This window comes from Triturus cristatus, chromosome 6 (genome assembly GCF_964204655.1).
Source record: "Triturus cristatus chromosome 6, aTriCri1.1, whole genome shotgun sequence".
In the NCBI taxonomy this organism is placed as follows: domain Eukaryota; kingdom Metazoa; phylum Chordata; class Amphibia; order Caudata; family Salamandridae; genus Triturus; species Triturus cristatus.
In genome coordinates, this window is record NC_140589.1 from 1,883,343,518 (window position 1) to 1,883,415,606 (window position 72,089).

Sequence of the window (72,089 nt, forward strand, 5' to 3'; positions counted from 1 at the left end):
ACTTCCCCAACTCAATCCAATGCCATCCATGCCCTAAATGATGTCTAAATTCAACAGATCACACAGAAAACACTTGATTAATAAAGCTGTGGCTACCTGCTCTGATCCTAGTGGATGAAAAAGCAGGCCTGTTGGCAGACAAGGCCAGGCAAGCTTGCAGGCCTAGGCTTCAACATGGCGACCAGCCACATGGCCAGGCCCAACAACATCACAAAGGCCACCCCAAAAAACACACTTCCCCAACTCAATACAATGCCATCCATGCCCTAAATGATGTCTAAAATCAACAGATCACACAGAAAACACTTGATTAATAAAGCTGTGGCTACCTGCTCTGATCCTAGTGGATGAAAAAGCAGGCCTGTTGGCAGACAAGGCCAGGCAAGCTTGCAGGCCCTAGGCTTCAAAATGGCCACCAGCCACATGGCCAGGCCCAACAACATCACAAAGGCCACCCCCAAAAACACACTTCCCCAACTCAATCCAATGCCATCCATGCCCTAAATGATGTCTAAATTCAACAGACCACACAGAAAACACTTGATTAATAAAGCTGTGGCTACCTGCTCTGATCCTAGTGGATGAAAAAGCAGGCCTGTTGGCAGACAAGGCCAGGCAAGCTTGCAGGCCTAGGCTTCAAAATGGCCACCAGCCACATGGCCAGGCCCAACAACATCACAAAGGCCACCCCAAAAAACACACTTCCCCAACTCAATCCAATGCCATCCATGCCCTAAATGATGTCTAAATTCAACAGACCACACAGAAAACACTTGATTAATAAAGCTGTGGCTACCTGCTCTGATCCTAGTGGATGAAAAAGCAGGCCTGTTGGCAGACAAGGCCAGGCAAGCTTGCAGGCCTAGGCTTCAAAATGGCCACCAGCCACATGGCCAGGCCCAACAACATCACAAAGGCCACCCCCAAAAAGCACACTTCCCCAACTCAATCCAATGCCATCCATTCCCTAAATGTGCTTGAAAATGAAATACATTCAAAAAACAACAAAAGGAACAGTTGCTTCATCATGCACACACACACCCTTGAGGCCATGCCCATGGCTAGCTCGGGCCTACTACTACTACTACCCACAAAATAAAAAAATAAAAAAAGGAATGATGATAATTAATTATCAAAAATAAATTGTAGTTACAACAACTGCAATGCCCACAATCAAACAAACACAACAACCACTTACTTGTAAAATATCCTATTCCAAAAATCCTCAAATCCAATTGCAATGATGCAGCAGACAAAAAGAGTGGTCTTTCCAGCTCCAAATCCAAAGGCAGAATGAGCAGGAGATGGACAAAGCACTGGGAGGAGCCTGCTGGACAGGAACAGGTAGTTGGAGATTCTGTGTCACTTCCTCCCTCTCTCCACCTTTTAAAAAAGTGACTCCTTGCACAAAAAAAGAAAGCCAAATGTCAATGTAAGGAGTTGTTTTCATCCAACATCAGCATTTGCAGAAGGTTTCATGCTGCTAGAGCTGATATTCCTCTCCAAATTGAAAATTTTACGTTGTTGAGTTCTCGAGCTTCACATTACTTCCGCCGGCGTGTCGAAAACAACATGATCGCGTTCTCTTCTTTGTCCATGTCGCGTTGGATATGACGTGTTCGGGGTCTCTTTCTCCTGTTCGCGTTCGATTAGACGTGCCCGCGTCCTCATCCTCTGGCTCGCGATGTAGAATGACGTGTTCGAGATCTCAATCTTCTCATACTCGCGCGGTGCATGATCGCAAGAAGAAAGTCGTGATCGCGCGACAAATGACGTGATCACGCGACAAATGACGTTAATGCGGCCGCGAACTGTCGCGAGACAGCGCAAAATGGCTACCAACAATCCAACATCTCGTGGAGAACGCGACCGGGTCGGGAAAACTTGTCGGCGAACGCAGAGATTCAGGTAAGGCGATCGCGCGAACGCGAGAATGTATTTTTTTACAGCACGAGCAAGAAACAAATTATCGCTAAGCTGCGGAATGCGGAAATTTGACATTTTAGCGCTTTCCGCGGAACGCGAAAATGCCAAAATATCGCAATTTCCGCGAACGGAACGGAATTTTGGCCCAGGCCTAGTATACATACAATTTTCACAATGGTGTTCCCATTTGTAACAAAGGCTAAAAATACGTTCTATTTCTACACCTTCATTTTCAAAAATGGTAAGCATATACATTAAAAATTCCTGAGCATCTTGTTGGATATTTTGCGTAAACTGTGTAGAACCAGAACATACATCCAAAAGATTACGAACATCTGAAACAGTTTGTATTTTACTTGTATCTGTTCTCAATTTTTCATAAACCGAATGCAACAAGGAACAAAATCTCTTTTCCCGATTCTGCATAATTTATTGTTGCAAACCTTCAAGATAAAAAACAACATTGACCACTACATTAGCATAGCAGTTGACACCTGAACTATTTTCAAATTGATAACCAACAATCTCTTCAATAGTGTTCTTTTTCTTTTTACTTGCAATCACAACATCATCTTGTTCTTTTCCCTTCTTTACACCTTCAGTAAAGATATTCTCATACCTTCTTTTTTGATCAACCACACGCTTTTCAAATACAGCATATTGACCTAAATTCGGAGCATACGCCCTTCTTAACCTATTATACTCTTTTACACAGTTTGCATCTGCAGTAACCGTTGTGTCATCAAAATCATTCAAAAACAAACCAGAAAATGTTCTTACTCGCGACAAAGCAACATATGCCATACCCTCTTTAAACACGGTAGATCCAATGTCCACCAATGCACTGTCTACACTTAATCCTTGAGATTTATGAATAGTCACTGCGCATGCCAGAGAAAATGGAAATTGTTTCCTACGGACATATAAATCTTTAACAAGCAAACAACTAACTGAACAACGACCAATTTCTTTAACTTCATCAATCTGATCAAATTTAATTTTTAAAAATTCAATTCCATCTTTTTTCTGATAACTAACAAAATCCACCACTTTACCCATTGCTCCATTAACTCAACCTTTTTCTACATTCAAATTACGCCTTAAAACTACCCGACAGTTGATACATGCATATATAGTCTTTTCTAAACCAGCCGTTTAAGATATCTTTGTTTCTAAAGAATCCAGTTTTGTTTTCAATTTTCCTGTCAATTTAATAGTGATTCCTTCATGCTCTATTTTATTGATGACTTCCATTTTTATAATTTCTTCATTTTCCAGTATCAATAGTTCTTCGTTGAATATTGAACACTCGGGCAGTGTTGGCATTAAGCAGAGCACTGATTTATTTTCTCCATTTTCATGTATACTTTCTCAGGAACTACATTTACATTTGGAAACAAATTGGAAAGTAATCGACTCTGCAAAGATTGCTTGCCATGTTCTGTCAGAAGTCAAATTCTTATATCTTGAAGAATACTTCCATATTCAGCATCATTTGCCTGTCGCATATTTTTCGTCAGTTCTTTGTATTCAAAATATGTCCAAATGTTCATGTTTCCAACACTACCCAGAGACTTTCTGATATCTTCATGCGCAAGTGTTTTAAATACTGGTTGTCCTTTTACAGGAGTCAGTTGTAGTAGGCCTCCAAAAACTATGACGTGTTTTCCTCCAAATAACACATCATACTCTGTTTTAAAAATTTGCTGCATTCTTAAATGCACAAAGGCAAGCATCAAGTTTGAGACCATGCTTACCTCATCAATAATGAGAAGTTTCATTTTCTTCAGGACTCTTGAAACTTCACAACAAGCTTCTCCAGATAGCTTGTGGTATTCCAATTTGTTCTCATGCTCTACTGGTAGCATTAGTAAACGATGTAAAGTAATTCCTTTAATGTTATGTGCTGCCAACCCAGTTGTAGCAGTGATAACACAAGACAAATGCGACTCAGTTGTTTTCTGCAGATAACTTGTAATTACTTTAATTAAGAAACTTTTTCCTGTTCCAGCTTGACCACTCACATACATTCGGATAGGTTGAAATAATGTACATGAGCACTCTTTCTTTTCATGAAGTAATCCTTCGCCGACGACACCCAGCTGATCCTCTCCCTCACCAGAGACCCCGACACCCCCAAAACCAGCCTACATGAAGGGATGAAAGACGTCGCCGAGTGGATGAAGAACAGTCGCCTGAAACTGAACTCAGACAAGACGGAAGTCCTCATCCTGGGACCATCACCCTCCGCCTGGAACGACTCCTGGTGGCCCCCAGCCCTGGGCACCGCCCCCAAGCCAACAGACCACGCACGCAACCTGGGCTTCATCCTGGACTCCTCCCTCTTGATGACCAGACAAGTCAACGCCATATCCTCATCATGCTTTCACACCCTCCGCATGCTTCGCAAGATCTTCCGATGGATCCCGACCGAAACCAGGAAGACGGTCACCCAGGCCCTCGTCACCAGCCGACTGGACTACGGAAACACCCTCTACGCTGGAACCACAGCCAAGCTACAGAAAAGACTCCAACGCATCCAGAACGCCTCCGCCCGACTCATTCTGGACATCCCCCGACGCAGCCACATCTCCGGCCACCTGAGGGACCTGCACTGGCTCCCCGTCGACAAAAGGATCACGTTCAGGCTCCTCACCCACGCACACAAATCTCTCCACGACCTGGGCCCCAAGTGCCTCAACGACCGCCTGACCTTCTACACACCCACCCGCCAGCTTCGGTCTACCAGCCTCGCCCTCGCAACCGTACCACGCATCCGAAGAGCCACCGCCGGAGGCAGATCCTTCTCCTACCTGGCGGCCAAGAAATGGAACTCCCTCCCCATCCACCTCCGACTGACCCAGGACCACCTCGCCTTCAGGAGACAACCCAAGACCTGGCTGTTCAAGCAGTAGCGGACCCCTTCCCCCGAGCGCCTTGAGACCCTTCCAGGTGAGTAGCGCGCTATACAAATGCCGTGATTGATTGATTGATTGGTCAATCTGGTCTTTCACTTGCTGATATTTTTGTTTCTGTTCAACATTTAGTTGTTCTTCCAAGTTTCCTAACTGCATTTCATCTTCTTGAGCTTGATGCATTGCTGTTTCCACCTCATTCATGGCAATTTCTGCTTCATTTTCAACAATTGGTTGTCCTAGTGGATCTTGACTCAGTGCAGCAGAACTTTGACTGTCTTGAGAACTGTCTCTAGCAATCTCAGCTGCAATTGTAGCTTCTTGATCAATTTCATCATTCAACATTTTCACATAATATGCAAAAGCACTACATTGCATGCTATCTTTACAAGCATTAAATGAATTTTCATAGCTCTGAAAATCTCCAAGTAATTCCAGTTCTGAATGCCACGGTTTGAACATTTGCAAAAGGGCTAAATAGTAAAATTCCCTTTCATCAGCAGTGTTGCAACTCAGTTTCCTGTGATTAATTAAATTTCCTTTCCTTTGTTTCACCAAACATTCTTCGGAACCAATCACTGCATATTTTCCATCACTGATGTTCTCTGTAGTATTCCGTTTATGGTTTAAATCTGTTTATTGGTTGCAGACAAACATTGAAAACAACACCCTCCACTCCAGAGGCACAATACCAATGAGGCAACCAGGTTGCCTGGCTTGCCGTTACTTAAGGGCAATAAACATGGAGCGAGCGTAGGTAATTAAAGGAAAGGCAAAATACATAACGAAATGATACAAACCCCAACAGTACCTCCCCCCTCCCTTTCCCTCGTCCACTTCAACCGGCTGGGGAGGACAGTGTCTAAGGGTCAATGCCACCGCTTGCGGTGATTCTGGGGAGTAGTATTTGGGATCTGTGTGTCTGCCAAACGCAGCAGCCGAAGGTAGCGGGGGCAGGTTAACTCACGAAATTCAGACACCAATAGAGTGAGAAAGGGCCGCCATAACTCTGGGAACTCGGACCCTCTACCAGCTAAAGTAAGAGTAAGTTTCTCCATGCCTAACACCATCCATAGTCTCTGGAGCCATCCAGAGTGTGTAGGGAGCTGGGCTGAGCGCCAGTGTATCAGTATGTTTTGTGTCGCTGCGCCTAAGGCAATGGCAATCAGCCTGCCCCTCCGGGATTTGAGTGGGTATGTCAGAGGGTTGGGCAAGCCCAGAAGAATATACGTGGGGAATCGCGGAAGCTGTGTCTCAAAGTGTAAGTCAATTTCGTCCAGAACTTGGGACCAATAGGGCTATATACAGGTACAACTCCAGAGAACATGTTGCAGGGTGCCCACCCCTCCGCACCCCCTCTAACACAGCGCACTCCGGCGAGAGTCAAAGCGATGCAAGCGCTCTGGCGTATAATACCAGTAAGTGGCAATTTTGGTCAGAGTCTCTGTGAGCCCCATGTGGTATGCAGAGTGCCGTGCTCTATGATAGATGCCTTCCCACTCCTTATGGCTTAGGGATCTGCCCAGGTCCTTTTCCCAACGAGCCCGACCTGCGTTGTATGTGTACGTGGCAGTATCCAGGAGCATTTTGTAGAGGTCAGAGATTATTTTCTTATCAGACGTGCGCGTTACCAGCCATTTTTCATAAGGGGTCAGGAGACGCTGCGCCTGGGGTCTGACATGCGGGTGGAGTGCCCAGTGTCTGACCTGCAGATAAGGCAAGCGCTCTGATTCCGGAAGGCCATAGTGTTCCTTGAGCTGCGGAAATGTAATTATGCCGTCGAAGTCAAAAAGATGACCCAGGGATCTGCAAGAGGAGGAGCGCCAGGCACGAAAGGCCTGGGCATCTGCGCCCGGATGAAACTCTGGATTATCAAATATGGGGGTAAGAGGTGACGGGAAGGAAGTCAGTTGGTGGGCAATGTTAGTGAGATCCCAGGACTCCAGTATTGTGCTTGTGATATAGGAAGCATAAAGATTGGGAGGTCTATGCTGTTTACGAAGGAAGGGAATGCCTTGCAGCGGCCTGGCTGCCACCGCTTGGTCCTGGAACAGCCAGTGCTTCTCCGATTCCAGTTGGTGCCATTCCACTAAGTACCTAAGCTGTGCAGCATGGAAATAAAGGTGAAGGTCGGGCACCCCTACCCCACCCTTCTCCAGTGGGAGCGCCGCTACCGCATGTCGGAAACGGGGTTTGCGGCCGTGCCAGATAAAGCGCGCTAGGTCCGCCTGAGTCTGTTGGATCCAACCTGGCGGAGGTCAAAGGGGAAGGGTCTGAAAGAGGTATAAGATCTGCGGAAGGACCGTCATCTTGATGGCCGCGATTCTGCCCAGCCAGGAGATCGTATAAGTTTTCCAGCTGTTCAATTCTTTACGTATGTGGGAGCGGAGATTAGAATAATTAATGTCCGCAGTGGCTTGAAGGGTTGGGGCTAGGTGGTTTCCTAGATAGGGGACCGAGGTAGATGCCCAACTCAGAGTGTGCTCTTCCTGGATGTGGGCCAGAGTGTGCGGGGAGAGTGATATGTTAAGCGCAACGGATTTTTCTAGATTGATTTTGAACCCTGACCCCTGCGCAAAGCCATACAGCTCGATAAAGAGGGCGCGCAGAGCCGGTATGGGATCGGATAGGGAGAGCAGGATATCATCTGCGTAGAGACTAATGGTGTGAATGTCTCCTCCAAATTTAATCCCTGTGATGAGGGCATGCCGCCGGACCCGAAGAGCTAAAGGTTCCATATAGAGTGCGAATAGATGGGGCGATAGGGGGCACCCCTGCCTAGTGCCCCTCCCTATAGGGAATCGGGAGGAGGTATAGCCATTATCTCGAACTGTCGCCATGGGAGAGCGATAGCAGTTTAAGATCCTAGTACGTAGTTTCTCCCCAAACCCAGCGCTTACCAGTACCATCTCTAGATACGGCCAGTGCACTCTGTCGAAGGCCTTCTCCGCATCAATGGCCAGGAGCATATATTCCCCTTGTGTACGGGATGCCTTCTCAATCAGATGTAAAATGCGCTTAATATTATCACTTGTTTGCCTCTGTGGAATAAAGCCCGCCTGGTCAGGTGCCACCACGTAGGCCATATGTGTCGCTAATCGAGCCGCTATGATGCTAGTGTATAATTTAATGTCTATGTTCAACAAAGAAAGGGGCCTATACGCACTGCAAGCTGTCCTATCTTTCCCTGGCTTTGGTATAACCACTATCGCGGCCTCTAGCATTTCTCCCGGGATAGCTCCAACTTGGTCAAGGGTGTTGAACAAACTCATCAGAACTAGGGCCACTTGGCTGCAAACTGTCTTATAAAAAGCAGCAGTGTAGCCGTCTGGGCCCGGCGATTTAACCGGCTTGAGTCGGGAGATGGCCAAGATAACTTCCTCTGTCTGAATAGCCCTATCCAAGTGATCCGCTTGCATAGGGGTTAAAGAGGGCATATGGGCCGCAGCTATGTACTCAGCGCTGACCTGGGTGTACCAGGGGGTCCCCGGTATAGAGGTCGGCATAGAAGTCTCGGAATGCCTCCGCTATAGCTACGTCGTCAGTTATAGACCCCCCCCAGCGGTCTGGAGCGTGCGTACCCCCCGTTTCTGCCTGGTCTCCCGCAGTTTGTTTGCGAGAAGGCGGCCGCACCTATCTCCTCCCGTGTAGTATGCGTGTCAGAGCCTGATGGCCGCAAACTCGGTCCTATCCTGGTCCAAGGCTGTAAGCTGCTTTCGTTCTATGCAGAGCTGTCGCCAGGCCCGGGAGGCGCCAGTTCTCTGATGCATCTGTTCAAGCTCCGCGGCGCGCTGGGAGAGTTTCGCCCGCTTACGGCTTCGCTCATGATTGTGGGCAGAGGAAATAGCTATAAATTCCCCCGCAGAACTGCTTTCAACGCCAACCACTGCGTCGCTAGTGTCGTGTCTATATTAGCATTGAGGGTGAGGAAGTTCGGAGGGCTTTCTGGAGCTGTTCGATGACAGAGGGTTGATGTATTAGTGTATCGCGCAGGCGCCAGTGCCGAAGGGGCTGCAAGGTAGGTGGGAGCTGGAAGGTGGCCAGAACCGGGGAGTGGTCTGAGAAGGAGGCCGTTAAGATATCGGTGCTCAATGCGTGGGCTTGAAGTGATGGGGAGCTGAGGAAATAATCTAAGCATGCTTATGATTTGTGCGCCCCCGAATAAAAAGTGTAACCGCGACTGGTCGGGTGAAAGTGGCGCCACAGGTCCGACAACCCCAGGTCCTGAAGGCAGGCCCGCCCGACAGCCGTAAGAACCCCCGCCTGACTGGTTCTCTGCCAGGAACGATCCAGCGTGTTGTCGAAGACAATTATGAGATCGTCGCCCAGCAGTAACCGGCGGTCCGAGGCTGCAGCGGCCTCGTGAAGAGCATTGAGGAGGAAAGCTATCTGCCCTTCATTGGGCGCGTAAATGGAACCAACACTAAAGGTCACCCCTCCCAGTAGAAACTGATGAGTGAGTAGTCTACCCTTGATCTCAGCTCCTTTGTTTAAGACCCTACCGGTGAAGGATCGGGAGACCAGTATGGCCACTCCGGCCGTCTTGGATTTGGCAGAAGAAAACATCTGTGTAGGGAAGGCCCGGGATCGCAATCTGTGTTGATCCTTGGCCAAGAGATGGGTCTCCTGTAGGAGGCATATGTCTGCTTTCGAGCTTTCCAGGTAGCTAAGGACTGTTCTTCGTTTGATGGGATTATTCAGCCCCCGCACATTTAACGTAAGGACTTTAAGGGAGGTGCGTGTCATCTATAGTCTGGGAATAAAAGGGAGTGCGCTGTACGCTGGTGGTTATATGGAGCAAATGTGAGCGGTGACCCGGGCGATCAGAGCCAGTGTGCGGCGGCTGTCTAGGTGCAACAGGGAAGGGTGGACGAGGGAACCCAGACCCCCCCCCCAAAAAAAACCACTGAAAAACAAATGTTCCAGTGAAAAAGACACTGACAAAAACCAACAAAAAAGTCAAGATCTGGAAAAATTGTTCGTCTCCTCGGCAACACCGGGGGAACGTCGAGGTGGGGGCCATAGTGTGACCAAAGAAAGGGGGGTTCCGGTTCCCCCCGCCGTCCCCCGGGTACTCTTGGACTAGTCGTGCTAGGCCACAGGCACCTGCCGCTCACTCGGCGCCGGGGGTCGCCCCGGCAAGTGTGTCCTCCTTGCTATGTCTGTTTTGTTGGGCCTCCAGACCCGCCTGCACCCTCCCCACCACTGCCAACCTGATGTGGAGGGCTCGGGTCCCGAGCCCGCACTCTGACAGTCCTCCTCCCCACTTGGCAATGACAAGTCCAGCAATCTGCAGGATTCGAAGAGGGAGTGTAAATGGTGGACCTTGCCATTGAGTCGAAAGATGAGGCGAAATGGGTGACCCCACGAATATGGAATGCCCTGCTGCCATAGATGTTCAGTCACAGGGCGGAATTGTCGACGGCGTTGCAGGGTGATCAGGGCCAAGTCTTGGTAAAGCACCGGAGAGTGTCCCTGGTAAGAGACAGGGTGTAGGGCCCTTGCCTTTGTGAGGATCGCTTCTTTAGTTTTAAAGTCCTGAACACATACAAGTATGTCTGCTGGAGGGCCGCCCGGGGCTCGGGGTGGGCCGACCCTGTGCGCCCTATCCAAGACGATCTCAGCGCCCTCCGGGGCCGCCAAGATATGGCGAAATAGGCCATTGGTGAATGCAAAGAGATCTTTGGTGTCTTCCGACGCCTTCACTCCTCGTATCCGGATGTTATGCCTGCGAGACCTATTTTCCAAGTCCTCCAGGTGGGTCTGGATATCCAGGTGCTGGTCCCGCAAGCGGAGAACCTCCTGCTGGAGCGTATGCATGTCGGACACTATAGCGTCACTCTTTTCTTCCAACGCCGCTACTCGTTCCCCCACTTCCTCAGCGTCCCTGCAGATCTCTTTTATCTCGGCGGTGAGATCTGCCTTTACCGTCTGCAGGTCAGCTCTTAGAGTGTGGAAGAGGGATTCCATAAATGCCTTGGTGACCGGTTCATCCCCGTCACTGGGAGATTTCTGCGGGGCCGCCATCCCGGGGGTCGCGCCAGTAATGCTGGGGACGGAGTGAGCGCGCCCAAATATGTCCTTCAGTTTTTGTTTCCTCGACCTGGGCAAGGGCATAGTCGCACAGTCTCCCCTAAATGACCGGAGCCGACGGGCGCGTCAAGATCACCACCAGTCACCGGGGAGCGCCAGAACGGGAACCCCAACAAAAACGAGGCAAGCGCTGGAGCAGTTTGCGGTCGGCCCCCCGCTGCAGCTAAGCAGGGCTAATAGTGCTGCCTCGTGGGGGTGTCAGTTTATCAATCGCGATTCCCAATTGGAATTATAGGGAGAGGGGGTCCGTGTGCTCCCAGGGGCCGATGTCCGGGTGCGACATACCTTCTGTCCCGTCTGCACGTCCTCCGGGTCACCTCTCCGCCTCCGTCATCTGCTCTAGGCGGGTGACGGTTCGATCACTGCTCAGGCTGGCTCCTCTCTACCATGCGGGGCCCGGGTAGGTTCGCCGGGGAACAGAGGGTAGGGCCTCTCACTAAGCCCACTATCTCCGTGACTCTCTCCCTCTCTGGGGTGCCGCAGTCCTGCCACCTTCAGGGCCACCACCCCACCGTCCATCCGGGACCACTCCCTCAGAAGGCGGACGCGTGGTTAGGCCTCAGTGCGCTTGTGGTGCAACGTCACGCCTCCCCTCGCCGCCGATGTCCAGGAAGGGGATGGGGGCCCCGCCGGTCCTGCCGCTGAGCCCCGGGCCATCCCGGTAACAGGAGGGATATAACTCGCGGGGCCCAGGTGCAGGGGCAAATCACCGGGCCCGGGCTCTTACGGCGACGCGCTCCAGCAGCCACCGTCAAGCAGCTCCACTCAGGCCGATTCCAGGAGGCTCCGTCGCGGCACCCCCGGGGGCAGGAGCAGCCCCCAGCGCCGATCCAGGCATCGTCCACGCAGGAGAGCAGGAGGTCTTACTCCGGCTCCATCAAGGCCCGAGGCGCAGAACGTCCCGGGGCATCCGGCAAGTCCGGAGTTCACGCAGCCAGCAAGTCCACCCCTCCTCCTCCGATCAGGCCTCCGCAACCTCCAGGACCCAACGAGGGCCACCCGCCTACGGGGCGGCAGGCCGCGGGGCAGAGGCCGGTATTGCAGGTGCTGGCCTCGGCGATCCTCTTTCAGGGCCGCCGCGTTGGTGAAGCCTCAGCCAGGCGCCACCCGCCGCAGACCGGGCCGCCTCCTGTCTTCGCCGTCGGGCCGCTCAAAGCAACGGACAGTCGCCGCTCCTCTCGACAGCTGGAGCCAGAGGGACACCCGGGCAGCCCCCCACCAGCGCCGACAGCCGTCCACGGGTCCAGTAGATGCTGTTAGAAGCTATTTTCGGTGGACGGCTGGCAGGAGCTCCAGTAAGCGCGTCCTACCTCGCCGCCATCTTGGCCTAGTATTCCGTTTAAAAGTGTAGTTTTGCAGCACTTCATAGAGACACATGTTCTCAAGATGATGACTTCTGTTTGGGTAATATGTGTCCAACATATTTGTTTTCAAAATATCTGCACTTTCTGGTTCTTTTTCTGCTAAATATTCAATTTCTTGAACAGATTTCAGTACCCGATTTCGCATTGCTGCAAGACCTAGACTCACCCAAATAATACTTCTACTTTTAGAGTATAGACTTGCAGATGATAACCGATATGAGCATTCATATGCTCCAATTTCACGATGCGATAACATCTTCAATCTGAAATTACATAATTTCTTACTTAGAGTCTTCTCATGAGAAATCTCTTCCCACATTTCTTTCATTCCGTCTTTTCTGATTTAGTAATGTAGGACGTTACATATCGAGCAACAGCAATGGAATTGTCCGCAACATACTGAATATCCATGTTAGTGTTCCACATGGATAAAATAACTGGATTGTAGTCATTTAGGTATTTTGACTCTTCGCTTCTTCTTATGTTGTAGGTATTTTTCGGAGACTTTCTTGTGATGGTATGTCGCATAGCTGACATAAAACTGTTCACTCTTCCTTTGGGTAATACAGGACGTGGAAATCCAAAACGACATTTGGTATAGAACGTATCCTTAGACTTGTACTTTTGTCGACAGTATTTTCCACATCTATGGCTTTGGAATCGTAAATCTTGTTGTTCTAAGTTTTTATTTTCTCTGCTATTGGGTACAGCACATGTGGCATAATCGTCAATGAAAGACAAAACAGTATCATCTGAATCTGTTCCGAATTTGGGGGCGTCCTTGATCCATAACAACATATGTATATGAGGAGCACCTCTTGCTTGATACTCCTTTCTCAAAGAGGAGGATTCTTTTTATTGCAGATGAGAGACATCATAGCTTCAAATCTATGATTGAAATTTCTGCATACATTAACAGGATCCAAAGAACACAATTCTCCAGGTGTCTTGTATTCAATATTTTTTATATTGGAATTTGCCTCTCGAAGAAATTCAAGTAAATCATCCCAAGCATACTCAGCACAGCTTAGTGTAACGAACCATGTAGGAGTTCCTAAGTTCCGTAGCATACATTTCAGTTCTCCATGACGACGGTACCAATATTCATTAGTCCCACGCTGACATGCCATCAAATTAATCAACTGAGATTCTAAATGATCATCTCTTTGATGCACTTTATCCATAAAACCCTTTGCAGTTACATTTTGCAGATGCATTCCAGTTTTTAAAATGTGATTTACTGCATAGGAAAGTTCAGACAAGTCACTTTCAAACAGAAGATGAAACATATAAGAGATACATTGTCGAAATCTTGGATCTTCTGCATATAATCTTGTCGTCCGATATTCAGATGCTGGAATCTGCACAGGACATTCATCATGTCATCCACCTTTTCCTGTTGGAAACAACTGCGGGAAACAACAAGCTTCCAAGCTCTCTTCCCATACACTCATGGGACTTCCTCTTGCTTTTTTCGTTTGGAACAACTCAATCGTATTCCCCATCACTTCTTTGGAATGAAGTGGATGTACATTGTAATGTTCATAGATTTCTTCACATTTGGACATGTCCACTTTTCCAATTTGTCCACTTGATGTTTCAGTATCTTCTGCTAAATCTATTTCTTCTTCTCCTACAAACACATTTCTATAGTACTCATTATTTTTTATAACATACAATGTTGCCTTTTGCACTTTTCTAACATCCACTAACTCTTGGCAGATTTTCTTATTCTTAGTAGGAACACCATTAACTAGAAAAACTAGTGGCTCATTTTCTACAAGGTCTACATCAATAGTTTCAATGTTTTTCTCTAAATCTAACGGTATATACACAACTCTTCCTTTCAATCTTCTTTGTAAGTCTGATGGAGGCAATTTACCTGTTTTAGGCTCCATACGAACAATAGCCTGAAACGGGTAAACACATTGAATGAGAATAGACTCATAGGTATTTAAATCTACCAGCTCTAGAGAAATAGCAACCAACTCTAGATGATTATGAACAGCTCTAGCAGGCATTTTATTCTCATCTAATTTGTTATAACAATATTTGCAAATATGCTGGTCAGAACCCACTTCAAAACAATCCTCTACCAACAAATAAGTTGCAAATTCCTTCCAGTTATCATTATTTTCTGTTTTACTTTTTAAATACAGATTGACACTCTAGTCTGATTTTTATAGTCAGTTCGCCGACAACAAATACCAGAAACATTTGGTCTTTCATCTGAAATCACCTTAAACTTTGTGATTTGATCTTCAAATTTTTTGTAATCATGGGTTCTACATTGTCTTCAACATTTTGTTCTATTAATGTGTTAGTTTCTGCATTCTCTTGCTGAGGACCAAAGTAACAAAACTCAATATCATCACAAACCTTCTTCACATCTGAAACTGACCCACGCAAAAGAACACTGTTCAACTCATTTAACTTTAGTGCTGGACTTTTTGTATAATGCAATCTTCTCACTAACTTCCGCATTTGAGTATGATGTACTGCCAACATCCTGAAATGGTGAAAAACACTTTCACAAACTTTCCTAGAAAGACAAGCCAGAGAATGACCTTGCAAACCAGTATTTTTTCTCACTCTGCAAGCGTCTAGTCCTTGCAACACCTTAATCTTTTGTTTAACACTTTTTTTTACTATATGCTCGTAAGCAACTGCATAATCTATCAATAGATTCTTGTCGTACACTACAAATTCTACTGCAATCCCAAGTGTACACAGGGTCTTTAGGATGTCTCCCTAGAACTTCATCAGCTATCACTTCTTCTGCATTTCTTTCAACCATTTTCTCTTCGTCAATTGGACAACCATTTCTAACCTCATAACCTCGACCACTGGTGTCAACTGCATGCAATAAATGATTGCTCTGTAAATAACTCTCTTCATTAAAGAAAGGCTCTAAACTTGAACTGTGTTTCCATTCACCCAAAAAAAATCACAAAAATGTGCTCTATTAATTACTCTTTTCCTCCTATTTTTGGCCTTCATTAAAAGGATTGGTGTATCTAGTGATCGAATTCTGTTTAATACTAAAATGCATAGTTTCCTTTTTACTTCAAAAGCCTTTTCAACAATGGATTCAATATGCTTCTTCTTTTTATAAAATAGAGCTCTCTTTTTATATTTCTTCTCATCTTTCAGCAAATTATGTACTACTCTCTTGTAAAATATTGTAAAATATTTTTTTGCGTATTTCTTTATACTGATTTTGCCTTCTTTTACCATACATCGTCTCCTTTGACTGTCCATTTGCTTTTTTTCTTTTCCTATTATTTTGAATATTTTTTCTAGTTGAAGCATTCTCAGAGGTTTCAGCATTCTGTACATTCTGGTGCCGATTACGATCCGGTAAGAAAAAAGCCTGTACGACTCGTATCCGGTCTTTTTACCGTACGAATCGTACAAGTGCCGTACAAACTGCCAATTACGATTCGCATGGCAAAAAGTCCATACGAATCGCATTGGGAAGTATTCCCCACACATCCTCGGGTCGGAAAAAGTGTCTGACACGTCCACGGACGATTTACCGTACAAATGTGAAATGTGAAGTCGGACCGCGGAATCACGATCCATCCCGTGCGTCCGATGTTACAACCGCATGGAAAAAACACCGTCCGCACCGAACTCCCATAGCAACCATGGAGACATGTGCCCGCATACATGCCCAACACCCCCCCCAGCCCCCGTACGTTCGAGACGTACCCCCATGTATGTACACCCCCCATGTATGTACACCCCCCCTGTATGTACACCCCTGTACGTGTCGCACCCCCGTGTATGTACACCCGTGTATGTGTCGTACCCCCGTGTATGTACACCCGTGTACGTGTCATACCCCCCGTGTATGTACACCCGTGTACGTGTCGTACCCCCCCTGTATGAACACCCGTGTACGTGTCGTACCCCCCGTGTATGTACACCCATGTACGTGTCATACCCCCGTGTATGTACACCCGTGTACGTGTCATGCCCCCCGTGTATGTACACCCCTGTACGTGTCGTACCCACTGTGTATGTACACCCGTGTATGTGTAGTACCCCCGTGTATGTACACCCGTGTACGTGTCGTACCCCCGTGTATGTACACCCGTGTACGTGTCGTACCCCCCGTGTATGTACACCCCTGTACGTGTCGTACCCCCCGTGTATTTACACCCGTGTACGTGTAGTACCCCTGTGTATGTACAACCGTGTACGTGTCGTACCCCCCCTGTATGTACACCCGTGTACGTGTCGTACCCCCCGTGTATGTACACCCGTGTACATGTCGTACCCTCCCCTGTATGTACACCCGTGTACGTGTCGTACCCCCCCCTGTATGTACACCCGTGTACGTGTCGTACCCCCGTGTATGTACACCCGTGTACGTGTCATACCCCCCGTGTATGTACACCCGTGTACGTGTCGTACCCCCGTGTATGTACACCCGTGTACGTGTCATACCCCCGTGTATGTACACCCGTGTACGTGTCGTACCCCCCGTGTATGTACACCCGTGTACGTGTCGTACCCCCCATGCATGTACACCCGTGTACCTGTTGTACCCCCGTGTATGTACACCCCTGTACGTGTCGTACCCCCATGTATGTACACCCCTGTACGTGTCATACCCCCCCTGTATGTACAGCCGTGTACGTGTCCTACCCCCCGTGTATGTACACCCGTGTACGTGTCGTAACCCCCGTGTATGTACACCCGTGTACGTGTCGTACCCCCCGTGTATGTACGCCCGTGTACGTGTCGTACCCCCGTGTATGTACACCCGTGTACGTGTCGTAGCCCCCGTGTATGTACACCCGTTTACGTGTCGTACCCCCCCTGTATGTACACCCGTGTACGTGTCGTACCCCCCGTGTATGTACACCCGTGTACGTGTCGTACCCCCCTTGTATGTACACCCGTGTACATGTCGTACCCCCCCTGTATGTACACCCGTGTACGTGTCATACCCCCCTGTGTATGTACACCCGTGTATGTGTCGTACCCCGTGTATGTACACCCGTGTACGTGTCATACCCCCCGTGTATGTACACCCGTGTACATGTCGTACCCCCGTGCATGTACACCTGTGTACGTGTCGTACCCCCCGTGTATGTACACCCCTGTACGTGTCGTACCCCCCCTGTATGTACACCCCTGTACGTGTCGTACCCTCCGTGTATGTACACCCGTGTACGTGTCGTACCCCCGTGTATGTACACCAGTGTACGTGTCCTACCCCCCCTCTACGTTCGTGTCGTACCCCCGTATATCTACACCCGTGTACGTTAGAGTCGTACCCCCACCCGCGTATGCATGGAGCGTACCCCCACCACAACATTCTAAGTACGGAGCGCACCCCAGGCCCCAACATCACAACCGCATGTACGAGTCGTACCAAGCCACACACAAGGACAGCACTGTACAACAAAATGGCCCATGTACACACCGTACACACGCTAAAAACGCACGTACACAACCAGGACAAACCAAAACGACACAAGAATACACCATTCGAATGGCACAAAGCCACAAAACATGTCCAACAACCACTAAGACAACACATTCACTGACCTGCAACTGCCAAAAACAAACAGACGCCCAAAACACCACCAATCCTTATAACACACCCACCCAAAGTTCAAACACAGCCACACCCACCAATGGACCAATAAAAAGGGCCCACACACACAAACCATGAGCCTTTGCAACAGACTCACTGCTGTCAGACCCCACAGACAACCTACAGCACCATACTAGAAGCTTTAGCACACCTTACACTTGCACACCTTCACACACACACCTTCACAAACACCCCCTCATCACATTCACACACACACCTGCACAACCACACCCACACACCCACAACCATCCACACACACCGCCCCACCATCCACACCCCTCACCATGCCCACTAACAAGAATCCAAAGTTCACTAGCCGAGAGTTGGAGGTCCTTGTTGATGAAATCCTCAGAGTCGAGCCACACCTCTTTGGAACATTGGTCAGACAGACCAGCATTTCAGCAAAAACAGCCATGTGGCAGACCATCGTCGATGCTGTGAATGCTGTTGCAGACACCAGAAGGAACAAGCAGGAATGCCAAGCCAGGTGGTACGATCTGCGGAGGAGGGTCCGAGCCAAGATGACGGATGAACACCACCAGGCCAACGTCACTGGAGGAGGGCCGTCCCGCAGACCCGTACACTACCATCCCTGGGAGGAGAGGGTGATGGCCATACTGCCGGTGGAGGCAGTCGAAGGATTAGGAGGACTCCGAGACCCGGGTGAGTACACAAACAACGCACCTCACATGGGGGGAACGTAATCCACAACCAAACTCACAAACAGGCACGCAACCACCCCAAGCTATCGCATGACTCAACCACACTCCATGAACACGCACATGCCACTGGCGCCACCATGCCCCATGCACCCAGCTGGACAATGTCAAGTCACAGGCCACAGAAGACACCAACACATGACACGGTAACCCGGATGGCGGGAGGATGGGCCCCAAAAATCACATAGTGCAACTCAGAAGCAGACAACAATGCCCTCTGCCCATATGGCCTAGGTCACAGCCAGAAAAACAGTGTGTCCCCACACAGGAAAGACTTGCCAGCAAATGGCAGACGCCTTGCATTAACACATGGGGGTGAAGGCACTGTTTTGCACATGACAGCAGCTAATGAACAGCCAACACTGTGAAAGAGCGGCAGCACACACTACCACAGCAGCAGCGCAGACACACACACTACACCCAATGAGTGCCTGGAGATCAGAAACAAACTCACAGCAACAATCCAAGGGCCATTCAAAGAACTGCTAACAGTGTGTGCCCAGGAAGCTGGGCTGAGGTGACAGAGGGTGACACACAGAGGGAGGGAGAGGGGGACAGAGAGGGAGGGAGACACAGGGAGATGGACAGAGGGAGGAGGCCGACACACAGAGGGAGGGAGAGGGGGACTGAGAGGGAGGGAGACACAGGGAGACGGACAGAGGGAGGAGGCCGACACACAGAGGGAGGGAGAGGGGGACAGAGAGGGAGGGAGACACAGGGAGACGGACAGAGGGAGGAGGCCGACACACAGAGGGAGGGAGAGGGGGACAGAGAGGGAGGGAGACACAGGGAGACAGACAGAGGGAGGAGGCCGACACACAGAGGGAGGGAGAGGGGGACAGAGAGGGAGGGAGACACAGGGAGACGGACAGAGGGAGGAGGCTGACACACAGAGGGAGGGAGAGGGGGACAGAGAGGGAGGGAGACACAGGGAGAGCAAATCAGCCTTGTGGTGTGTGGGAATGTCTGCTCGTCAGCAGGTGGACTGCGTTCATATAGACCAGGGTGGCCAGTGCCAGCACCCCCCCTCTCCTCAATGGCAAAACACAGGGCCATGTCACAACCTGTGCACGAGCACAACGGCAGCTACATGCATCATATAAGTGTGTGGAACAACTTCATGTGCCCACGTACAGTGCTACACGGAAGGCGCCAATGCACGGCTCACCACACCTGCCCACTCCACTGCTGACTGCAGTCACACTTGACGCAGCAAGGAAGACTGTGCCACACATAGGTAAAGCCGCCAAAGCTGTGCCCAAGGGACATACCCATGCACAAGTGCACTGTGAGTGGAATGCAAGACAGATCCAAATTCCCAGAGGAAATGTTCCAACTTTGAAACTAATGAAACATGGATGTTGTATGGAACAAAATTAACATTGTCTCTCCCACACACAGGTCAACATCGTGGTTCACCCCCCAACACTGGGGGGCAAGACTCACAGGACCCGGCTCTGCGGGAGGCCGATCCCACCGGCAGCGACGACTCTCACCACTCTGTGGACGACCACGACCAACCTGGCCCCTCTGGTGTCCAACGACCTGCAGCACCTGCATCAGGTACAACGGGGCCAACCACCACCCCCACTCCTGCCACATCCCAGGAGACACCCAGGATCCCTGCCCCACCACCACAAAGCAGCCAGTCTGTCTAGGAGGGACAAGGTACTCCGGGCACCCAGGAGGAGGCAGGCGACACCGCAAATGCCATCCCTCAGGGGTCCCGGAGACCCGATGTGCCCACAACGGCAGGCCAGGCGCAAGTGAGCAGGGGTGGTGGGAGTGGAGGACGGAGGAGGCGCCAGCCTGACCAGTTGGCTGGGGAACCGGTATATTCCCATGTCCGAAACATCCTGGACACATACCGGCAGGACACCACGGGCATGGCCCAGGTTGTGATCACCCTCAACGATATGAAGGGGACCCTCGATGAGATCAAGACCCAGCAGGCCCAGCAACATGCGGAGCAACATGCCTGTCTACTGCAACACCAACGGAGGATGGAGGACAGACAGGCTGAGCTTGTGACGGTGTTCACGGGAATTCACAGTACACTCCGTCGGATAACCGACAACATGGGCAACCCTCCCTGTGCCAGAAGGCGTAGAACATCACCACCCACAGGGAGGGATCAGGAGGAGGAGGAGGAAACATCCGATGGAGCATCCCAAACATCGTCACGGCCTGTTCTGAGGGTCCCCGCAGGAGGGCGGGTCGTCCACGGAAAAGACCGTGAGGGTCGGCGCTACAGCACCATCTCCCAGGACACCTGGCCTGGCACCTGGCCCACTGGAGCAACAGCAGCACAGCATCAAAAGACATTCTCTGCCACATGGCCTTGCTGGTCACTGTCTGACCAATGTTGACAAAGACTGTGGCATGGACTCTGAGGATTTCTAATGGCAAGGACACCAACTCCCCTAGTGAACTTTGGATTCCACACACCCGGAAAGCCCCTCATGTCAAACCCCCCCCCCCACTAAAATAAAAAGTCACACCATGAAGAGAAGATGCCTGCTTTTTGCATTATTACCTTACATGTGTCTTGTAAAGTCTAAACATGCCTGAGTTCTCTTTTGACTTCAACCATCCACACCCTGGGGCCTGAGTCTGGCACAGGACACACGGGTCACAGTGTATTAGGCAAGACAGACATGGAGCACCATACACACCCGTGATGGGCCCAACCAGCTGAGGGGGTGGCTGCACAACCGTGCCGACAGACATATTGAGTACAGCAACAGTCATTCGCAGAGGTCAGGGATCATGTCGAGTGTCCTGGGGGGCACCCAGTTATGTGTAGACAGGTGGCAGAACCATGTCCTGCAAGCTTGAGTCAGCTGGATGCAGAGAATGGTGGCCTGGCCAACGTTGGATGCATGGGGATGGCACATGTCACAATACCCACACAGTCATGGACATCATGCACAATACACAGTCTAATCCCACACAAACAGCTTGCATCTTGCTACTCTACACATAGACACATAGCCACTATCACGGAAAACCATGCCAGACATGCCGGATGCACCGTGGCAACACACCAGCATTGACTGAGAAGAGGCACCTTGGAGGCATAGGGACACCTTTATTAGTCATGTATTCGGGATTGCAGAGGCAACTCGAAGTACACATGAACAGTTCATGTGGAGTAACATGTGGGTCCAACACTGGCACCCCCCTTCTGCAGCACAAATGCGTGATAGCCATGGAACTGGCACACAAGTGTCGGCTAACAGCTAAACACCCCCAGCTGCTCACGGAGAGCCTGCCATACACCATTGATCCGCTGATGTGGAAGTCCCACATCATGTCAAGCCAATGCAAACCGTATGTGTCCGAGGGCAGTGTTACACACATTGATGCCATCATCACATTCCACAATCCCATCACTGATGACTGTCAACAAGTCTGACCATCTATTCAGGTGTACCCAGCTGCATGTAATGTGTACCATGGTGATGCAACATGTCTGCAGAGGAACCAAACATCGACAGGGGCAGTGTGCATACATTGTGAACAACTGCCACACCCAATACACCCCTGATGCATCCCTTACCCTAAGGAGACTTCCAAACGTGTCCATGCCTGTAACGCTGAGTCAGCACACGATGACGTGTCCATGAGGAATAGCAGTGCCACAACAATGCAACCAGCAGACGGCATGCGCAAGTACTTGGGGAAGAGAGACACACAAGAAGTCAGCCACAAAAAGCACAGCCACTTGCATGTGCATGTACTCGACACATGTATGGATGACAACATGCTAGGTCACAATTATGACTGGGGAAATACAACCATCACTGGCACCATCACTCCAGTGACACACCCACACACACCTCTGACTCACGTGCCATACATGCAGGTGGAGACACACATCGCAACACATGCCACACAGGGACCAATGCGTGCACACTCAGACACTGGTACTCACCACTAAGCAAAGAAGTCGTGTATGAGCCGAGTCCGGATGTCCTCTTGCGGCTCCACATCCTCCACATCACTAGCCCCATTGCCAAGCCCTTCGTCCTCCACGGGTGGATGGTCCTGGTCATCTTGATCCAGGATGAGTGGCACAGCTTTCTCAACTGCCATGTTGTGCAGCATGCAGCAGACCATGAAGATTTTGCAGACCTTCGCCGGGGCATATGGGAGGGCGCCGCCGGTCTTGTGGAGGCATCTGAATCGGCTCTTCAGGAGGCCAAACGTCCTCTCTATCACTCGCCTTGTCCGGCCATGTGCGGTGTTGTAGCGGAGCTGGGCCGGCGTGATGGGGTTGCGGAGAGGTGTGATCAGCCATGGCATGTTGGGATAGCCAGCGTCCCCTACATGGAAAGCACATGGACATAAGCAGGACAGGAGACGCGGTCGTGCTGGAAGTCTACGCAAAATACAGGACAGACAGACTGTACCCACCAACAACACATGCTCGTTCGTTGCGCAGCTGCGTCATCATTTCAGGCACCCTGCTACGCCTCATGATGTAGGCATTGTGTGCTGATTCTGGAAAACGAGCACAGACATGTGAAATCACCATGTTGGACAGACACACCACAAGGGCATTAATGGAGTGGTAGTGCTTGCGATTCCGGTACGCTACCTCCTGTGCCTGTGGTGGTACCAAAGCCACATGTGTCCCATCTATGGACCCAATGACATGGGGCATCCCTCCCAGGGCATAGAATCCACGCTTGACCCCAGTCAACATTTCAGGGGTAGGAAAATGGATGAAGTCATCCAGGTGAATCAACATGGCCTCCAAGAAATCATGCAGCACATGGCAGAACATGCTCTGGGACATGCCACCAACATGAGCTATGGTATTTTGAAAGGTACCCGTGGCTAGAAAATGTAGGGCTGCCATTACCTTCAGCTTGGGTGTCAGTGCCGTGGGATACCTGTGCAGCGGTTGCAGGTGTGGTGCCAGTCTCGCCGTCAACTCCAGAATCAACCGTTGGGGGAAGCGGTAGCACCGGATACAGTCATTCTCCCGCATGGCAGCCAAGTCCGGAATTGGTCGGGGAAGAGGCGGCGCTCTGCAGTAATTTGGAAGTGACAAGGAAGAGTGAGTGCACCACAACAACAATTTATTTGTACTGAGCACATGTTAATCTGTCTATACACATATGCTACATACGGAGTCAGGTATGTGTCACATGCCCTGGACATGTATGGCTGCCAGGTGACACTCCTACCAAGACCCAGCTACACACGGAGATTGTGAACCTCCACATGCCATGGCATGGGATTAGCTGTGTCCCAGTGCAAGTGAACAGCCAGACGCAAGACAGGAGTGACATACATCCACACATCAGCAGAAGTAGGATGTCGATTTCAGAGACTGGTAGCGGAACACTAGAGCCACAGGTCACATGACATTACACTAGGACAGCCCACACACCTTGCCATGAAGGTGTACATGTGATGACTCACCACACATTCATAGAGAGGATGCAGACATGTCCTTGTTACGCTACTCCGTGTCCCATGCATACATACGCACCTCACATCCGATACCACATGTGGCATGGTGTGCGGAACAGTGTGCAATGTCAATCTACACACAGACACATGTTGGTTGCTGCAACAGCTGCAGCTTTTGAGGGAGCTCCAACATCAACCTAATGGGAACCCCCACACATACATGACATAGTCACATCGTGCACCATGGGTAGTGACATGTCAGGTGTGGTAACCCCTGTACCGGGCCTCAGGGGACACTTCCGTGTGTTGGTGTCCGTGCCATGCCAGTGATGCTCATCACAATTGTGCAGTACGACATGCACACATGTCAAAGGAGTCAAGGGCATGCCTGGCACACATTGCACCGTCACACATTACATGTGTACACATCTCATCATACATCTGGTGCCTTCTCGACTCAGGAGTAATGTGCCACATCACAGCCTTTCACACCTGTGCCCCACACATGTTGTACTGCCCAGACAATGCCTTGATGTCCATCCATGGACAAGTATGTCAGCCCTATTCCTTCCTGTGTGCTGCCTGTCACCACTGTGATGTGTGAAAACCACCGTACTGCTGCTAAGAGGGCCTGTGTAAGTTCCCATATCACTATGGGAGTGCTGCCGTATGTGTACCCATAGTGATGGTGAGCGTACAGGCATGTGTACGGTCAGTAAGTACGAATACGCAAGAACACCCATAGTGGTACGGCCCGTAGACGCGTGCGTACGTTCACTATCACTATGGGTGACCTTGCGTATGCGTACTCGCAGTGGTACGGCCCGTACACACGCCTGTATGTTCACTATCACCATGGGTGTCGTCGCGTATGCGTACTCGTAGTGGTACGGCCCGTACACACGCCTGTACGTTCACTATCACCATGGGTGTCCTCGCGTATGCGTACTCGTAGTGATAGTGAGCGTACAGGCGTGTGTACGGGCCGTACCACTACGAGTACGCATACGCGAGGACACCCATGGTGATAGTGAACGTACAGGCGTGTGTACGGTCTGTCTCACTATGGGTGTTCTCGCGTATGCGTACTCATAGTGATAGTGAGCGTACAGGCGTGTGTACGGGCCGTACCACTACGAGTACGCATATGCGAGGACACCCATGGTGATAGTGAGCGTACAGGCGTGTGTACGGTCCGTCTCACTATGGGTGTTCTCGCGTATGCGTACTCATAGTGATAGTGAGCATACAGGCGTGTGTACGGGCCGTACCACTACGAGTACGCATACGCGAGGACACCCATAGTGATAGTGAACGTACAGGCGTGTGTACGGTCCGTCTCACTATGGTGTTCTCGCGTATGCGTACTCGTAGTGATAGTGAGCGTACAGGCGTGTGTACGGGCCGTACCACTACGAGTACGCATACGCGAGGACACCCATGGTGATAGTGAACGTACAGGCGTGTGTACGGTCTGTCTCACTATGGGTGTTCTCGCGTATGCGTACTCATAGTGATAGTGAGCGTACAGGCATGTGTACGGGCCGTACCACTACGAATACGCATATGCGAGGACACCCATGGTGATAGTGAGCGTACAGGGGTGTGTACGGTCCGTCTCACTATGGGTGTTCTCGCGTATGCGTACTCATAGTGATAGTGAGCGTACAGGCGTGTGTACGGGCCGTACCACTACGAGTACGCATACGCGAGGACACCCATAGTGATAGTGAACGTACAGGCGTGTGTACGGTCCGTCTCACTATGGTGTTCTCGCGTATGCGTACTCATAGTGATAGTGAGCGTACAGGCGTGTGTACGGGCCGTACCACTACAATTACGCATACGCGTGGACACCCATGGTGATAGTGAGCGTACAGGCGTGTGTACGGTCCATACCACTATGGGTGTTCTTGCGTATGCCTACTCCTAGTGGTACGGCCCGTACACACGCCTGAACGCTCACTATCACTACGAGTACGCATACGCGAGAACACCCATAGTGATAGTGAGCGTACAGGCGTGTGTACGGTCCATACCACTATGGGTGTTCTTGCGTATGCCTACTCCTAGTGGTACGGCCCGTACACACGCCTGTACGCTCACTATCACTACGAGTACGCATACGCGAGAACACCCATAGTGATAGTGAGCGTACAGGCATGTGTACGGGCCGTACCACTACGAGTACGCATACGCGAGAACAACCATAGTGATAGTGAACGTACGCACGCGTGTACGGTCCGTACCACTATGGGTGTTCTTGCGTATGCCTACTCCTAGTGGTACGGCCCGTACACACGCCTGTACGCTCACTATCACTACGAGTACGCATACGCGAGAACACCCATAGTGATAGTGAGCGTACAGGCGTGTGTACAGGCCGTACCACTACGAGTACGCATACGCGAGAACAACCATAGTGATAGTGAACGTACGCACGCGTGTACGGTCCGTACCACTATGGGTGTTCTTGCGTATGCGTACTCATAGTGGTACGGCCCGTACACACGCCTGTACGGGCCGTTGCTATGCATTTGGGGTGCCCTAGGGCCCCGGAACGCACCGTACCTGTGTGTGAAGCTCAAAATTACATAGGGGACACATGAGGGACAAGTATTAAGGCCTACAGGCATGCTGGTTGTCATGGAGACCAAGTTTAAAGTTTGAATTTGTTCTGGAAGGTGCACAGCAGAAGTCAGTTGGAATGAATCTACTTTGTTGCAATGTGTTTGTGGGGTTGACATCATGCTGAGGAAAAAAACACAATAAGAACCCACTGACTGTGCTAGGTTTGAAGGGATTGGAGGAAACATAGGATGCAAATGTGAGTGACCAATCACTCTGTACTCCTGTGCATGAAACAGGCCAGCAAGGCAGATATAAGGCAGCCGGGTCCCATGAGGGAGCACTTGCCTGCAAATCTCTGTATTCCACGACCCAGCTGCTGCTACTGATTCTCTGGAACCATGTCAAGGTCTGTGGAGAGGTCACAGCCCTTCACCCTGGAGGAGAACATGGCTCTGCTGGATGTGATCCTCCCACAGTACCCGATGCTGTATGGGCGTTCAGGGTATCAGGTGAGTGCAGAGTCCACTGGCACAGACTGTGTCCCTTTTTTGCGCTATGTACTGTAGGGTGGGGTCCCAGGGGGGGGAATGCCTGATGTCTCCCAGCCAGAGCATGCAGTGGTGCATGTCTGCCATCCTCACTTGCATCGTGTTTACTGTGACAATACCTGCATGGTGCATGCCACATTCTGCCTGTCTTATCCTCCTGGGAATGTTGCCTCTACAGTCCTCATGTGATTATGTCGTCAGCCCAGTGTGACAGGTGACTGTACCCACAGATGTGTGTTAGTTCTGTGTACCTGTGCTGAGAGTGTCCACATGATGTGTTCGTACCCTGGACATGGGTGTGTGTGTGTAAGTCCCCTGTCATGTGGGTGGGTGCATATGTGGAGTGTAGCAGCCCAGCTGCATGAGGGATGTATATACCCTGGCCATGTGATGTGAGCAGGGAGCAGTGCTGTGTGTCTGATGTGCAGAGCCAGCCCCACACCTGTGAGCCCCCCCCAGTCTAGTGGCACATGTGCAGAGTGAGGTGTGTCGCTGCATTTGGCAATGGCAGGTGAATGTCCTGTGCCTGTGTGTGTCTGTGTACTCTGCTGTGGTAGCGTCAGTCGCCTTTGGCATCTGACTGCTTAGAGGTGCTGCACATTATCCTGGTGTAGCTTGTGATGCACAGTGTCAGCCTGGATCATTGATTGTGTAGTTGCCCTCATTCGACCTGTGTCCTTTCAATGGCACGTACTGCTTTCGCCCTTCCCCAGAGGATCATGTCCCTATGACAAAGGTGCAATGCGTTGGATGCATACTATGCCTTGTTGTAAACAGCAAATGTGTTCTAATATGTGTCTCTGTGACATGTGCCAGGTGTATTGATGTAGTGTCACTTGTTTATCCTCACAGGTAGGCGCCTCTGCCAAGGAGCAGATATGGCTGACCACCGTCAGCGCCGTGAGGAGTGCGGATGGTCAGAAGCGGCGCCTGTCCCAGGTGAGGAAACTCTGGCAGGATATCCGGTGCTGGACACGGAGGATCGCACGGGTCCTGCTGGGGGACTCACCTGAGAGCCATAAGAACCGCGGGCGCCGCCGACTGAGCCACATCCACAAGCGTGTGCTGCCGGTGGTCTTTCCAGACTTGGAGAGGCGCTTACAGGAGATGCAGCAGCAGGAAGGGGGTAGGTACATGTGTGCTTGTTGTGTTTCACCAGCATTTGTAAGTGCACAGTTGCATGGATACACTGCCAGGGTTTAAAGGTGCTGTGCAGATCCAGTTACCCACTGTATAGCTGTGCTCTCCTGCCTCCCTTCCCCTCCTTGCAATGTGTTCCCTGGTCTGTGTGTAGTCACTCCTTCACAAGGATATCTAGGCTGGCACTTTCTCCACGTGAACTGTGCCTGTAGCATCATGTGTGGGGGTGGTGTGCAACCGGTTTTGGGACCTTGCCTGTGCCCTGTCCAGTTCAGTACATGTGGGTTCCATGTCAGTTGGCACCGATGCTGAGTCCAGACATGGGAGTTAGTCTCACAAGTGTCATGCCTTACAGTGCGCATGTCCTATGTTGTGGCCTGTGACATGATGTGCATGAGTGTGCGATACGCATAGTGCAGGGATGGTGGCGTGTGTTGCAGTCATTCCCATTCAGGACCATGGAGTTGTGTTGCCACTACTGTCCCCTGGGGCATATTTTCCGAGGTGTCATGTGTGTCATCACAAAATGTGGACACTCTCAGTGTCTACAGCATAGGTTGTGCTCTGTGCCATTGTCCCCTGGCACCATGTATATTGACGTGAAATGTAGTAGAAGTGTCCACTGTACAGCCTGACCTGATTTTCCTTGTTTATAGTCACAGTGGCCAGTGCCTGTGTGTCTTGTTACAATCATCTGATGCTGGCCATTTCTATATGATTATTTGGACAGGCGCTCCTCGGGTATTTGGCGTCCAATCTTGCATTTATGCATCCCCTGTGTATTTCACCCAGACTAAGAGGTGTACGTGCCACCTGTGTCTCAACAGATTGTCTCATGTAGGGGGTGGTTGGTGCGGGGCAAGCCTACATGTCAAAACCTGAAATCTCCTTGCTAGTTCTGGCGGCCAGTGTGTGATGTTTGGCTGGACATACACTCAAGGTGCAGTGAGCCAGTCATGTTGGGCATGTTTTCAGTATTACCTATGCAGCATGTGCCTCAAGCTCATGGATTTGGTCCCTCCTCATCCCTCTTGTCGGCAACGCTGTGTGGTGCAGATGCAGTGCTGGATTGTCCCCAGGGCCTGGCTCCTCTGTCAAACTCCATTTCATGTCATTTGCTATTGTGTCATGCTCTCCATGGATTTTCATTGGCATGGTGGGTCAACCAACTGTGTGTTGCATGCCCTACATCTGTACCTTGTTTTGTAGATGTTACTGATCTTACTTTTCAGGCTATGCACTGTAACCTACGTAGATTGGACTCATGTGACATATGTATACAGGTGTGTGATTAATTGCTGTCTCTTCACCTTGCCCACAGCATCGTCGGGGGACACGGAGGGAGACATGAGCACAGACGGAGCGGAGGGACCGAGCACCAGTGCCAGCGTTGACATCGTGGCTGGCACATTGAGTGGTACAGAGGCGGAGGAGAGTGAGGCCGAGGACCTGTCCACTGGCACCACCGAATATGAAGCCGACGGGTCAGAGGATGATCTCTCCGAGTGGGCGGAGGCTGCACCAGCAGCTGACAGCGGCACAACATCGCACCCCGCCCCCTCCATTGCCATAAGCCGCCTCCCACTTGCTCGTGTCCCTTCCCAACGTCCACGGTCACCACATGTCTCCTTCCTGCCAGGCACCGCACCCCCTGCCCCTGTCTCCACTGCTACTGCCAATGCCGAGTCTGTGGACATCCAGCGGCAATTGCAGGTTGGTCAGGCTGCGATCCTTAATGTCCTCCATGGCCACAGCCAAGTGCTGCACAACATGGAGGCATACTTGGAGGGCATTTTTTCATCGCAGGCTGACCAACGGCAGTTGCTGAGGTCCATAGACTTGACACTGACTGCAGCAGTGGGTCTCCTGCAGCGCTACGTACTACCCCCTACCCCTGCCCCATCCACACTTCCCACTCCCATGCCTGTCCCACGTACACCCAGACGTACGCATGCACACACCACAGCAGACACAGGCACCACACCAGCAGGGAAGGTCATACGCACACCTCCTGGCATGCACACACAGGGTGAAGTAGGCACACCCACTGGGTCGGGGGCAAACGTAAGACACGCAGCCAGAGTGGGAGTCTGCATTCCACCCAATCCACTCCCTCCAAATCCCCTCCCCTCAGCTCTCCTGGCCACATATCACACAAAGACTCCTTCATGGCCGCTCTGTCCCTGAGCCCCACAGTGACACCACCCCGCAAGCGGTCAAGGGAGTCCCCGGTCAGGGTGGTTGATTCCCCCCCTGTCTACACCCTCCCCCAGTGGCGCTGCGACCCATCCCTCTGACCCCCCCCCTCCTTGGGGCCTGTGGTTCCTTCGGGTGCAGGGGATTCCCTGGAGGACCTTGCTAAGGTGTGCAGCGAGATCCTGGCCTCCGCCTTTGGCCCTGCCCCACCCCCTGTGGTGGAGTCCTCCATCCCTGCACCCACAACGCCTACCCTTCGCCCTCCTGTCCCTGCGGTGCCTGGTTCTTCCCCCCCCATGATGCCCTCACCCCTGTGGAAGACGACGGAATCTAACTGTGCAGGCAAGCTAGGGGACACGCATCCCACTGTGTCCCCCATCCAGCTGTGACTTCTGGACTGCCCTATGGGCTTTGTACATATTGAACTTCCTACAAACAAGACTTTTTTGGTTCATGCTGAATAAAGCAATTTATTTTTTTCCTCTTGGAACACTACTGCTTTGCTGGTATTGCTGTTGGTGGGGCTGCTACATGGTTTTGGGTGGTGTTCATGTGTTGGGTGTATGGGAAATGTAGTAGTGTGCTGGTCATAGGGGGGACCCTGGGATCTGTGTGCCATCACATGGTGTTAGCTAGGTTTCTCTGTTCATGTAAGCAGTTGCTGCATGGTGAAATTGTCCAAAGGTGTATTCCTTGCTCTGTGTACCCTGACATCTTCCCTGCAGGGTGTTCCCAATTTTTAGCGCTGAGCTGTGTGTACATTAGCTGGGTGTGTGACGGACTCCTTCAACTTTGCACATGCATGCTGAGCAATGTCTCCACCTGCATCATTCGTGGCATCCTTGGTAGTCATTGTACTTGTGTATGTGGACTATTGACATGACTTCATGTGGACATGTTTTCTTTTCTGCGCTAAGCATGCGTTTACTCCCAGCCTCGCACACAAGTGGTACATGTACTGCAGGGTCTTTGTGCACCTGACTGAAATTTGTGGGCATGGTACCTGTGGCTACTGCACACTTTGCGTTACACGGGCACTGCTGTGAGTGTTAGGCACACACCCCTCCTGCGTCTGGGCACTGCTGGGAGGACTCTGCACCCACCCCTCCTGTGTCTGGGCACTGCTGGGAGGACTCTGCACCCACCCCTCCTGTGTCTGGGCACTGCTGGGAGGACTCTGCACACACCCCTCCTCTGTCTGGGCACTGCTGGGAGTGATAGGCACCCACCCCTCCTGCGTCTGGGCACTGCTGGGAGGACTCTACACCCACCCCTCCTGTGTCTGGGCACTGCTGGGAGGACTCTGCACCCACCCCTCCTGTGTCTGGGCACTGCTAGGAGGACTCTGCACACACCCCTCCTGTGTCTGGGCACTGCTGGGAGTGATAGGCACACACCCCTCCTATGTCTGGGCACTGCTGGGAGGACTCTGCACACACCCCTCCTGTGTCTGGGCACTGCTGGGAGGACTCTGCACACACCCCTCCTCTGTCTGGGCACTGCTGGGAGTGATAGGCACCCACCCCTCCTGCGTCTGGGCACTGCTGGGAGGACTCTGCACCCACCCCTCCTGTGTCTGGGCACTGCTGGGAGGGCTCTGCACCCACCCCTCCCGTGTCTGGGCACTGCTGGGAGGACTCTGCACCCACCCCTCCTGTGTCTGGGCACTGCTGGGAGGACTCTGCACACACCCCTTCTCTGTCTGGGCACTGCTGGGAGGACTCTGCACCCACCCCTCCTGTGTCTGGGCACTGCTGGGAGGACTCTGCACACACCCCTCCTGTGTCTGGGCACTGCTGGGAGGACTCTGCACCCACCCCTCCTGTGTCTGGGCACTGCTGGGAGGACTCTGCACCCACCCCTCCTGTGTCTGGGCACTGCTGGGAGTGATAGGCACACACCCCTCCTATGACTGGGCACTGCTGGGAGGACTCTGCACACACCCCTCCTCTGTCTGGGCACTGCTGGGAGTTATAGGCACCCACCCCTCCTTTGTCTGGGCACTGTGGGAGGACTCTGCACCCACCCCTCCTGTGTCTGGGCACTGCTGGGAGGACTCTGCACACACCCCTCCTCTGTCTGGGCACTGCTGGGAGTGATAGGCACCCAGCCCTCCTGCGTCTGGGCACTGCTGGGAGGACTCTGCACACACCCCTCCTGTGTCTGGGCACTGCTGGGAGGACTCTGTACCCACCCCTCCTGTGTCTGGGCACTGCTGGGAGGACTCTGCACACACCCCTCCTGTGTCTGGGCACTGCTGGGAGGACTCTGCACACACCCCTCCTCTGTCTGGGCACTGCTGGGAGTGATAGGCACCCAGCCCTCCTGCGTCTGGGCACTGCTGGGAGTTATAGGCACCCACCCCTCCTGTGTCTGGGCACTGCTGGGAGGACTCTGCACCCACCCCTCCTGTGTCTCGGCACTGCTGGGAGGACTCTGCACACACCCCTCCTCTGTCTGGGCACTGCTGGGAGTGATAGGCACCCAGCCCTCCTGCGTCTGGGCACTGCTGGGAGGACTCTGCACCCACCCCTCCTGTGTCTGGGCACTGCTGGGAGGACTCTGTACCCACCCCTCCTGTGTCTGGGCACTGCTGGGAGGACTCTGCACACACCCCTCCTGTGTCTGGGCACTGCTGGGAGTGATAGGCACCCACCCCTCCTGTGTCTGGGCACTGCTGGGAGGACTCTGCACCCACCCCTCCTGTGTCTGGGCACTGCTGGGAGGACTCTGCACACACCCCTCCTCCGTCTTGGCACTGCTGGGAGTGATAGGCACCCACCCCTCCTGCGTCTGGGCACTGCTGGGAGGACTCTGCACCCACCCCTCCTGCGTCTGGGCACTGCTGGGAGGACTCTGCACCCACCCCTCCTGTGTCTGGGCACTGCTGGGAGGACTCTGCACCCACCCCTCCTGTGTCCTGGCACTGCTGGGAGGACTCTGCACACACCCCTCCTGTGTCTGGGCACTGCTGGGAGGACTCTGCACCCACCCCTCCTGTGTCTGGGCACTGCTGGGAGGACTCTGCACACACCCCTCCTGTGTCTGGGCACTGCTGGGAGGACTCTGCACCCACCCCTCCTGTGTCTGGGCACTGCTGGGAGGACTCTGCACACACCCCTCCTGTGTCTGGGCACTGCTGGGAGTGATAGGCACCCACCCCTCCTGCGTCTGGGCACTGCTGGGAGTGATAGGCACACACCCCTCCTATTTAACAATATGTACGCTTAGAACATACACGTGTGTGGGTTCGCTCCATGGGGGTACGGTTCGTACTTACACTGTTGGGGTGGGAGTAGGCTCCATACGTACGCGGGTGGGGTACGGTTCGTACTTACACTGTTGGGGTGGGAGTAGGCTCCATACGTACGCGGGTCGGGTACGGGTCGTACTTACACTGTTGGGGTGGGGGTACGCTCCATACGTACGCGGGTGAGGGTACAAGTCGTATTTACACTGTTGGGGTGGGGGTACGCTCCATACGTACGGCGGCTGTGGGTACAGGTCATACTTACACTGTTGGGGTGGGGGGTACGCTCCATACGTACAGGGGTGAGGGTACGGGTCGTACATACACTGTTGCAGTGGGGGTACACTCCATGCATACGCGGGTGAGGGTACGGGTCGTACTTACACTGTTGGGGTGGGACGTATACGTCCACGGGTGAGGGTACGGGTCGTACTTACACTGTTGGGGTGGGACGTATACGTACGCGGGTGAGGGTACGGGTCGTACTTACACTGTTGGGGTGGGGGGTACGCTCCATACATACGCAGGTGAGGGTACGGGTCGTACTTACACTGTTGGGGTGGGGGTACGCTCCATACGTACGGCGGGTGTGGGTACGGGTCGTACTTACACTGTTGGGGTGGGGGGTATGCTCCATACATACAGGAGTGAGGGTACGGGTCGTACATACACTGTTGCGGTGGGGGTACGCTCCATACGTACGGGGGTGAGGGTACGGGTCGTACTTACACTGTTGGGGTGGGGGGTACGCTCCATGCATACGCGGGTGAGGGTACGGGTCGTACTTACACTGTTGGGGTGGGGGGTACGCTCCATACATACGGGGGTGAGGGTACGGGTCATACATACACTGTTGCGGTGGGGGTACACTCCATACGTATGGGGGTGAGGGTACGGGTCGTACTTACACTGTTGGGGTGGGGGGTACGCTCCATGCATACGCGGGTGGGGGTACGGGTCGTACTTACACTGTTGGGGTTGGGGGTACGCTCCATGCATACGGGGGTGGGGGTACGGTCCGTACATATCCGTCCCCACACTATGTGATGCTTGTGCGGGACGTACCCAGGCCTTTGCCACGTGGGTACAGCCCTCCCGCCATTGTTGGGGTGACGTAGGTGTGGGCGTGGTACGACTCGTACCCACGCTCTTAAGGCGTGGGTACGGGACGTACCTGTATAGTTGTGTTGCCGGTTCGCGTCGTCAGGCACTTCCGTTGTGGCGGACGCTGGCTTTGCTGGACACGCCCCCACCCCCTCGTAGTGACCAGGGCATGGGGGTCAGGTATGTCCAGGGCATGTGTGCTGTGTGACTTTGGTGGTGGTTTTGTGGCCTGCCCCTGGTCCTCCCCCCCCCCCTTTCCCCCCTCCCTTAGTTGTTCTGACCTTCTGCGGCGTCTGCGGCGGAACCTGTAGAGGAGGTTGACTGCTATGAGGGCCGGGATGACACGTAGGTTCGGGTCCATGTCTGTCCGTCGCGTACAGGTCCTCCTTGTTCGAGTCGTCCTGATTTCCCGGCAGTTTTTGCCAGCCGGAAAATATTGTCCGTGCGGGATGACGTTGGTGCGAATTGTAATTCCTGGTTCGTGAATGGCAGGCTGCGTGCGTCCCGACGTCACGTCGGCGCTTTCCCGGATCGCACTTGTATGTTTATTTTGGTCGGCCGGGGTTTTGTACGATTCGTACGGAAATGGTGTTTCCGTGCGAATCGTAATTCCATCTTTGTATATTTTGACGACCGGGTACGCGTCGGACGGAGAATATGCTACATCCGACGGTTCGTACCCGGTTTTTGCAGGATCGTGATCGGCACCTCTGTCTGGTCCTACAAACTTTTTTAATAAATTGCTTTGTGATCTTACCAGAAGATTTTTTCTTTTTAGCCACATTATGTTGTTCATTCAATACTTGTGGTTGATTTTTCTTCAAGTAACTGTCCTTTTTCGGTTCTTTTCTTTTTCTTACTTTGTCCGGCATGATTTCTCTATTTTAATGGTGATAAACAGTATCTGTAAAATTAATCACAAATAAATGTATATTATAATATTTATAAATTATACTTTTCTATTACTATATAAACACATTTTATATAAATACTGACTAAGAAATTATAGGCCTGAAGCACAAGTGTGACGGTGGTTAGACCACTACATGCATAGTGCATACTACTTTGAAGCAGTTCATGCCCTAAATCCTGCCTCACTGAAAGACTACATGCTTACTGACTGAATGATTACAGTACTATAAGGAGAGACACTGGGTGAATTCACAGTTGTTTCAATTTTACTTTACTGAATAGATCACTACATGCCACTGAAAGACTCACTCTGGTTGTGTAACAGCAGTCACAGTGTGTTTGCTGGAGTGTATGCATTGTGACTGTGGAAATGTAGGCCTGATGCACAAGTGTGAAACTGGTTAGACCACTACATACATAGTGGATAGTTATTTCAAACAGTCTTTGTGAAAAGGCATGCTTCACTACATGAGTACCTGGGTACTGACTGAAACATTAGAGTAATGCAAGGAGAGTACCTAAATGAATCTTTTAAGGGTTTGGGTTTTTGTGCAGTGAAGATTAGTACATGGTGCCGGATGAGTCACTAGAGGAGTGCAAGGGGATTGACAGGGTGTTTGCTGGAAGTGTATGGATACTGACTGGCGAATTGAAGGTGTGAAAGACAAGTGTGTAGATGGTTAGAGGCCTACATGCATAGTGGATAGGCGTTTGAATCAATCCATGTGCTAAGGCCTGCCTCACTCCAATAGTACTTGGGTACTGACTGAATGTTTAGAGTATTGCAAGGAGAGTGCCTGCGTGAATTTATAAGTGTTTGTTTTTTGGCACAGTTAATGGATTACTTCATGGTACTGAATAAATCACTTGAGAAGTGTAAAGGGAGTGACAGGGTGTTTGCAAGAACTGTATGGATACTGACTGGGATATTGATGGTGTGAAAGACAAGTGTGTAGGTGGTTAGAGGCCTGCATGCATAGTGGATAGGAGTTTGAATCAATTCATCTGCTAAGGCCTGCCTCACTCCATTAGTACTTGGATAGTAACTGAATGTTTAGAGTATTGCAAGGAGAGTGCCTGGATGAATTTATAAGTGTTTGGGTTTTGGCGCAGTAAATGGATTACTACATGGTACTGAATGAGTCCCTGAAGGAGTGTAAGGGGAGTGACAGTGTGCTTGCAGGAACTGTATGAATACTGTCTGGGGTATTGAAGGTGTGAAAGACAAGTGTGTATGTGGTTAGAGGCCTGCATGCATAGTGGATACTCGTTTGAAACAGTCCATGGGCTAAGGCCTGGGTCACTGCATGACTACCTGGGTACTGACTGAATCATTAGAGTACTGCAAGGAGAGTGCCTGGGTGAATTTATAAGTGTTTGAGTTTTGGCGCAGTAAATGGATTACTACATGGTGGTGAATGGGTCACTGGAGGAGTGTAAGAGGAGTGACAGGGTGTTTGAAGGAACTGTATGAATACCGACTGGGGTATTGAAGATGTGAAAGACAAATGTTTAGGTGGTTAGAGGACTGCGTGCATAGCGCGTAGGGGTTTCTAGCAGTCTATATGCTAAGGCCTGCCTCACTCCATTAGTACTTGGGTACTGACTGAATCATTAGAGTACTGCAAGGAGAGTGCCTGGGTGAATCTTTTTAAGTTTTTAAGTTTTGGCGCAGTGAATAGATTAGTACATGGTGCCAGATGAGTCACTAGAGGTGTGCAAGGGGAGTGACAGGGTGTTAATTGGAGTTTACAGATACTGACTGGTCAATTGAAGGTGTGAAAGACAATTTTGTAGCTGGTTAGAGGCCTACCTGCATAGTGAATAGATGTTTGAGGTACTCCATGTGCTAAGGCCAGATTCACTACATAAGTACCTGGGTACTGACTGAATCATTAGAGTACTACAAGGAGAGTGTCTCGCTGAATTTATAAGTGGTTGGGTTTTGGTGCACTCAATGGATTAGTTCATTATGTTGAATGGGTCACTGGAGGAGTGTAAGGGGACTGACAGGGTGTTTGCAGGAACTGTATGAATACTGACTGGGGTATTGATGGTCTGAAAGACAAGTGTATAGGTGGCTAGAGGCCTGCATACATAGTGCGTAGACGTTTGATGCAGTGCATGTACTAAAGCAGGGTTCACTACATAAGTACCTCCATACTGACTCAATCATTAGAGCACTTCAAGGAGAGTGCCTGGGTAAATTTATTACTGGTTGGGGTTTGGCGCAGTGAATGGATTAGTACATAGTGCTAAATGGGTCACTGGAGAAGTGTAAGGGGAGTGACAAGGTGTTTGCGGGAAGTGTATGAATTCTAACTGAGGTATTGAAGGTGTGAAAGACAAGTGTGTCAGTGGTTAGAGGCCTGAATGCATACTGGATAGGCATTTGAATCAATCCATGTGCTAAGGGATGCCTCACTCCATTAGTATTTAGATAGTATCTCATCATCATCATCAAGTCTTTATTTCGGCCGCTATGGACCATAAAAGATACAAAAAGTACAATAACAATTTGACAATAAAACGTGAACAATAATAAATTCATGGTAAAAAAAAAAAAAAGACATTTTAGATGTGTTGTTATCTAGCATAAAATGATAGACTCATAAAACAATCTAAAAACATTTAAAATGTAGTATTATCTAGACATGAGGCGATTACGAATAAACCATGCTGTGGTTAAAAATTTGGCTACGGCACATACAATAGGGGCAGACAGATCAGATTTTAAAATTCTGTATGCAGGACGGTATTCCTTAAAGCCTAAGTTCCTAAGAAGTGGAACAAGCCAATATTTACGTGGTTTATTATATGCAGGACAAAAAAAGATCATATGTAAATCGTCTTCTCGCGTGAGAGGGCAAGCCTGGCAATAGGGTGTAGTCTGCGTTTTAAGCCAGTGCTCTGTGTTAGCCCTCAGCGGGAGTGTTCCGTAGCGCCACTGCAAATACAGTTTTCGTGTTAGTGGTGGGCCAACATCATCAAGGACCAACTCCAGATGGTAATGGTCCTTGAGAGCGATCAAATGTATGGACAACGAGTCTTGGCGAAGAGATTCAATTGCTGCCTGTAACTTGTACTCGCGGTATGCATCCGCCAGTGACCTGCGAGAGATCCTTGGACAGGCACTCCGCGGGTCAAGCCACAACTCTGGCTTCCCCATCATTTCGAAGGTGTTCTTGATGTATTTAAACCAGGGTATTTGCAGCACCTTAGGGAAGCGCATAATTTCTTCTAGTTCTGCTCTATAACTGGATAGCTCTAAGGAACTCCAAACTCTGCGCCAGTACATCAAGGGCCTGAGTCCCAATTCTTCACTAATTGGTCTCAGGCCGAGATCCAATCTCAACGGGAGGAGCGGGGTGTTTGATGGTAAGGCGGTCAATTGTCTGATGAAGTTGTTCTCAGTTATCTGCAACTTCTGACACGCTACATGACCCCATATCTCACCCCCGTAGGTCACCGCCCCTCTAGCCTGGGTTTTATAGATATGGAGAGGTGGGCCAAATGGCTTGTAGGTAGACCTAGATATCATCCTGGTTATACCACCTGCAAATTGAGCAAGTTTCAGATTTACTCTGGTAATATGCATGTCCCAGGTCAAATATTGATTCAGGGTGACACCAAGGTATTCAAAAGTAGAGACCCGATCCAGGCTTTCTTGTCCAATCGTGGGATTTGGGCGGGTTGAAGGGGGTGGATTGAAGGTCATGAACTTAGTTTTAGTCGCGTTCACCTCCAAGTCACGAAGCTCACAAAAATTAATGAATCCATCCAAGATTCTCTGGATGCCCATTGGTGATTTTGAAAGCAGGAGGGTATCATCCGCAAACATAATTGCGGGTACCCTCCTGCCATTCAACACTGGGGCGTCAATGTAGCTTAACCCTGTCAGGAAGTCTATAACACCGTTCACGAAGAGGCAGAACAGGGTCGGTGCAAGCACACAGCCTTGTCTGACTCCCGTGTCCACGGGAAAATCCTCTGTTAGAGCACCTCCCTTGCTACACCTGACTTTAGCATAATTACCCTGATGGAGCCTCATCAACATAGTTAAAATGTCGCCCGGGACATCTAGATCTTTGAGTACTGTCCACAATTTGGCACGGGGCACCAAGTCGAATGCTGCCCGTAGGTCGACGAAGACCGTATACAGCGTGCCTCTGCCCACGTCACAGTTTTCCAATATAGGTAATTAAATCGGAAAATCTGATCTATTGTAGAGACGCCCTCTCTGAACCCAGCCTGATATGGGCTCAATATGTCCCTCTCTGCGATCCAAGTTTGGAGACGGTTCAATAACAGTCTGCCAAACAGCTTTTGTGGGACGTCTATTAGGCTTATTGGTCTATAGTTGGAAGGGAGCAGAGGTGATCCCTTTTTAAATATTGGGACAATCTCTGCTCCCAACCAAGTATTCGGGACCTCCATGCCGCCCAGAATGGAATTAAATAGGCACAGCAAGTATGGCGCCCAGACGAGTGGTTCATGCTTAAATAAATCACCAGGCAGACCATCTAAGCCAGGTGCCTTGCCTGGTGCTAGTCTATCTATCGCCTCATGTACCTCCCTTAATGTGAAGGGGTGCCCTTTGGTTACCTCAATATTAAAATTGGACATCTCCAGTGTATTTAATGTGCTGTATAGGGATTTGAAATGATTCCGCCATGCAATAGCTGAAATGTTTGGTTCAATTGCATCTGGTAATGTATCTGTCCCTGTATTTACAAGGCGTCAGAATAAGCGGGAATCTCCTTTTGCTAATGTCGTTTTTAGTTTCTCCCACCTATTGTGCTCCCATTCCTTTTGTGCAAAGCCAATCATGCGTTTATACGCTGAACGCCTAGCCCTGATGACCTCAGTCCCTAGGCCCTCTTTCAGTGCAGCCAGGAGGTTCAATTTGGCCTTCCGGCATGCAGAGTTATACCAGCTGGGAATGGATAAACGTTTAGTGGGTCCTTCCTGTGTTGTAAAAAGGATGTCAGATAATGCCAGGGTTAGGTCTATATGGAGTGTCCCCCACTCAGTCCAGTTATCGGGGCAATCATCTCGGTCAGAGATTTCCAGAGCCTTAGTCAGTATAGGAATTGCCCGGGCATAAAGACTGGGGAGGTTGTCTGGGTTTAGAAGTAATCTTTCCCATCTCACTCTCCGTCTATTATTAGCTAGTGTTAGACCCGTCCGCAGGGACGTGGTCTGCTCCCTCATAGCCACACAATCGTGTAAAATATATTCTGCTTCAAGAGCACGGTGGTCACTGTCCACACCTGGCAAAACCCTAAAATCTTTAATGGAAGACTAGGATGCTAAAGGGACAAGGATATAGTCCAGTTTTGATTCCCTCCCACCCCTGCTAAATGTGTATTTTGGCGGGATATCGGATTTTTTCCGGCCATTACAGGCCCGTAAACCGAATTTTAAGGTTAGTGTTGTGATTTGGACCGCAAGAGGTGTCCATGCTTTTGGTCTGGGCGCCTCGAGAGGGGGTATGGACCAAAGCGCATCCTCTTCATCGGCCAGACCATCTAATAGGCCAAAGAGGGGCTCATAGTGACAATTAAAGTCGCCACCAATTAAATAGGGCGTGTCCGCAGGGATTTCGCTTAAAACTAGAGCGAGTTCCTCTATAGTACGGGATTCCAGCCCGTTAGTTACTGGGCGGGAATAGACATTTACCAGCATGAGTCTATTAGAGTTAGGCCAATCCAGTACTACCACAAGGATATCCTCTGTGGAAAGCGGATGTAGAAAAGCACTACATCCCAAATCTGCCGCTATCCATGTTGCCAGTCCGCCCGAGGGTCGTCCTTTTCCTCCCCATTTTGCTTGCATGGTAAATGATTCGTATCCTAGATATGTCACCTCATCACAAGCCCAGGTTTCCTGGAACATACAGATATCCTTACTCCTGATGAATGTGTTCCATTCTGGGCAATGCAACTTATTAACAAGGCCCGCCACATTCCATGATAACACTTTTAGAAAGGGGGGGGTTAATATTGCCAGTGGATTCATCTGAAACTAGGGTACTACCCAGCTCGTATGTTGGAAATGTACTCATGACAGAGACAGGAGCTGTGGGAATCATCGCCTCAGCTGGCGGGATATCCGGATGTAAAAAATTGTGGTCTACCAGGATCCTAGCCTCAACCTTCGAAGGGATGGATTCCTTTGTTAGGGCAAATGGGACACATTCCTCTTCGCTACTTGTCCAAATCAGTCAGTCCACCCAATCTAAACTCCCAAATCTATTCTGCGTGGGGAAGTAGTCAAGGTGTGATAGGTCATTCGTATAGGGGATACCCCTTTTCCCAAAGCTCCGCCTGCAACCTCTACTGCGTACAAGTTCCCAGTCGCCCTCTCCCTGCACTTGTACTAGAGGTGGATAAAAGAAAGATAATGGTAGAGCTTGGATTGTGGTTCCCCTATCACGGTAGGGCCAGTTACATATGTGGGAGACTGTCCTAGAGTCCCTAAAATTGACCAAGACACAATCTCCCTGTATAGATTTCTTTAGGCCACCCAACCATTGGACTCTTCTTACCATCAGAGCCTGGCTACTTATTCCAGCGGGGAGTGGTCTGTTAATAGTAAGCCAATTGATAACCTTATTTTTGAGCGATTCAACTGACTCTTGGGTTGGTTCTTTTAAGGCAGGGATACCTGCTAGAATTACAGTATATGGACTAGCCTCGGGCGGTAGGTTAATGATCATTGATTCCCCACTAGTACTCTTATTCAGGCCCTTAGTGCCACATAAGGGCAAATTCTTTTGTGAGCTTCTATTTGGTGTTAAGTCAGTAACTGGTGATTTGGGTGGTAGGGACGGGATGTAAGGTTTAGAGAGAATGGTGGGAGGATTCAGGTTGGTGGCTAAGAGGGGTAACTTGTTCGGCGCACCACTCGAGACAGTATCTGGGGCAGTAGTGTCTTTTACACGAACAGTTGTTAATTTAATCAGATCATTAACAATACGATTTAGGGAAGTTTCAATTTTCCCCAGGCGTGCTTCCAGTGGGTTAAGAAGTCGCCTCATCAGATTGTGGATGTCTGAGAGTGTGATGTCCTCCTCCCCCAAGGTTGGACCAGTATTATCTGATTTATTCGATAACAGATTAGATGACAGAGGCCCTTTAGTTTGTAGTATTATTTGGCGTTTATTAGTAGACTCAGATTTCTCGGTCTGTGGTACATTTAGTAATTTGGTGTTTTTGCGTTTATTCCCCCGAGACGTCTGGGGCTTCTTGCTATGTTTAGGAATGGCTCCTTCCCTCTCCCCTGCCCCGTTGTGATCAGGTAACGTAGCCCCCAAGCTATTTTCCTCCCTACAATGTGCAAAGGTGTTAGAACTGGTCTTGGAATGGGGAGGCTTGGGTTGGGGGAGGGGGAGGGACAATATACTAAGGTCAGCCTGTGATAAGATAGTACATTCAGAGTTGGGAGTACCAGGTGAGAGGGGGGATGGCAATCTGGCCGAATCTGGCATTTCCTTTAAACCCTCACTCCTGTCCATTTGTTGACTGACATCAAGTCTCTGGGTCGGGGTTGTTGCTGCGGCTAGAGGACCCAACGATGATCTCCTTACCCATTCGATTTCTTGGGAGATGCGTCGTTCCAGTGTGGTAATATCCTCAATTAATAATGTTCCAGCTTTGGCAAAGTACGCATCCAAAGTGCATTGGGAATTCCCAGCAGCATTCTGAGTCTTGCTTCGTGTCTCCCTCATGTCCATATTTCCGGGACAGTCCTCAGTCAGACGACAGGGGTCGCGGGAGGGCGAGATAGCAGAGTGACTGCCCGAGACCGACCTCGAACGGCCTCAAACGGCCCGCTCTTTGCCCGGTCTTCGCTCCGGGCGCGTTCCGCTGGCGCATAGAGGCGGGGCTCTTATGCTGCTCTGTTGTTGTGGATGGGAGCAGAACCGGGAAGAGGACGCAGGTGTGCGGGATCAGGCACAACGAGCACCCTGGTCCTCGCAGTCCCGGAATAGCGGTGATACACAGCAGCCTCCCGTAACAAAGTCCGATGATTTCAGCAGCCCCAAGTAGAGGGATTCACCAGCTTCCAAATGTCCGACAGCCAAAATGAGCGAGCGGCTCCCGCGAAGCGGGGGCCGCGAGCGGTAAAATACTGGATGGGGGCGGAACCGGGAAGAGGACGCAGGTGTGCTGGATCAGGCACAACGAGCACCCTGGTCCTCGCAGTCCCGGAATAGCGGAATAGCGGTGATACACAGCAGCCTCCCGTAACAAAGTCCGATAATTTCAGCAGCCCCAAGTAGAGGGATTCACCAGCTTCCAAATGTCCGACAGCCAAAATGAGCGAGCGGCACCTTAGTATCTAAATGTTTAGAGTATTGCAAGGAGAGTGCCTGGGTGAATTTATAAGTGTTTCGGTTTTGGCGCAGTAAATAGATTACTACATGGTGCTGAATGAGTGTATGGGGTGTGACAGAGTGTTTGCAGGAACTGTATGAATACTGTCTGGGGTATTGAAGGTGTGAAAGACAAGTGTGTAGGTGATTAGAGGCCTGCATGCATAGTGGATAGACATTTGAAGCAGTCCATGTGGTAATGCATGGTTCACTGCATGATTACCTGGGTACTGACTGAATCATTAGACTACTGCTAGGTGAGGGCCTGGGTGAAACTTTTACGTTTTTCGGTTTTGGCGCAGAGAATAGATTAGTACATGGTACTGGATGAGTCACTAGAGGTGTGCAAGGTGAGTGACAGGGTGTTTATTGAAGTATATAGATACTGACTAGTTAATTGAAGGAGTGAAAGACAAGTGTGTAGGTGGTTAGAGGCCTGCATGCATAGTGGATAGGAGTTTAAAACAGTCCATGAGCTAAGGCCTGGCTCAGTGTATGAGTACTTGGGTACTGACTAAATGATTAGAGTTTTTTAAGTACTTATATGTATACAAATACATAAAGTACCCAAAACCTTCTCTCTAAATGGTTCCTAAATGCATACAGACTCTCAGTGTGATTCTAGACAACAAACACTATCCCATACATATAACCAAATCACATTTTCTTTTCCGGAATTGGTAAACAGAGTGCACACAATCCACATGTTGTACGTACTACTGCACAAAATGTACAAGTACCTAACCAATGACTGGTTTCTTATTCTACCAAAGTATGAGATTAGGATAGGTTTTTAACCAGTTATATATCTGCAAACACATAAAATAGCCAAATCTTCCTCTTACTACAGTTTCTAAATGCACACAGCCTCACAGTGTGATTCTAGCAAACAAACAATATCCCTTACATTTTACAAAAACACATTTACCATTCTTGAAGAGGTAATTTGAGTGCATACATTCCACAGAGGAGAACTAGCCCACCAGGAACCTCCAGTATGCGCCAGGGGGCTGTGTTGCAGAGAGGTGTAATAACGGCACGCCCCTTTTTCCACCTCTGCAACGCAGCTCTGTGGTGCTTACTGGAGGTACCTGGTGGGCTAGTTGGCCCCCAGGGACCCCCAGTATTCAAGGGAAATTAGTTCCCCCTCTGCAAACGCGCCAGGGGGCGCATTTGCAGAGTGGTGCAAGGAGGGGGCGTGGCCTCCGGCCCGATCCCGTATTTTATTTTTATGGGGAATTCATTCCTCTTCAATCCAGAGGTCCCCTGGTGGCCAACTAGCCCACCAGGTACCTCTACTAAGCGCCACAGAGATGCGTTGCAGAGTGTTGTAAAAAGAGGCATGGCCCGTGAACACCTCTCTGCAATGCAGCTCCCTGGCGCATACTGGAGGTACCTGGTGGTTTAGTTGGCCACCAGGGGACCTCAGCATTCAAGGAGACTTAATCCCCCAACTTAAAACACGCCACGGGGTGCGTTTGTGAATGTAGGGGGCGGGGCCTGAGGTGATATGTGTGCAAACATGCCCTGTGGCGCGATTTAAGTTGGGGAATTAATTCCTCTTCAATCAAGAGGTTCCCTAGGGCCCAACTAGCCCACCAGGTACCTCCAGTAAGCGCCACGGAGCTGCGTTGCAGAGTGTTGTAAAAAGGGGGGCGGCCTCTGAACATCTCTCTGCAACGTAGCTCCCTGGTGCATACTGGAGGTACCTGCTGGGCTAGTTGGCACCCAGGGGACCGCAGGATTGAAGAGGAATTAATTCCCCAACTTAAAACACACCACAGGGCGTGTTTTCACACGTCACCTCAGGCCTCGCCACCTTCCTTCACCATTGTACAAATATTCCTCTAAAATCAGCCGAACTACAAATTCTGATTTACTCACCTGTTATCAGGAGAGAACGCAGGGCTGCATCTTTTAGCCAAACACTGACCCTGGAAAGTAATTCTAAGTGTACTTACCAGTAACTTGTATTTCCTTCCATAGGAATCCATTGTGTGGTTTTCACCAGAAAAGTTTCTAAGTGTCCATTTTTGAAACGTACAAATATTCCTCTAAAATCAGACGAACTACAAATTCCGATTTACTCACCTGTTATCAGGAGGGAACTCAGTGCTGCATCTTTTAGCCCAGCACTCACCCTGAAAAGTAATTCTAAGCGTACTTACCAGTAACTTGTATTTCCTTCCATAGGAATCCATTGTGTTGTTTTCACCAGAAAAGTTTCTAAGTGTCCATTTTTTAAATGTACAAATATTCCTCTAAAATCAGTCGAACTACGAATTCCGATTTACTCACCTGTTATCAGGAGAGAACCCAGTGCTGCATCTTTTAGCCCAGCACTGACCCTGAAAAGTAATTCTAAGCGTACTTACCAGTAACTTGTATTTCCTTCAATAGGAATCCATTGTGTGGTTTTCACAAGAAAAGTTTCAGTGTCCATTTTTGAAACGTACAAATATTCCTCTAAAATCAGTCGAACTACAAATTCTGATTTACTCACCTGTTATCAGGAGAGAACCCAGGGCTGCATCTTTTAGCCTAGCACTGACCCTGGAAAGTAATTCTAAGCAGACTTACAAGTAACTTGTATTTCCTTCCATAGGAATCGATTGTGTCGTTTTCACCAGAAAAGTTTCTAAGTGTCCATTTTTGAAACGTACAAATATTCCTCTAAAATCAGACGAACTACAAATTCCGATTTACTCACCTGTTATCAGGAGGGAACCCAGTGCTGCATCTTTTAGCCCAGCACTCACCCTGAAAAGTAATTCTAAGCGTACTTACCAGTAACTTGTATTTCCTTCCATAGGAATCCATTGTGTGGTTTTCACCAGAAAAGTTTCTAAGTGTCCATTTTTTAAATGTACAAATATTCCTCTAAAATCAGTCGAACTACGAATTCCGATTTACTCACCTGTTATCAGGAGAGAACCCAGTGCTGCATCTTTTAGCCCAGCACTCACCCTGAAAAGTAATTCTAAGCGTACTTACCAGTAACTTGTATTTCCTTCCATAGTAATCCATTGTGTGGTTTTCAGCAGAAAAGTCTTGAAGTGTCCATTTTTGAAACGTACAAATATTCCTCTAAAATCAGTTGAACTACAAATCCCGATTTACTCACCTGTTATCACGAGAGAACCCAGTGCTGCATCTTTTAGCCCAGCACTGACCCTGAAAAGTAATTCTAAGCGTAATTACCAGTAACTTGTATTTCCTTCCATAGTAATCCATTGTGTGGTTTTCAGCAGAAAAGTCTTGAAGTGTCCATTTTTGAAACGTACAAATATTCCTCTAAAATCAGTTGAACTACAAATCCCGATTTACTCACCTGTTATCAGGAGAGAACCCAGTGCTGCATCTTTTAGCCCAGCACTGACCCTGAAAAGTAATTCTAAGCGTACTTACCAGTAACTTGTATTTCCTTCCATAGGAATCCATTGTGTGGTTTTCACAAGAAAAGTTTCTGTGTCCATTTTTGAAACTTACAAATATTCCTCTAAAATCAGTCGAACTACGAATTCCGACTTACTCACCTGTTATCAGGAGAGAACACCCAGTGCTTCATCTTTTAGCCCAGCACTGACCCTGAAAAGTAATTCTAAGCGTAAGTGTCTATTTTCACAAACTAAAAATATTCCTAAAAAATCGTCTGTATGACTTAAACACATTCTTTCAACTGTTTACAGGAGATTCACCAGTGCTGGATCCAGGATCCACCACTGAGTAAGAAAACGTAACGATAACACTACTTACTTGCTAAGTGAATTTTCTGCCATAGGATAACATTGGTGATTCTATGGGAAAAAAATTTTCTAAGTGTCATCTTTTAAAATACAATAATATTCCTTAAAAATCACTACTGTAACCAAAACACTTTTACTCAACTGTTTACAGGAGATGTCCAAGGACTGAATCTAGGATCCAGTCCTGTGGTTAGAAAAGTAATCCATAAAGTAACTAATTGCATTTGACTAGAAATTCACATTGAGCTCAGTGTTGCATTGTGTTTGAAATTGTGTTGCCCATTGCAACAACTGTAACTATTGTACTTAAAAGTCTATTGCCTATTTGAAAGGTATTTAAACTAAAGTAATTCATTCTGAGAAAGTATATTTTGTATTGTAATGTATAATGTAATTATAATGTAATTAAAAAAATACATATCTAAAAATAAATAGTTTAAAATATTTAGAAAATCAGTATAAAAAATCAGTATAACAATTAATACATTTAAAATTGTCATTTACAAAACCTTTGAAATTCACTGTAACAAACCATAGGTTTCAGGCCTGATATAGTTAGGAATTAGCATTTAAAAAACCTTTGAAATTCACTGAAAAAACCACAGGTTTCAGGTATGATATAGTTAGGAATTAGCATTTAATAAACATTAGAAATTCACTGAAAAAACAATAGGTTTTATGGGTGTTATAGTTAGCTGGACATTTCACTCGAAAAAAAACATTGAAATTCCTCTGATATAGTTAGTTGTACTAACTACATCTCCAGCTCCCTCAATCCACTGCTGATGATGTCACATATTACATCATTCATGACATGGTCAGTGACATCACTGATGACATCTCAAATGACATCACTGATGACATCACTGATGACATCATCCATGTGACAATCAGATACACCTCATCATACACTAGTATAACCTTTCATCACTCACTGTAAAATACAGAGTGCCAGATTTAAAACCATTGACACACCAATACACGTTTCTAAACACCCACTCAGTGATTCCTAGATCTATACACACAACTGATCACTTACCTATAGATTCACTCATACATGCTGTCAATGATCAATAGAACACTATCAAATATACCTATACACCTATATTGACACTACACACCAGCACACATCCTAATCACTTATGAAGTCATCCTACTCACTTATACATACAATAGATCATACTTACTTTTACTTAGCTATACACTTATAAAAACACCTCTTCATCTATTCATATGGATAATAGCTCATACTTAGTGAGTTATAAAAACACTATTACAAGTATAAAATTATCTATTCAGTCACTCATACAATCACTGAGTCTTATGTATACTTATTTATATACAACAACTGACACATACACTGGCTTTTATTTTTCTATTTTGTTGGACATGTACCATTGAGACATATATTGGGTCACCACCACACCCATAAAGATATTCACTCACCCAAACAACTGTTATAACATGTAGTTTTTTTCCTTTTGTTTAGTTTAATCCGCATCTATTTTTCATTTAAGATGTGTTTTATTTTCCATGCAGTTACTTGGGGATGAAAGTCCAACAACATAGCTACAGATGATCTTGTTCTTTTGAGCCACACCTTTGATCCTGCCCTGATGCTACTGACCCCTCATCCAACTGGACTTGGTATCACAGTTCACATACTTTCTTTTACTGCACTTCGACCTCTAGTTTCAACACTGAAGGCATTAGGAATGGCTTTGCCAATGCTTGTTTTTTGTGGTTCCACGTCTGCATTGCTATATCTTGCGCCTTTCACATACGGATCGTTCCCTACATATCGTTTGATTTCCTGGTATACATCGGCCTCTGCAGACACACGGACTTGTCTTGTCTACCCTATTGACGTCGGAACCATAGAGGACCATATGCTTAAACCGGAACTGCACTGCACTGCACTGATTGAAATTGAAATGTGTTTGAAACTGACATGTTTTACAAGTTACAATTTAAAAAATCTCTGAATTTAGGAAGTGTCCTTAAATTATTGTAGCAGAGAATATTTTTGTCAGACAACTAACTTGTTAGAGCATTCCTCTACAAGCCCCTTGCGCCTCCGGTGCGTCACTTCTAATATGGGAACATGGTGAGCTGCAGGCGGCTCAAGGGGCTTGCAAATAAGCCCCTTTGTCTTTTTTTTTTTTAAGTTCAAAATATTTTATTGAGTTTTGTATATAGACAAGAAACAGAGACAATACAGAAAATAATACTATTTAGCGAAAATACCTAATCACAAGTCATAAAATGATCAACGCCATTAAGATAATACAATAGGTAAGAAGATGAAACATAATCCTATGAAACATAAAAGAGGGAAGGAAAGGAAGGGACAATTATAAAACTAGTGCATTAAATATCAATAGAGCTACTATATCATATGGAGAGATTAATCGAGAAATAATAAAATCAAAAGATAAATCAACAGTACATCACTTAGAGGATAAATATACATCAACAGGTAACCAATAGGATTGATAAGACATAGAATTATGAAGAATCCCATTCAGGGATAACTGAGCACCTCTTCTTGTAAACATAACCCAGGACCACCACGCATTAACAGATAACAAAGAAATATCTTTCCAGCAATAAGTAATGGATTTCAAAGCTGCTGAAATTAGCAAATTGAAAAGTTTACCTTCTAAAACATTTAAGTTGTGTGATAAAGTAGCAGATTTGCATTTTAACATATGGTAGGAAACATCAACGTGAATTTTTAAAATCTTTTTTATAATATCCCAAACTTCAGACCTGAATTTAAACACTAAAGCACAGTCAAAAAGCATATGTTGTAGCGTACCTGGTTGTAATTTGCAATGCCAACATTCTGCAGAGGGAAGAAGTTTAGCTTGGAATAAACGTAATGGAGTCCATAACCGATTAAGTAAAATATAAGAATTAGTTTGGTAGAGTGATACTGGTAGCCAACCAGATATACTATTAAGCCAGATATCTTTCCATGTTTTAGTGGATAAAGAAAGTGAAAGCTCAGTTTTCCAAAAAGTTAAAATCATATCTATATTATTACCTAAAGTATTTGAAAACTTTTTATATGGAATAGAAACTCTATGAGAAGAAGTGGAAACTGTTTGAATGTAAATTGATAAGTCAGCTGCAACATTAGAGGGAATTGCATTGGGGAAAGAATCTAACATTGAATTGCACAAATATTGATATTTAATAAGGTCGGATTGAGATAAACCAAATCTTGTTTGTAATATTTCAAAAGAAATGAATGCATTATTGGAATAAACATCTTTAAGATAGAAAATACCCGGCTTGATCCATGAAAACCAGAAACTAACATTTCTATTCAATTTAATGACATTACCATACCAAAGTGATAATTCTTCAGTATTATTCATGGGAAAACGAAAAATTGAGTCTAGATTGTTAAATATCATTTTAGTGGATTTAATAATCACTGATTTGTGAGAAAAATGTTGCATTATTAGACATGGTTATCAGAGAGGGTAATGGGAGTGGATGTACTATTGATTTCTCAATAGATAGCCAAGCAGGTGGATTATTTAAAAAGGAATGATTAAACCATATTGAACTTTGTTTTAAAAGAAAGGCTTTATGATAAAGAGAAAAGTCAGGGATATTAAATCATGCATTATGTTTGAGAACTTTTAATTTTTTGTAACTAATACGAGGTGATTTGTTATTCCATAGAAACTTAGAAAGAGATTTATCAACATCCTTATAAAATTTTAATGGAAATTAAGTAGGAATCAAGACAAGGGTATAAAATATTTTAGGAGCTATAGTCATTTTGAAAGAATACATTCTGCCCCACCATGAAAGATGCAATGACGACCATTTAGACATTTTATCTTTAATATAATTTAATACGAAATCACAATTTAAAGTGATTGTTGATTTTATGGAAGAAGAAAATAAAACACCAAGATATTTTACTTTACTCTTTTGCCAAATTATTCCCTTTGTGGGGAGCATATCAGTAGTGCAAAAAATATTTAAGGGGAAAAATTCAGTTTTGTTGGTAATTAAAGTGTATCAAGAAACTGTAGAATATTTTGCTATAATATTCATTAAAGAGGGGAAAGAGGATATAGGGTCACTACATTATTGAACAAAGTTCCACTTTAACATTACCCTCAGGTATTTTAGCCTTAGATGCTGAAAAAGCTTTTGATAAAATCCATTGGCAATTTTTTTTTCCTATTTCATATTTTATGGAAGAAGAAAATAAAACACCAAGATATTTTACTTTACTCTTTTGCCAAATTATTCCCTTTGTGAGAAGCATATCAGGTGTGCAAAATATATAAAAGTTCTAGTATTATTCGCAGAATATCTATTCTTCATAAAACCAGATTGGTCAGGGTGTATAATAGAATCTAAAATAGGGCCTAATCTTGAAGCAAGTATTTTTGCTTATAATTTACAATATTGATTAATTAAGGATTTAGGACAATAATTAGATACAGAGTGGGATCTTTGTCTGGCTTAGGCAGTACAATAATTAAAGCTTCAGTAAAAGAAGCAGAGGTAGATCCTGTAGACCCAAAAAACGTAAAAAGTTGATATATTAGAAAGGTAAAAGTTGTGATTGAAATTCTTTGTAGAATTCCACTGGAATCCCATCAGGATCGGGAGATTTTTTTTTTTAAGGGATTTTATGACTGATAAAATTTCATCATTAGTAATGGGTGCATCAAGTCCAATTTAATCATCCTGTGATATCTTGGGTGACCCACAGGAAGCTAAAAAGGAATCAATTAAGGAAGTATCTTGAAAATCGGGTTTACTATACAATTTAGAATAGAAATTCAAAAATTCATTAACGATTTCATTGTGACATAAAGCAATGTTACTCTGAGGACCATGAATGTAATTGATTTGAGTTTTATCCTTTTTTTATGCGTAAATAATTAGCTAAAAGTCTTCCAGGTCTGTTGGCATTAAAACTAAATTTGGATTTAGCAATAGAGATTTGAATGCCAGCTCGTTTACTAAGGATAGAGTTAAATTCATAGCGTAGTTTTTGTAGCTTAAATTTATATTGAGGATCATTGGAGGTAATAAAAAGTCGTTCAGTTTTTGCAATTTGTTTTTGTAGGTTTTTAATATTTGCATTAAAGGTTTTATTATCATATGCCATAATCAAGATCGTTACACCCCTAATATAAGCATTAAAAGCATCCCATCTAATAATCATAGAAGTAGAATCTTCTGGGTTAAATAGAAAGTAATTTTTAATGGCGGTTACATTTTTTGGTTTATTGTATTCATTTAACACTATACCAGTATTCATTCTCCATCTAGATTGTTTAATAAAAGTATAATAGTGTATGAGTATATATAATGAGTGAGTACATGTATGAGTGACTGTATAGGACTGTTGGTGAATGAGTGGATGTGTATATGGATCTTAGAATTACTGAATAGGTTGCTGTAACTGGTATTTGTATGTCCATTGTTTTGAAAATTTTAGTTTCTATTTTTGAATGTGTGTATCAAAGGTTATATTAGGGGGAGAGGAGGTCTTCCACTCTATCACAAGGATGATGTCATCAGTGATGTCATCAATGATGTCATTTGAGATGTCATCAGTGATGTCATGAGTGATGTCACTGACCATGTCATGAGTGATGTAATATGTGACGTCATCAGCAGTGCATCGTGGGCGCGCAAGTTATAGTTAGCTGAACTAACTATAACGGGGGAATTTCAATGGTTTTGAACGAGTGAAAAGTCCAGATAACTGTAACGCCCCTGAAACCTATGGTTTTTTCAGTGAATTTCTAAGGTTTTTTAAATGCTAATTCCTAACTATAGCGTGCCTGAAACCTATGGTTTTTTAAGTGAATTTCAAAGGTTTTTCAAATGCGAAATTCTAAACGCACAGAAAGAAAAAAAAGAAATGCAGAAAGAAGCAACAGAAGTCCTCAAAGACGAAGAAAAGTGTAGGAAGAAGGATAACGTGCAGAAAGAACAAACAGAAGAGCAGAAAGAAGCCTTGCTGCAAAATCATCCTGTACCCTCAACTTTTTCAGACGGATACTGGTGGTAACTGAGTCTGACTAACCAGTCCTAGAGCCAGTGCTCTGTTAAAAGACACTCAGAATAGAGTGAAATCACCTACATACACTAGGGAATACTATGCGTTGGGGTCCCCCTGTGATTACCATGACCTCCTCTGTAATCCCCTGATATATAATAGGACAGGGGATTAAAACTACCTCTTAAAATGCGCCACAGGGAGTGTTTGCACACGTCACCTCAGGCCCCGTCCTCTCCCTTCCCCACTGTGTAAGCACGCCCTGTGGCTGATTTAAGTTGGGAGATTAAGTCCCCTTAAATTCTGAGGGTCCCTAGGGTCCAACTAGACCAATAGGTACCTCCAGTAAGCGCCATAGAGCTGCATTGCAGAGAGTTGTAAAAAGGGGCATGGCCTAGACCACCTCTCTGCAACGCAGCGCAGTGGCGCTTACTGGAAGCACCTGGTGGGCTAGTTGGCCCCCAGGGTCCCTCAGGATTGAAGGGGAATTATTTCCCCAACTTAAAACGCGCCACAGGGCGTGTTTGCACAAGTTAACTCAGGCCCCGTCCCTTCCCTTCACCACTGTATAAACACGCCCTGTGGCCGTTTTTAGTTGGGAGATTAAGTTCATTTGAATCCTAAGGGTCCCTAGGGTACAACTAGCCCACTAGGTACCTACAGTAAGCGCCACAGAGCTGCATTGCAGAGAGGTGTAAATAATGGCACGGCCTTTACCACCTCTCTGCAATGCAGCTCAGTGGCGCTTACTGGAAGCACCTGCTGGGCTAGTTAGCCCCCAGAGGCCCTCCGGATTGAAGGGGAATTATTTTCCCAACTCAAAACGCGCCATACGGCGTGTTTGCACACGACACCTAAGGCCCCGTTCCCTCCCTTCCCCACTGTGTAAACACGCCCTGTGGCCGTTTTTTAAGTTGGGAGATTAAGTCCCCTTGAATCCTGTGGGTCCCTAGGGGCAAAATAGCCCACTAGGTATGTCCAGTAAGCGCCATTGCAGAGAGGTGTAAAAAGGGGCATGGCCTGCACCACCTCTCTGCAACGCAGAGCAGTGGCGCTTACTGGAAGCACCTGGTGGGCTAGTTGGCCCCCAGGGTCCCTCAGGATTGAAAGGGAATTATTTCCCCAACTTAAAACGCGCCACAGAGCGTGTTTGCACACGTCACCTCAGGCCCCGTCCCCTCCCTTCACCACTGTGTAAACGCGCCCTGTGGCCGTTCTAAGTTGAGAGATTAAGTCCCCTTGAATCCTAAGGGTCCTTAGGGTCAAACTTGCCCACTAGGTACCTCCAGTAAGTGCCACAGAGCTGCGTTGCATAGAGGTGTAAAAAGGGGCGTGGCCTCAGAACACCTGTCTGCAACGCAGCTCCCTGGCGCATACTGGAGATACCTGTTGGACTTGTTGGCCCTCAGGGACCCTCAGTATTGAAGGGGAATTAATTCCCCAACTTACAACTGGCCAGGGGGCACATTTGCAGAGTGCTGCAAGGAGGGGGCATGGCCTCCAGAGCGATGCCGGTCTTTTATTCATTTTATTTTTTTTAAGAAGGAGGAATGTGTGGCCCCCCTTCTTTTTCTAATTTATTGGCCCTGGGGACCCCATCCCCCAGGGCCTGCACCCTAATTTTTTTTGTTGAAAAAAATAAATTTGGCCCTCCCAAGGCATTAATTGGCCCTGGGGACCCCAACCCCCGGGTCATGGCCTTTTTTCTGTTTTAATTCTTTAGGAGGAGGGCTGCGTTGCCCCCTCCTCAGGCCACTTATGGCCCCGGGAACCCCATTCCCCGGGGCCGGCCTTTGTTTTTTATTCTTATTTTTTTTAATATATTGATAAAAACACCTAGGACATGCTGGACAAACCGTATGTACCTACCACCATGACGATTTGCATGATAGTCATTAAAAGGCGACTCTTCATACAATGAATACACGTGGATTGTATTCACACCGCTAGTGAAGCTCTGACGTGTCTGATGCCTTACCGTGCCTAATCCCGGCGCCCACGCCAGTGGGTACTCTCCAAGTAGACACCCTTGCTGTTTATTTATACAAACATGGGTAGCTATTGACGGGCACATTTAATACACATGCACACCAAGCCATTCAAAGGGGATTCAACAAAAATTCGACCAAACTATGCAAGAAACCCCCCTCACGGTTGATAATACACACAACCACCGCCGGATGTGCAATACTTTTTATTGTACTCTCTGGAAAGGAGACGAACCTCACTTGAGAGTCACAGCGTGCTCCTGGCTGAGCCCAATGCTGTGTTACACCCACCAGTGCCCGCTGAGTGCCACACACCTCTGTGTTGTATTCCACCAGCTAGTGCGTATGCTATGACACTCTCTAGCCCATGTGCACTGTAACACCACCCCGTGAATATTTCATGCCACACTTGCCTTCGCACGGGTTAAATTGCCCCATCTAACGTGCCATCCTCGATGCCTATGTTATAACGCACAGCGCTATGCCATACATATTACAATCTGGGATTCATATATTTGTCACAGTGCATATGCAACGTTACACTCCCCAGCACATATTTTATATTACAACTTTAGAGACTAGTTAGGTTACACAACACTGCCCTGAGCATATTACACTCCAAGGCGCATATCGCATAGCACGCGCTAGTGCCTGTGTTATCACGTGCTCTCCAATGAATCTGTCATTGCACACAAAGTATTGCATATTATATTTCACGGCCCGGTTCATCTTATATCACACTTTTTGGTGCATAGGTTTTACCATACACTATATCTAGTTTTCATTTTCAATCGTGCTCTCAGGACTATGTTCTATATAACACTGCATCCACCTACTCTTTTCACGGGCATTACATTTTGTGATGGGGGGTGGAGGGTCAGGGGGTGTTTCTGCCAAGTGATCCCAGAGTCACAGTCACAAATGTCCTCTTCTTCCTGAATAAAAGTGAGATTATGCTGCATACTTGTTCATATTTTAAGTTCCTAATACCCACCTTCTCTGAACAGTTAGCTTGCTGCCCCATCCATCTTCTCCCTATCCTCTGTTGTCTGAATCCATGGACTAGCCTCCTCCCTTCTGCCATACATGGTCTGATGTGCTGCCACTGCCCTCCATTTAGCATGATGTACCGGTTCACTCCTCCTGCCCTCCATTGCCCAATTCTTTGTCCCATCATTGACCTCCTGCTTACCTTCTGTGCTTAGCTTGCTGCCCCCATTCTCCTTCCCCCTGCCCTCCGATGTCTTTGTGCATGCCCCTGCTCCATCCTTTTTTGCCCACCATGTTCCATGGACCTGCCACTCCTATCTACTCTGAGTGTTCTGTTGAGCTGCCACTCCCCTCCCACCTGCCTAGCATTGTCAGATGACTGTAACCTGTCCCTGCCACCTCCACCCTGCCTGTCCACATGCCATGCCCCTATCCCCTTCCTCCTGTCCTCCATGGTCCATTTTACTGCCACACCCTTCTGCCCTCCCTAGTCTGTTGTGCTGCAACTGCTCCTGCTGCCTGCCCCACGCGGTCTGTTGTGTGGCCCCTTCCCATGAACTCTCTTGTCTGTGCCCAGGTCCTGACCCTCCCTTCTATCCTCCATGGTCATTTGTGCATGCCCCTGCACCCTCCTTCTTGCCCATCATAGCCATTGTGCTGCCACTAACCCTCCCGCTTGCCATGCATGGTCTTCTGTGCTGCCATGGCCCCTCCCACCTTCCCTGTGTGGTCAGCTAACTGCCCCTGACCCCCTCCCACCTTCCCTCCATGGTCTGTGTGTATGCCATCATAGTCTCACTGTTGCTCTCCATGGTGTGTCTTGTTTCTAGTGCCCATCCTGCCTGACCTCCATGGTCATCTTGCTGCTCCTGCCCTGCCCCCTTGCCCAAAGCCCTCTGTTTCCATGTGCAGACCCCTATTCCCTCCCTCCTGGCTTGTCTGTTCCATTGTAACGCCCCTGATCCGTCCCTCCTGCCCTTTATGGTCTATTATGCTGCAGCTTTCTCTCCTGTCTGTCCATTATGGTCAGCTAGCTACCATTGCCTCTTTCCCCTCTGTTCTCTATTGTCCATGTGCATGGTCCTATCCCCTCCCTAATGCTTTCTATGGATTGTGTTGCTGCACTCCCGTCCCGCATGTCCTGTGTGGTGTATTGTGCTGCTGCAAACCCTGATGCCTGCCCTGTAGGGTCAGTTTGGTGCACCTCTCCATGTCCCTCCTCTGTTATCCAAATCCATGTCCCTACCCCAATTTCTCCTGCCTACCATGATCCAATGTACCATACTTGCGAACATTTTGAACTTGGTAAGAGGGAGATTTGAAAAAAAACTAGTGTATTGATTTTCCCCTTAGAGTTACATTGAAAAAGAGGAGATTTTAGACAGGAGACAGATCAAATAAAGCCCATTTGACGTTTCCTGGCTGAAACGGGTCTGTTGGCATGTATGGTTGTACTACCACTGCCTCTTCCTTCTTCCCACAATGGTCTATTATATTGCCACAGCCTCTCTTGCCAGTCCTGTATTGTTGGTTTGTTGCCCCTGCCCCCCTTTCCACTGCCCTCCATAGTCTGTTGCGCTGCCACTGCCCTTCCTGCCTGCCCAGTGTGGTCAAATTGTTGCCTCTTTCTATATTCTGTGGGGCATATTTATAATAACTGACGCATCCCTGCATATCAGCAGGGATGCGCCAGTTATTTTGCGCCCCAGCTCCGCCACCATGGATGCGCCGCATTTATAATGCGGCGCACCATGGGGCAAAAACGGCACAGATGCGTCACGCATCTGTGCCGTAAAAGTGGCGCATTGCTGGAGCTGCGTCGACACAGCTCCAGCAATGCTCTGGGGGGCCCTATCTGCACAATGCTGCGTCAATCATTACGCCTGCTTCAAGCAGGCGCAGGGTTTTGACGCAGCATGGGCTCAAAAGTGACTGAGTGAAAACTTGTAGATTTCACTCAGTCACTTTTAGGAGGCGTTCCTGCGCCGGAATGCCCCCACCTGCCCTGGAACGCCTACATGTGGCGCAGGGCTTTACAACATGACGCATCTCCCAGATGCGTCACGTTGTAAATACCCCGCACCATGGCGCAGGATTTGCGCCGCTGCTGCGTCACAAAAGTGACGCAACGGCGGCGTAAATGAGGCGCAAGTCAAATATAAATCTGCCCCTATATTTGTTACAAAAGTGTGGAACGCCTGACGTCATTGTGATGTAATCAAAACTGTAATACCTAGAGCATTGCCTTTAGAAATTACATATATGAGAGGGTCTTATTTGCATCAAAATTATGGTTAGTGCTCTAAAAAACTAAAATGAGGACATATTTTCTGAGTTTTCAAATAACAACAAAGAACTTTTAAATTATTTGTAATCTTTATGTTTTTTTATCCAGTTGACCACTTGATTAAATGTTGCACCTCGGGGAGAGGATGTGGTGTTACTTCCAGAGCTGCAGACTTTGCAACTGGAGAACCAGGTTGGAGTTTCTGCTTCAGCTCAACATTCTGTGATTCTGGTCAAATCAGTTAATCTCCCCATGTCTACAACCAAAATGAATTTGATCGTGTGTGATGTAACCAATGCTCCTTTAAAGCACTCCAATACCTGACAAGTCTGCACTATATAAAACTGCAAATACACAAAAAATAAGTGTTTTGCACACTTCTGTCATTGGGCTACATGTGGGCTACATCTGGGTGATATTTGTGCTGCATTTGGGCTCTTTTGTCTCTGGTGGCCATCTTGGGAGATGTATTTGTTATGAAGTTTCCTAATTTTCTCATTTACTGCAGTCTCCTCAGTAGGAAATGCTTTCAGTTTTTTACTTTGATTCCATCAAGAAGGTATTCAGTTATGTCACACATTTGCCATAAATTCTGAATGTTAGCACTCTAGTTGCTCATTAGATCACTGTAGTAAAGCTACTGCTCACCATGGAAGTCTGCTGCTGGTATTAAAAGTGCATGTTTCAGTCTGCATATCAGAATTTGTTAATGAAATAGAAGAGGATTTGAGAAGTCACTCAAAATGTGCCCTAATTTTTCTTTCTCCAGCACTAATCATAATTTCTATGGCAAAATGAACCCCCTCATTGTGTTCCTTTTTAAATTAAATGTTTTAAGTGTTACCAGTTTATTTCAATCAAGATGGCTTCAGGTGTGCCATACTTTTGTCATAAGTAAGACAGTAAGCACTCTAGTTGTTCTTAAGAACACTCTGGGACATTCTGTCATTGGGCTATACTTGGGCTACATCTGGGTGATTTTTGGGCTCTCTTGTCTCTGGTGGCCATCTTGGGAGATTTATTTGTTATGAAGTTTCCTAATTTCCTCATTTACCGCAGTCTCCTCAGTAGGAAATACTTTCAGTTTTTCACTTTGGTTCCATCAAGAAGGCATTCAGATGTGTCACACATTTGCTATAAATTCTGAATGTTAGCACTCTAGTTGCTCATTAGATCACTGTAGTAAAGCTACTGCTCACCAGGGAAGTCTGCTGCTGGTATTCAAAGTGCATGTTTCAGTCTGCATGTCAGAATTTTTTTATGAAATAGAAAAGGCTTTGAGAAGTCAAAATGTGCCCTAATTTTTCTTTCTGCAGCACTAATCATACTTTCTATGGCAAAATGAACCCCCTCATTTTTTTCCTTTTTAAATTAAATGTTTTAAGAGTTACCACTTTATTCCAATCAAGATAGCTTCAGGTGTGCAATACGTTTGTCATAAGTAGGACTATTAGTTCTCTAGTTGTTCTTTAGAACACTCTGGGAAGATGCAGTAGAACACAAAGGAATCAACTGACAGTCTCTGCCTTTGTTGGATGTACATGTTTTACTGAAAATGTCAGACTTCATTCTCGCATGACTGAGAAAGATAACGTGAATTTACAGAAAATATGCTCTCAGTTTAGCTTATAGATCACCTTCCAAACCTCTGTGGGAAAAGCATGAGAAAATAGTTTTTTCTCAAACATGATTCATGATATCACAGCGGAAGGCTTTTTCACATGGTAAAATCACCTTAGAACACACCACAATTTCTAAAATGAGTATGGTACCATCAACAAATGATTTATAATGTAACTAAAGTCTTAAATTCTTCTATTAACTGCAATGCTTTTTAATGAGGTGCTATCATGTATATTGGTCCCAAGATGGCTGCCAACACTTCTTGGATGAAGTGCTGACAGCCAATCAGATCTCACGATGAGATGTGTGGTTAGACTCCGCCCAGATATATCTATCTTTTTAACTTAAATTTTCTCTGGAACTACTCAACGGATTTACACCATTTAAGCAAAAGGCATGAGTCTGAACTGAGGACTACCTCTTTGCCAAATTTGGTGTAATTCTGTTCAGCAGTTCGGGCTGTAGCTGCGTCAACAGGTCCTATGGGAAAATGCATGAGGAAAACGTGTTTTGGGACCCCCTTTTTTCTCGTCCCCCGCTTGATGAATCACCGTGAAATTTTCAGGATAGGAGGGGACCGGAGCTGGCCAAAAGTTTGGAAAATTTCGCAAAGATTCGTCAATCAGCGCTAACGTTATTCCAAATAGAATGTTGCAGATTTCCTATGGAAAATAGGTCCTAACTATAACTACCTACTGGTGACTGCCAGTAGGTAATAATATACGTATACACATATATATGTGTGTGTGTGTGCATGTGTGGGTGTGCGTTTGTGTGTGTGTGTGTGTGCGTGTGTGTGCGTGTGTGTGCGTGTGTGTGTGTGTGTGTGTGTGGTGTAGGATTCAATCCTGCGCAGTGGTGGGACAAGGAAGCATAATATGTCTACCTACCTGTTAATTTGAAGTGGACAGTGCAATGGCTGACACATGCATCTGGTGGAAGGGAGTGCTCCTTCTTGATGAGCTGGGGAACAAGGGGGCCTGATGTGAGTTGTGTGCAGGCCTCCCACCCCCAAACAGCCCTTCCAGGGAAGGGGTCTACATACCTGTTAGTTTGTTTGTAGTGAGACAATGGCTTCCAAATGCTTCTGGAGGGAGTGCTACATCCTTCTCAGGGGTGGGTCAGGGAGCCTGGTGTGAGTTGTTGTGCAGGCCTCCCACCCCCAAACAGCCCTCACAGGAGCAGAAAAATAAACTATGAAGTCTCAAAGTGTTCTTTGCTTTATGGTATGTTTTATGGTTGAAAGATTTTTGTGACCTGGTTTGCTGATCTTGTTAAGGTGCAAATGTAGCAAAATCATTACACTCTATCTGTGATGATTTAGACCAACTTATGTTTAGAAAAGAGTAAAGATCATGTATTTAGTGATGCTATAAAGTATACAAGAAAGATAGGGACGGAATGCTTGAATGAATCTCAGCCACTGGAAATTACTCTGGGCCGCAATATCGACCTACATTTTTAGTGACACAAAATATCAACAACAGTAATATCGATACCCTATACTTAATTCACAAAATACACTATTATCGACCACACAATATCGTCAAACATAATTATCGATTACAATAATATCGAACACATAAATATCGTTAACAAAAATATCGAACATCCTTTAAAAAATAAATACATGTCCAAAATATTGATCACAATAATATAGGCAACAATATTATCGTTTTTGTAAAAATATTGACAATTCAAAAATAAATAAAACAAACAAAATTGAACACCATAATTATATTTAAATAAACATACACTGCATATAAAATACAATATATGTCATAATTTTAGAAAATACTAAAACATATTTTAAAACATCATACTCAGGAAGGGAAGCAGTACCTCAGCAAACACACATACACCTAACCCAACACCCACAGATGCACAAGTCAGGGATACCAAAGTAGAAAAAACATGACCAGAGGACTGTGCCGCAGAAAGAGTTGAACTTCATATGAGCAACCATGACTACTAAACAGTACAAGAAAATCTCATATAACCAATTGAGAAAATCTCCTGAGTGGCACATTGCTACTGTACACAGATCTGCACCACAAAGAACAGTGTCACAAATGAAGTGATGGGGAGTCACACACACAGGCAACCCAAGGGGACAGCTGAAATGAAAGTGAAGTGTTGTGTACGTCAGTAGTGGACATGGCAGGAGTGTACCATACACAAATAGATGGAGTGCAGACTCACAATGGGTAGGCATCTGAAGCACAGATAGGGGATGGTATGACACCACATAACACATGCCATACTGGAGGCAATAAAGCCCCATGTGACAGCAATGCATGCGAAAACACACCCACAATGTCAGTGTGGCTGAGCAGGTATGCACAGTCACCACAAACTGCATCAAGACACATGGATGATCAACAGACCACAACACTGACTTGCCAGTCACATACTCTGCATACTCACAATTGACAACAACAACAAGTAGGAGTCATCCAGAACTGCAAGAACACACCAACACACTTCACAGTGCACAACCTACAACTCCCACATTGTCCACAATCACAATTGCAGGGCTGAACAATCACACAAACAGGCACTCTACTCCTGGGTGACACGTGAGTAGTTGACATTGGAGGGGCACACACACATCAACACTCCTGATAAATTGACCCCTTCACACTGCACACTTCTTGACTGCCAAAGTGCACACATTGAAAGTAAACCATGTGACCAGGATGACTGACCATCACAAGATGGCTCTACACCTACAGTGCTGGGCACACATAAAGTAAGGTCACACATACATGATGACCCTGGCCAGCCTGCCTGCAATCCTGTGGATAGAATACCACTCTTGCTGGCAGTGCCTCCAAACCTGACATGTGTACAACATAGCTAACATGAACAAAAAATGATAATGCCAACAGTATTTCATCTTAAACCACCATCATTGCACCCACAAGCATCAGAGTCAGGAAGAACTGAAGTCCATGTCACCCCTGTAAAAAGTAGAAAAAGTGAGACAAGCCACTGGCAATGTTGAAGTGGCATACAGAGCATGTGGCACAGTAAACCATAAACACACAGAAAAAACTTTAATCAGTAAGGACACTGACAAAACAGACAACAGGAGTGACTTTCTTTATTCACATATTGCACAGATAGGCACCAATATTAGACAAGAGCAAGGCCAGTGGCCAGCACAAAGTGCATTGTTGTTACATGAGAAGCTGCACATGCAAGTGACAAACAGAAGTGAACAACAAGGCCAGTGGCCAGCACAAAGTGCAGTGTAGTTACATGAGAAGCTGCACAGGCAAGAGGCAAACAACAGTGAACAACAAGGCCAGTGGCCAGTACCAAGTACAGTGTAGTTACATGAGAAGCTGCACAGGCAAGGGGCAAACAGCAGTGAGCAACGAGGCCAGTGGCCAGCACAAAGTGCAGTGTAGTTACATGAGAAGCTGCACAGGCAAGGGGCAAACAGCAGTGAACAACAAGGCCAGTTGCCAGTCCAATGTGCAGAGTGAGTCCATGAGAAGCTGCACAGGCAAGGGGAAATCAGCAGTGAACAACAAGGCCAGTGGCCAGCACAAAGTGCAGTGTAGTTACATGAGAAGCTGCACAGGCAAGGGGCAAACAGCAGTGAACAAGGCCAGTGGCCAGTTGAATGTACATAGTGAGTTCATGAGAAGCTGTGTGACTGTACCCTGCCATGGTCAGCACCACATTCAGAGGCTATCAATGGACAGTACAGGCACTGCTGTGGGAGAGACAGGTGTGTGAGGGGGACAACCACTCAGACTTGCCTGTCAGTCGGACTGGGAGCTGGCTGTGTGTCAGGGACAGTTGGAGGACATGGCCGGGGAGAGAGAGGCCCAGCTAAGGTAGAGGCATCAGTGGCTTGGGAAGCCAGAAGGATGCTTGGACCAGGTGATGTAGTGGCACGTAGAGGTGGAGTCATGCAGCCGTGAGACACAGTGTGGGTGGAAGATTGTGGAGGGGTGCCTTTCCACTTCTTGGGTATTCTAAATGGCTTCCCTGTCTTGGGATTAGGGGCAAGTGGTGCGGACAAAACAGGCACACTCACCAACAAAGCTGCATCAGGTGCAGTTTGTGACCCACCCTCTGGGGACATGCTGGATCCAGCTGTTCGCTTGGCTTGGCTTTGCCTTTGCACCTCCATTCCCTGTTTACTGGGAGGTCCCCCTACCGTGCCCTCATTTCCCTGCTTCACTGGCCTTTGGATGGGAGTCAAGGTTGTGGGTGAATCTGCCTTGGAGCATTTCTTATGTGTACTCTTAGCAGGCACCACCTTCTCAGTGGGCACGGAAACTGTCTGCTTGTGTTTGCGAGACGCTTTTGGGACAGGAGAGTCCTTGGCTGGGGATGCCTCTGAGGCATGTGACCCTGAGCCCTGCTTCTTGGCTTTGTGGCCCTTGGTGTCACCTGATGGGCTTTTGTCTTTGCGTTCTGGGGTGGCTTTAGTTTTCTGTGGGGATGGTGTCTGTGACCTGGACCGCTTTAGCTGCTGCTGCTGTGTGCTGCGTGTGCTGTATCTTGAACTTGAGGTCTGTTGTGCGTGGCCACTATCATCAGATGTGGCCACTGGCAGGGGGGTGGACAAAGGGACTGAAGCTGGACTCCGAGATTGTGCCAGTTGAAGGGCTGCCGTCACTGCGGAGGACAATGACTGTACAGTACGGTGTAGCCCACGTCTGAATGTATGCCCTCCATGAAAGCAACCACCTGTGCCAACTTTTTATCGTGGTCTATGAAGGCATTGAGGAGAGCTGTCTGGCCCACACACAGCTGACGCCAAAGGTCAACAGACTCAGCACTGATGGCAGCAGGGGGGACAGGGGCAGCGGTCCCTTCTTACTGTTGCCAACACGGGTAGCACTAGTGGAAGTAGCTGGGAGGGTGGGCACCGTACGCTGACTGGTGGAAGAGGAGGCAGACTCCCTGTTCCCTGTGCCCACCAACATAGCCTGCATCACCGCCGGCATCAGATGACGTTGAGCTTTGCGTCTCTGGCTGTGATTCCTCCAGCAGACTCCTGTCCCCCTCCAAGGCGCTGGTCACATTTGTGTCACTGTGCTCATGTGCAGCTGTTGGGCTTGATGCCTCGCCACTGGTGTACAGCCCCTGTCCTTCCATGCTCACGGGAGATGCTGCATGAGAGAGAGATATGTAGAGTCAGTTCATTGGCATCAACATAACAAACACATGCAAGCAAAGCATCACTGAAGATGACAAAATCTTCATGTTGCACACCACCCTGTGCAATAACATTGTGCAGCCTCAATTATTGACTCAAACAGTGGGTGTCAACAAGCAAACCAGTCATAAGTGAGCCATGTGATGCCCACACAGCACAATATCCTGCCAGCGGCTTCATTCACCCAGACACACAAATAGCTCTGAGCACACCTAGGGCCCTGATGGGGCAAGGATGAACCCCACAACATGTTGCCACTGTCATATCTGGATGGAGCTGAAGGGGACAACACAGATAGAAACTACAACATAACAGTCCACAATGGCCATGAGCTTATGCCATCCACCATGTCGTACTTTGGGGCACAACTACTGTTGCACATTGGCGTCAGTTGTCTAAGCCTCACAAATCTGAGGTCAGGCAATGCAGGCATTGAAGAAAGCACACTCAGATCAGGCACACTGCTGTCCCCTTCCATGTGATTTACCAGACTACCCCAATGCAGACTTTACCTGAAGCTCATGACTCAGAATGCAATGTAAATGCCCAGTTCTCAAATCACATTAGTAAGTACAGGTAGGGCAAATGCATGACAGCTGCACCCAGCACTGAGGCCACTTACAAGCCACTGCATCACACTACCAACATCACATGCGTGGAGAAGTGTGGCTCAATGGTTAGAGCGGCAGACCTTGATGCAGAGCTCTGGTCCGGGACCAGCGTTCGATTCCCGCCTCGGCGGGGTCAGGGGCTAAATAATTCCTCAGACCTGATATTCTCGCCTCAGTGCCTATTCTAATCATGGGTCCCACGCTGCAACTCTGGGCAATAGCTTGCTTAATCTCCACAACGGCCCCAACAGCACTGGGATGCCTGGCTTCACCATGGGGGTGCCCAGGGGTGGACACTTCACAGGGAAAGCCAGGAAGGGTTCCTACAGCGGTATGAGTACAGCTCCGAGATGCCTCAGTGGTGAGTTGTGTGCTATACAAGTACCAAGTTTTACATAGCCCAGCGCTGGCCTAGGCTGTGTGTACATGCAGCCACTCACAGCCAAAGTCACCATTCCCAGAATACTCACCCCTAGATTGCTGCTGATACTCCTTCAAACATGCATCCAGCTCAGGCTGTGTCACAGTCAAGATCCGGGCAATTAGTGCCGTCATGGTGCGCCGCGCCAACCTATCAGTCCGAGGGATCAGCACCAGTGTCATCTCGACCACGTTCTTGCTCAGCCGACAGACGTCATCCCACCTCTTGTGCCAGTGGGTGCGCTGTCAGTTTGAGACAGCAAGATCCCGGACCTTGCATGCAATGGCCCTTGACACGGCCTTACACTGGTGTACTTTGAGATGCATGCATGGGAGACAAGAGGGGGAAGACACCAGTGAAGACAGTGTTATGTACCAATATCTCTCAGTACAGTAGCGTGATACTGACACATCCCAAATCCACAGATCTGTCTAATAGAGACAAGAATGCATCTCACATAATACATCAGCATGAGAGAACCACATGTAAATGCATGCAGGTGTGAGGGTGGGCACAGTACCTGCCCATCCCATACACATGCAGGATGCCAGCACATAAAGCCATGTGTAATCTGCCCAGATCTACTGTCCATTTTTTGGTAGATCAGTGCATATATTACATATCAACATATGTTTGGGGGTAGACTCACTGTGTCCAACACTGAGCAACCCTCAATGTCCTTGCCCTGTGAATGGCTCACTGTGTCATGGAGGTCACATTGAGGGACATGATCTCACAAATCCACACCCTTCTCACAAGGCCTGTTGTGTGCAATCTGCAGGACTGAGATGACTCATTGATGGAGAGTAATGGAAAAAGACAATTGTAACACTGTACTTTCAGTGATGTGTTCTTGTCAGATTCGGCAGTGACTGTGCAGGCCAGGTAGGCTCACACTAAGAAGTACCACAGGGACCCACCCAGCCATTAACACAAGCAATCACTGTCCTGACTCCTGCATTACCAACTTGCTGCGTCACTGTTTGGCTGACAAGACAATACATGTCCCTCAAATCTTGATGTGCAGGCAGGGAAACGTGTGAAATAGGCCACACACCCCTTCCCCCTGGAGAAAGCATGCCAGGCAGTGTATGACAGAACCCCACACTCTCAGGCACATACTGCAGCAGCTCAACTTCATGTGTGCCCCCCTGCACTCTCACTCACACTGTTGAAGACTTCCCACGACCTTTGGGGCACCATATAGCCTTGGATACTGTGTGAGCACCACGTCCACCAGGACCTCCAGCTCCTTGCTGGTGAAGGGACTGCCCAGATCTTCTCAGTCCTTGCCATCATTGTGGCCAGGTGACAGCAGCAGCAGCAGTTGGTGTTGAGGGGTGACAGGCAGCAGACCCTGGAGGCAGCAGCAGCAGCAGTTGGTGTTGAGGGTTGGCAGGCAGCAGTCCCCGGAGGCAGCAGCAGTTGGTGTTGAGGGGTGGCAGACAGCAGTCCCTGGAGGTAGCAGCTGCACCAGTTGGTATGAGTGGTGCAGGCAGCAGTCACCAGAGGCAGCAGCAGCAACAGTTGGTGTTGAGGGGTGGCAGACAGCTGTCCCTGGAGGCAGCAGCAGTTGGTGTGGAGGGGGGGCAGGCAGCAGTCCCTGGAGGCAGAAGCAGCAGCAGCAGGTGAGGGGTCTCAGGCAGCAGGCTCTGGAAGCTGTGGAAATGTGAGTCTCTCTCTCACACATATATAGCACCCCTGGGGCAGTTTCAGTGGTTCCAAGCTGCTGCAGTTGGTGTTCCAGGTCATCCTTTTTCAAATGCATCCAATGACGGGCTCCGCGGTGGTGGAGCAAGCCTACCGCGATTTTCAAAATTCTATTAGACTACCGCGATTGCGGTTCCTATTGGGTGTAAGGGCATGGTCCATGGCGGTGAAACACTGCAGGGGCCAGGCGGTAGCTACCGCGATTTGGGGTCCATACATTGGTGCCTATGACCGGGATTTGGGTGGCGGAGCACTTTGACAGCACCTATGGACACATCATGCTGTGTCAATGGCCAATGGGCAGTTCTCAACAGTCCACAGTGGCCACATGATCAATGGCACATCATTGTGCACACAATGTCAATGTCACATTTAACCCCCTGCTGACTACACATGCCATGTTTGTGCATGCGATTTAGTACAATGGCATGTGCTCCCTCACATGTCCCTTGTGATATTGATGGGCATGTACACAGAACAGTGTTGTTATGGACTCTCCAATGTGTACACATGTCAATGTGTGAAAGTGCTGTGACAATCACAGTGATGTATGTCTTAATGAACAATGTGCATATTTGACTGTCTTATTTTCTTGGATCATGCAAACACGCTCAGCCTATGGTAATTGTGTTGTTGATGTGTGCCATGTTCAACTTACGCCTGAAGGTGTGGGAGGTACAGCAGCTAGGTATGAGACAGTAGTGTTGCATTTTTACACATATGCTGGATGAAATACTCTCAGGCATTGTGGTAAATAAAAATAAATATTACCGGACTGAATTTCATGCGGAATCTTAAATTGAAGTAAATAGCTCAAAATAACAAGAGGCAGAATCCGTGGTATAAGAGGTTTTCTAATGGGCTTTATTCCATTCAAAATGGCCGACTCGAGTCGCGGTCCTCAGGTTCCGTCACCACGAGGGTTCAGGAAGTGAAGTACAATAATTCATTAACAGACATGTATTTTTATAATAAGTGCATTATAATGAAACGAATGTAGAAGGCGTAACATTTGATAAGAAAAGTGACAAAACAGTGACATAATCGAAACTAGGCGTAATAAGGAATAAAAGAAACATGATTGGTTAGAATTATCAGACATAGGTGGATCTATAAGATAATACTTGGCATAGATGCGCGCGCGGCAGCATGACGTGTAATTGACGTGCAACTAGGGGGTGAAGGGGACTTGACATTTAGCTCTACATGTGGAGACGAGAAGTCTGGGGTCAAGTCAACCTAATCCCAAATCATATCTAACATCCTATGTTTAAAGAACTATGTTATCCACAAGGAAGAACTCTCGGACAGAATCTATTCTATACTGACTGTGTGCGTGTACAAGCGTCTAAGTGTCTATATGAGATGCGAGGGGCAGAAAACTTTCCATGGCAACAGGGCTATGAATCACTTGCAGGAGGACGGAAAGGCTGAGTCCTTTGCTTGTGAGCTAAAGGAAATGTTTACCTAAATCACTGGACAGGAATGCATCGGCTGAAGAGTAAAATAGATAATTCGAAGGTGAAATACAACTTCTTGGCAGACAGGCGAAAACTGGCCGAGGCAGTCACCGTTAGCTGCACAGGGAGTAGGACAAAGTTCATGGATACAGATGCGAGCTCAAGCTGAAGCTGTCAAAGACAGAGAGCAGGGAAAGGCTTTGAGGACAGAATCGGGCCTACTTGCCTGAACTGTAAAAATGGAGTAACTTAGCCATATAAAGTCGGTGGCTTTTCATACTTAGGAATCGAATATCCAGCCCATTGATGGCGGATCTGACAGAGAACATGTCAACGGTAGACACACATATGTTTGCGTCTTAGAAACTGGAACTGGAGGGAACATACATGTACTTGTAACATGCATATAGAACCGTTGGGGTCCAAGATAGGGGACATAACTGATCAGGAAAATCCACATTTCCACATTCCCTCCTTGTCCCCTTCTTGCCCTTCACGAGACATCAATCTTCATCATTCCATTGATTTGCTCATGGAGCATCATTTCTTCTTCCTTCTTCTTCTGGTATTTTGAACGAAAACCTTGATGTGGAATACACGATGTGGCACACAGACCACAAATCGCTGGTCCACATTGTAGGCATAAACAACAACTGAAGAGTATAAGAAGGCCAATACCTAGGAAGGATAGAACTCTCCATCCCCAGGCTGATATCACACTCCAAAACCACCCGGACCACGTCCAAGTGCCTGGATTCTCGTGTATCTGGCTTACAATCTTATGAAGGCGTGTTATAGCTTTATATACAGATGGCGAATTTTCTGGTATGAATATGCAGCAGCTGGATCCGATGACCCTGCAAGCTCCGCCCCTATCGGCCAGGATGACGTCAAGGACAAGACGATTCTGGAGAACAACAATTCTCATCACTGATTGTTCCTCTGTCAGATTGCCTAGGGCGGCTATAGTCTCGTTTACTACAGCTTCAAGAGTCTTGGTGAGTCTGCGTATCAGCTTACTATTTGATATTGTACCTATATAGGGAAAGATACCTTTATTGAAATCTACATACTTGTCCCATGCTGTTTCAGTATAATCGACAACTGGGAGATCTCTTTGCTCTCTATTGTGTACTAAATGAACATTTCGATAATAATCAGGGGGAGCTAGGAAAACAGGTGGCAAAAGGAATGCTATGTAACAAGTACCATCCCAATCTAGAGGCAGACGCATATATGCCGTCTGACCACATATAAAGTAAGAATGGCGAGAAGCTCTAAATGAAGATTTACCTTGATCACTATATTTTACTGTAGTAACGCATTGGCTATGGCCCATGTGTATGGAACCAACTTTTCGTACACATAATTCACCCTTAACTGGAAATACTGACATAGTGGGCAGAATTAGTTCAACTTCGGATTTGACATTCAAAATCATAAGATTAGGCGTAAAATTACCTAATTGATACACTTCATTTTCTAAATCAGTTCCTGTTCTACTGGGGTAACCCTCCTTATTAGGGTGACAGACTTTAAATAAAACTAGATTCAGATTTCCCCATATCCAGTGTTGTTGATAAACTGCTGTGTCTGGGTCTATGGAATTTAATAAACTAAACCATGCTCCACAGGAGCCATTGTGTGTGAATGGATGTGGAAAGAAAGGCAGAACTCCTTTGTTATTCTGATAGGGAGGGAGTCGGCCACACACCCAACAATTGGTGGCATTACTAGTCTGATGGGAATGATGTAACATACTAATGAATGTGTTATTACGCAGCGCAAGTCTATAGGACAACTCATGTGGCGGTAGGTCACTAAAAGAGTGTTCATCAGTTATATTGAAAACACGTT